The sequence below is a fragment of the Cibotium barometz genome, chromosome 18 (assembly GCF_041138505.1).
Source record: "Cibotium barometz isolate CiBa-2024 chromosome 18, ASM4113850v1, whole genome shotgun sequence".
NCBI lineage: Eukaryota > Viridiplantae > Streptophyta > Polypodiopsida > Cyatheales > Cibotiaceae > Cibotium > Cibotium barometz.
In genome coordinates, this window is record NC_141063.1 from 54,174,265 (window position 1) to 54,246,353 (window position 72,089).

Here is a 72,089-nt window from a genome sequence, read left to right on the forward strand (position 1 = left end):
TCAATTGAGTGTCCTACGAAATCTGACCATCATTGAAACTAGTAGTGAAGAATCCATGAAAGAAGGGTTGCGATACTTTGGGTTTGGGGAAGAGGAGAAACCACCCTTCCCTTCCAGATCCAGCGGTATCATTGATATAGCCCAAGGATTTTTTGGTCTCCAAACCAGCAATGACAAAGAAGCACAATCTGCGGGCATGGGCCCATCTCACAACCAGTGCCGCCGGACTTGGTCTAAGGCAAGAAGTGCCTATCCAAACTTCAAATTCGAGGCTATAAACACACTGGCACCCCTTGAATGAGAAGAGACATGGAAAGTGCGGCCAGGACAGGTTAAGTATTCTTCCCAACCTTAGAGGAAGTAGAGTTAGAAAAAGATCAAGGTGGAACGACGGCTATACGAGAATCGAGCTCAAGGAAACAAGAGCTCGATACTCGAAGAGCTAGAGCTGAACAAAAAGAGATGGGAAGTGTAAACCTACCCCAATCATCACAGGGTAAAGAGCCGAAAATAGTCATGGAAAGAAGTGAGGGAGAAATTTCAAACTTAAAACCCATTAATGATGAAGAGCCCAGAAATGTATATATGATTTGATAAGCTATTTTGCTGCCCCAATTAAATTTTGATCAGATTCTCTTGACTTATTTCTGAGGTTGTGAGATTACAGAGAACAGTTCACGGCAAGGAAGAGCAATAGAACACAACTGTCATAGGGCACTTACCAATGCTTCGAAGTTGAGTCCCTTGAGGCCTCCAAGCTCGCTTGTTAAGCTCCAAACCTCCAAGCTCCACCTCCACATTTTCACCGTAGAGTCGCTCGCACCATCATATAAGGCACTCTCTCACTCTCCCACACAAGCATGAAACATACAAGCATAGAAGAGGCACAAGTGTTAGAATGCCCAATCTGTCTCAAGACACAAAGAAGAGCTCTCAATAGCACAAAGGGGGATTGTGTTTATTCATTATGAGAAAATGCCTTATATACATTTGGCCCTTATTCACACGTGGGCGCCCAAAACTTACTTAACTAAGGCCTTAGGTGGCCAATATCTCATAATGAATAACTTTTATATAGTGCCTTTACATGACACTTATTAATGTTCTCAATTGGAGGAGCATACTTATTATTCTAAAATAGGACTAACAGAAGCATCCACCTCAAAGACTACCACACAAACCACGACACCATATATACGACACAGGATACAAAAGCCCAAAAGAAAATTCGATCTCGTCGCATGGACAAACATAATGAAAACCTGACGATCCAAAGGAAGTCAAAAGATGAAACATGTTCTAGTACGTCGCTAATGAGGATGAAACAAGCTGTGACTCTTCACTCAGTGCACTTCCCAGACTAATCCAAAAACTAGAACACACCCAATCACCCCAAATTGAAAATCATGATCATATGACATATGTGAAATGCAAAAAGCAAGCTTAGGAGAGCATGCTTAGCATGGTTGAGGGTCTTTCAGGAGAGCATGCTTAGCATGGATCCTAAAAAAGTAACCAAAATACAAAACTCAGAGGAGCACCGCTTTCCCTTTCAGGAGGAAGACATACTGTCTACAGAAGAGTCATTAGAGACGGATTGCACGAATTATGCGGTTGAGAAAGCACGTGAGGAATTCGATGAATCCCTTATGAAATTAAAGTAGTCTCTTAAAACCTCATTTGGAGGAATGCTCTTCTCTCATGGTGGTTGGTGAAGCTAGCATAACATTAGCACTTGCACCTTTAAGGGCTCAACATGAGTTATACCAAGATATAAAGAGCTCCATAGAATAAGACTGTGAGGATTCACAAGTTTCCAAACAGAACACAACTAGAATTTTCAAAGGACCAAGTGTGCCATTGTACATAATGGGTATTCTTGTGAAAAAAGCTGAGAGCCAAAAAGAGGACGAAAGTGAGTGGGAATATGAAACAGAAACAAGATCTGAAGCTAAAACAAAAACTGAAACATCCATGCTTCCTCTTGAAGATTCTATCATGATATGGTTGGATTTCCCTACATGCAATGATGTTAAGCTCAAACACGCATTCATTAGCCCTCAAGCTAGTCATAACATCATGACAATAGACACAGGTGTTATTGGGACAACCTAAACTCATCCCTACAGACAATGGTCTTGCAAGAGGAGCCCATGGACAAAACATTGAAGTTCCCGGTACTTTAGCTATGCTACTCAAATAATTGGTGGAGATGTGGAATTTACATTCCATGTTATCCTAGATTCCCTTGAGTATGATGTCATCTTTGGTGGAACTTGGATACGTGACTCGTTGTATTCACTTGATGAATCCATGCAAACAGTCACCTTGAACAGTCCTACAGGCATCGTACAATTGCTATTTACGGGAGGAAGAGACCTTCGAGGAGCTGGAACTTCCAACATATCTTACTAAAAAGATCCCTAAGATTCTGGTTGGATTGGAACTTTCCAATAAAATCACCATAACTCAAGCACAGCTTTATCCAACACGAGAACACAATCTCATGACCCTCGAGTTATGGGATTTGTTAGGTTAACATTTAATTATCTTTTAAAAAAATTTCCATATTTCTTTTAATTTTTGAGATATTAATTTTTAAAGAAATAGACTAAAAATAAAGAAAAATAATTATTTCTTAATACAAAAGTGATTATCATGTATTTTGATTTATCTCGAGAAACTACTATTAATTTTTGGTTGTAAGAAAAATTCGTTTGCTATTTATTAAACTTCAAATACCTAATTTATAGCCCATTAAAATATTAAGTATTCCACTAATTATCATTGGCAAACCTAATTATTTTTACATAGATTGAACACTACATACTTCAGCTTTGATGAACCACATTATGATATATTCCATCATTAGCCCCTTCATTATAATTAATTATTTAAAATAATTTAAATTTATTAAATCATTAATAGATAGAAAATCAAAACTAATAATTATCAAAAATTAAGAATAAGGTTTTTTTGTTATAAATATTCATCTTTTTTAATCAGTTCATGATTAGCACTAATATAAATTATAGTTCCTTTGCTACTTTAAGTGTAGATAGAATTAGTAAAAGTCATTCAATTAAGCATTAATCCCATTTTAAATATGTTTGAGTGCTTTGATTAAGTGTATATAACTATAATTCATCTTTTTTATGAAGGTTTTTATTAATTCATCATTAAGTTTCTTAATATTTAGTAACTAGATTGCTAATTAAGCATAAAAGGAAAGACCAACGTCAATGAATTGTTGATTTTAAACGGCATTGATTGTAAATTGTGTTACTATTACACTTGGGAAAGAATTTAGGGACATTTCTTACCTTCCATTTCATCCAATTACTTAAATTAATCTCAAACTTATGCCCAAATATCCAATTTGCAACCCAATGACTTTATTAATTTCCCTCTTTTGTATGATGATCTGAAGTCATGGAAAATTCAAAAACAAGGGAGAAATACAAGTAGCAACGAGTAGAAGACATGATGAGTATCTCAAATGCAATGCCTTGCTCAAGGTTTGCACAAGAATAAGCCCCCCTATGCAGCCTAGAAGCCCACGATTTTCTTCTTCTTTCCAAACCACCATTTTGCTTGAATCTTAAGGTCCCTCACACTAAACTTACACCCCTTCATATCTAGTATGTCCGGTCCGCCCAAATTTGGCATCTAAGAAACGTAAATCTCACACTAATGCATAAATCTACATCTCAATGAATTTTGGGAGTCTGCCAATGTGTAGCAACACAACCTACAACGCTCGCCAATTTATAACTGTTACAAAAATACAATTCCGGTATATATCAATTTTTGGTAGAAATAACTAGCACACTTAAAAATAGGTATGAAATCCTAGTGAAACCCACCACCGGGTGATGATATTGATTTTTTTAAAATAATTATTTTTAAATGCTAAAAATACCCTATTTAACTCCTATAAATAGTAAAATTTACTAAAATACCCAAATTAGGTCCAAAAATGATGGGTTATCCTAAGAGCACCCTACAAGAGAGTGCCTATGCTAAAGACCTTAGACAAGTTCTAGAGCATTTCAAAACATAAAATGCGGGTGACTGCTTTGTACACTTTAAAAGGCTAAGAGAACTCCTGATAGGAAGCTTGGAACATCTTACAAATGGATCTAACACCCCATAAACTTTCCCAAAGGCTTATGTGCACAACATTCAAAGAATACCTTAAGGGAGCTCCTTGAGGCTTTCATGGATGACCTTTGTGTCAATTCCAAATGGAAAGCAAATCTTTGGTGCCTTAGAAAGGTAGAAAAATATAGACTGTACAAAATATCCCTTAACCCACTCAAATGCCAATTTTGGGTGAAGCATGGTCAATACTAGACCACATTGTTTCTGAACATGGCATCTCTAACAACAGTAATGTGAAGCTAATTCTTGAGCTTCCACCACCCACTAACTTCAAGGGTGTCCAACGTTTCATGGGACACCCTTGGATACTATAGAAGATTTATAATCATGTACACTAATATAGCGAAACCCTTGTATAGGATTCTTGTCATCTATGAGCAGACGAATGAGTGTCACAGGAAAGCTATTGGTACTAAGTGGGTTTTTAAAATCAAAAGAAAGGCAGATGGATCCATTGATAGATTCAAGGCCAGACTTGTTGCCAAAGGTTATGCCCAACAAAAAGGGATTGATTATAATGAGACTTTTTCTCCCACTTCAAGTGACCACTATTAGATTTGTCATTGCTTTGGTAGCCCATCATGGATGGAAAGTGTACCAATTGGACATTTAAACAATGTTCTTAAATGGTGACTTGCAGAGGAAGAAGTTTGTGTGAGTCAACTTGCCAAATTTGCCTAACCTGGTCAAGAATATAAGATATGCAAGCTTGATAAAGCTCTATATGGTTTGAAATAAGCTCCCAAAGCTTGGTACGAAAAGCTTCATGCTTATTTGACTAGACAAGGATCTCAAAATATTTATACAAAAAGAACTTTATATGTGAAAAAGGACAAGCATGATTTTCTTGTTGTCACTTTCTCTATGTAAATGATATGCTAGTGATAGGCACCAATGAGGATTTCATTACAGCTTTCAAGGCTGACATTGCCTTAAATTTTGAGATGTCAAATCTTGGTCTTTTACACTTACTATTTGGGTATGCAGTTTCTACAACAAGATGATAGTATAATCATTAAAGTAGTCTAAGTACATCAAAACACTGCTCAAGAGGTTCAACGTGGAAATTGGCAAACCAATGCTTACACCAATGGAACCTGGTGTAAAACTTAGTCTGTAGGATGTCGGTGAACGATTCAACATAACCACTTATGACCAACATACTAGATGCCTATTTGTGTAACTCATAACCAAACATCCAATATGGTGTGTCCTCACAACTTTCAAATTCCATGTGCATTACCCAATCACTAACATTGATATAAGTACTTAAACGTATCTTCAGATACTTGCAAGGCACTCAAGATCTTAGATTGTTCTGTGCCAAAGGGGATGATTTAGAACTGTAGGCCTTCAGCGATTCATATTGGGCAAGTAATTATGATACAGGATAGTCCACATCTAGAAACAACTTCTTTCTTGGTAGTTCATGTATATCTTGGATAAGCAAGAGAAACCTACTGTGGCAACATCATCCTCTATGAAGCTGAATATAGAGAAACATTCATTGTGACAGTTGAATATGTATGGTTGAGAAGATTGATAGAGGATCTTTGTGTCTCTTCAAACACCCTTACTCCTATTCTCACTTATTGATAGTCAGAGTGCAATTGAAATTGAAAAGAATCATGTGTTTCATACTAGTACCAAGCAAATTGAAGTGTATTATCACTATATCTTAGCGAGAGGAAAACCAAAGACCAAGTCGAGTGAGAGACAAAATCGAGTGACCCTTGTTAAAAATATAATTTTTTAACCGAGCAACTATTTCTCTACATGTGCCTTTGATAACCCCATAAATACAAAGTTGAATGTTAATATACTAAAATTATATTCATATTTTAATACTTTATAATTTAGTAAAATACATAATATTTTTATAGTTAATTTTTTACAAAAAATATGTGAGCCTATGCAAGAAGGTAGCACTATTCAAGCTATGAAATCTACGCACCAAACATGTCTTAATTTGCTTAAACATTTACAATAGTTCAAGGTAGCACTATTCAAGCTATGAAAACTACGCACCAACCATGTCTTGATTTTCTTAAACATTTACAATAGTTCAAGGTAGCACTATTCAAGCTATGAAATCTATGCACCAAACATGTCTTAATTTGTTTAAAAATTCATTAAAATAGTTCAACTTAATTCTTAGTATTCCCTCTTTAAATGGAATTTTTAACAAACCACAACAACAACATGTAGATGGGATCACTTCTAACCACAATAGCATTGGTTCTTCTACTAGCAAGCCTACATTTCTTACAAAAGTAGTTCCCCAAAATGAAGCATCTCAGTATTAGACATCAATAGTTACCCGAAATGAAGCTATTGCACATATCTTAATGTGGCAATTAAAGTGTAGCATCACCCAACATGGAAGCTGTAAAATTTTCCCTAATCCACCATAGTATGGTTCCTCCTACCACTCAAATCCTAGAACAACTCAATTTTTATCAGCGCTTCTTGTTACATAAACTCATGTACCTTGTCACTCAAACCTAGGACAATAATGAACACAAAGTAAATGTGTTTACATGGTATATAGACTCCCTTTTTGGAATCTCTCTTATTGAAATCTAGACATGAGCATCGAGGGAGCTCGACAAGTATAACAGAGTATGTCAATCCCTTCTCTATCGATCCTGCAAGGCGCGAATGAAAGACATGCACCTTAATCCTAGAGTGGACTCGGTCTCTAATAAGGCATATAGAGGTCTAATTAGGCTAGCATAGTTTTTAACAAGGCACCTATAATATAAGCCAGTCTCCCTATACTCCCTCATAATTCTATTTCTCTAATTATTTTATCTATAACCTCTCTCTAGAATATAATAGCTTGGTATTTTAACAAGATGCACTAAGAGCATGGCATGATAAGAAATCGCACAATATCTTGTCACCGTTAGCTTTCATATCGAAGATGTTGATCATTCACTCTATGTGCGAAAGAGTGATAAGGGGATTATGCTCATTACCATCTATGTGGATGACCTGATTGCTGGGGGTGACAATGAAGAGGAAATTGAGAATGCAAAAGTTCCCCCTCAAGAAGAAGTTTGACATGAAGGATTCAGGTGAGCTAATATACTTTCTTGGCATTGAGGTCATCTCAGGACACCCGAGGGCATATGGCTATCACAGAGACAGTATGTATTGGACATGTTAACTAAATATGGTATGGCTAGTTGTAAGCCCATTTTTGTACCATTGGATCAGAATGGCAAGCTGAGTGCAAATGCAAGTGAGATTTTTGAAGAATGCCACAATGTACAGGAAGATAGTAGGCAGCTTGATCTACATGATGACCACCATGTCGGACATGAACTACACAGTTGGGTTAGAGAGTAAGTTTATGCACATTCCTCGGAAGCTGCATTTGGATATTATGAGACACACCCTACACTACATGAGGTCCACATTGGATTATGGCCTATTCTATGAGGCTGGTATACAGTTACAGGTGTATGGATACATTGATGTAGATTGGTCTGGTAGCATCTTAGACAAAAGATCTACTAGTGGGTTTATGTTTTCCTTTGGGAGGAGTGATATTACATAGAGCAGCAAGAAGCAGCCGCCGACAATTGCCATGTCAAGCACAAATGTAAAGTACAAGGGTACTACGATGGTAGCATGTGAGGTAGCGTGGTTATGTAAGCTACTTGAAGATTCGGGGCTACATGTGGACATGCAATCATCTATTTATGTTAACCTTAGTAGCATATAGTTAGCCACATGAACCCAGTGTTTCATGTGTGAATCAAACACATAGAGGTCCATTATCACTTCATTAGAGAGAAGGTCTTATAGTAGCAGGAGATGTTGATCTCGTGTAAGTCAACACAGAGGAGCAAGTAGCTGACATTTTCACCAAGGCCTTGGGAGCAAAGAAGCTTCGCAAATTCCACACTAAGCTTGGAGTCTTAGACATAGAGTTGAGTTTGAGGGGGAGTCTTGAGGTGTCAAGCTCAACACGAGTAGACACTTATGACGTGCTTGGGTGATCGTTCCACCTTTACACCACTGGTATGTTTAGTAGAAGTTGACATGACTGTTAAACCGCTACCAGATACATGCATAACGTTGATGTCAACCACCTTACCATCTTTAATAATTTTGGCCGAAGTCCGTGAAAATGAAGAATTTCATTGGAATGTGCTTATATTGTATTATTTTTCATGTGTGATCGATGCTTGTATATTAAAGACACACCATGGGATCTTAAGTGGAGAGTACTAGTCGTGGATTAGGTGTTTGCGCAAACTAGAGTGGCTAAATGAGTCCTAGGACCTAATTTTTAACTTTGAATGCCCAAGAGTATAAACCCTAGAAGGCACACATAAAAGGCAAAATATAACTCTCACCACTCATTCTCTTATTGCATAATCTAAGTGAGTGCTCTTTTCCTCTCCTCCCTTGCTTATCTTTTATGTGCATTTTTGTGCTCCATTGTGTGAGTGAGTGAGTGAGAGAGAGTGAGGGTCGAGCTTCTATTGGAGCACGGTGGGCCAATAGTAGCGATGAAGTGGAGCTTTCGGGTGCGGTTGCGTAGCAACAATGCTACTTATGAGAAATCCAAGCAACCTGCGTTCACGAGGTGAGTGACACACCCTGACCGTGCATTTGTGTGCTAGGCCACGACTTGTTATTTCTATAATTTTTATAATCTTTTCATAGGAAATGAATGTTTTTAAACTTGGGGTATCTTTTAATTTTTTCATTTTTTGTTCAGTTTATACATTTACACAAAAGAAAATAATAGTTAATTGGGATAAATAGATCTCAAAATTGGGTTTCGGACAAAACGTTTATCCTAATTTTGACTCCTTATATGGAGAAATTGGAGAGAAAATAATAATTTAGGGTGAAGTTATAAACCAAATTAATTTTTACATTTTGTCTCCCTTTTTTGTGTTTTTACATTAGTGCTAATAACATAGATTAATTGGGATTAATCCCTATGTAATTTGGGCCACTAGCTATTAGTCTTGATTGGCTGGCTACATTTAATGTGGGCAAGCTTTTTGGCCACAAGTCAAAGGAGACAAATTGGAAAAAAAAAATAAATTGAGAAGTCTTGACAACACCCCTTTTTTAAGTAGTTGTGGTGAAACCGAAAACCAAAAACCAAAAACCGTACAAAAAAAAGTTAAAAAGTTTAAAGCAAAAAAAAGTTTTTCTTTTAGAAAAAAGTTATTTAAAAAAAAGTTTATAAAAAAAAGGAAAGGTAAAGGGGTAAAGGGAAAAGGTAGGTAGGATATATATATATATATATATATATATATATATATATATATATATATATATATATATATATAAAGTGTACACACAAACTTGCCTATTATAGGTTTTAAGTCATTGAGGTAATTTTGGTACACTTTATATAAGACACAAAAAATTTATAATTTCCCATAAGGGACCTGGTAGTCCTTGTGTACTATGTGGCAACATGTAATAAGAAACTCATATGGGAACAACTTTATAAATAGTTTGGTTGACCCCACAAACCTAGGTTATGGGCAAGCAACGCAGAGTATGATGGCTATGTGTAATATACCTTCTCGATCGCTTTAGGCTCCTCCCACATGACCCACATCTTAGAGAGAAGGGCTTGCCAAGTGTTTGGTAGGAAGTCCTTGTGAAAAAAAGTGGCTTTTGGCTCACGCGAGGCTTACATGATCCACAAAGGGCCGTGTGGTGGGCAGTCCATGTGAACACTTATCAAGATTTGAAAATTGAGCCCAAAGGCTTGGGTCCCCACCATTGGAAAGAACTAGTCGATGTGAAATCAAGGAATATGGTGACCCACCACTCAGGATTGCCAATCGGCTTCTCTCTGGATTATAGATTTGTTAGTCTGGACTGAGATTGCCTCCCTTGTCTCATCTTTCCGAGGGTAAAAGGGACTTTTTCATTTAAGATCTTCTTATCCCACCTTCTGCCCTTACTTGCATTTTGGGACCTTGCAATTTCACACCCCATCTGTGAGTAGATTTCTTCCAGTGGAGCTAATTTTCACAAATTTTTCTATTTTTTGGCATCCAAAGGTTTCAATGTTTTTGTGCTTACCTGCAATTACCTGCATTATCTGCATGTTGGGCGCTCCTGCCAGTTGGGCTATATACACTGAAATTTTTGACTTTGCAGGCTGAGTTGGGCTATTCTGCAAGCACAGGGAAAGTGGGTTGTTTACTCCCGATTTGGGCTTGCACTACATTTGAGCGATCGTGTGGTCATTGCCCAAATCAGGTCTTTTATTAAATATTTTGGAAAATGAGTAGGAGTAATGAGAAGACCGAGAATCTTCGCACAAGGGTGGGCAAGTACGAGCTTGGGCGTGTGCTGGGTGAAGGGACCTTCGCCAAGGTTAAGTTTGCAAGAAACACTGAAACTGGCCAAAGTGTGGCAATCAAGGTTCTTGACAAGGAAAAAATCTTCAAGGACCAGTTGGTTGAACAGGTGTGGTTATGATACACTATCTCATTGAACCTCTTGCATGAACTTTTTGTGGTATTTTGAGACACACTTGAGTGAAATGACGCATACGTACCCAGTGCACACATGAACACACACATGTATGCATATCTATCCATCTTCATTTGTGTGTGTGTGTGTGTGCACGCGCGCATGCATGCAAGCATATGCATGTATGTATGTATGTATGTATCGATATAGCTAGATAGATACACATACATATATGTATGCATGCGTGTTTGTGTACCCCCCCCCCCCCTTTCCCTTTCCCAGCAACACACATACACATTGGCCCTTAATCTAGCATGCTAGAGAAAAGATATCAATGATGTACAAAGATAGAGCTAATACTTGATGTTCAAAGAATAATATGCTCATAGTGGTGCTTTGCAAGAATCATTCAATCTCTTTAAGCTTTGCTAGATACTTGCTTGTTTACAAAGAACTGTGACCGAGTGATTATTGGCTCTAACAAGAGTACTTTGTTCTGCATGCCAACAGATCAAAAGGGAGATATCCACTATGAAGCTTGTGAAGCACCCTAATGTTGTACAGATGCACGAGGTGATTACATTCTATTTTCTTTCTTTTATTCTTTTTTTTTAACATAGTTTTATTTGAGCCTATGGCTGATCTTGCAATCAACCCTTTATACATCCACGGCAATGTCTTACACAGCAATATCTCAGCATCAATGGCAGTGGCTTACACATAGCTCATGCTAGCATGGATAACAATGGCTTAGAAAGCATTGGCTTATACATACTTCATGCTGACATCGATAACAATGGCTTTGCACACAGATCCTGGCAAGCAAGTCGAAGATATACTTTGTGCTTGAGTATGTAACAGGAGGGGAGCTGTTCAATAAGATTGTAAGTCATACCTTAAATCTGCAGTACAGGTTCTATTACACTTTCCATATGGATGGTGTTTGTATAGTTTTAGCATATTGCTACCTAAATGTGACTGACTTTTATTTGGTGTTTTTTTTTTCTTCGGCAAGTAACAGGCCTCTAAAGGAAGGTTGAAGGAGGATGAAGCAAGAAAGTACTTTCAGCAACTCATAAACGCTGTGGATTATTGCCATAGCAGGGGAGTATATCACAGGGATTTGAAGGTCAGCCCCTTTTTCTTTTTATGGTTTGTTGCAGTATTACATACTCTGGGGGCATCGTTTAAAAAAAATTGTATGATATCACTTCAGTGCACAGGAGATGGTTTTTCATTAGGTGTACTTAACATTGTTTTCTATTTTCCTTGATTTTTTAAAGAGGAGTTGGGGTTTAAACTCCTCTTAGATAGGGTGGGTTGTGAACTCACCTCATTGACGATCTTGTGACTCTTTATATTCAGAGATGTATTGTTTATTAGCTTCTAAAATATTTGACTAACAATAGGGGTGTTAAATATTTATCTCTAGAGTATGTATACGTTACAGGAGATGTTTTATATACTCAAAAAAACATGTAAAGTAGACCAATTTTTTATTGCCCTCTGCTTGCATGTGATATGGGGGCTCTCACAGAAGGGGGAGAACAAAGCGGCAGGGGGGGGGTGTCAAGTGTGTGGACTGCTAGCGCATCTTTAGACTTGACATAGGTTGAGTTTTGGGTCCAGCAATCCTACCGATTCTTAATGTTTTTTTGGCCCACACAGCCGGAGAATCTACTTTTGGATAGTAATGGAAATTTGAAGGTCTCTGACTTTGGGCTCAGTGCCCTTCCTCAACAGTTAAGGGTGAGTGCCTGTTTAATCCTTTATCATGTGTGCTACCTGCACTATCTACATGCAAGCTTGCTTTTGCATTGTGTTTATAGCTGCTATGCTTAACCTGGAGGGGTTGTAACTTAAGCATTTTGCAGGAAGATGGTCTTCTTCATACTACGTGTGGCACTCCAAACTATGTTGCCCCAGAGGTATACAATGCTTTAGGCATACATAAAAACTAGATTGTTAGCATCTTTATTTGTGTGATTTTATTTCAAAGTCCATGTTGCTTGGGCACATTTGTGATGCTTTTAAGCCGAATCTTGGTGTGCATAATATGGCACATGCTAAGGTCGGGAGTATCCTTGTGTGCCTTCTGGTAGTGTGTTTCTGCTATGTTAGCTAGTGTGCAAGTAAGTTGTTGTTGCCGGTTAATGCTTTGCTAGATAAGGTTCTCTTCATATAAGGTAGGCCCTTCTTGTGTGTCCATTGGTTGTATGTATGTATGTGTGTGTGTGTGTGTGTGTGTGTGGAGAGGTGTGTGGCTCGCTCGACCTGTTCGCTCGCCTCGACCTACTCGCCTGGTTCGCCTGCTTCCTGGACTGTGTCGCCTTTCCAGCCCTCATCGCGTTCACCTGGGGATCCCCTCTTTACGCACACTTACTCTGCCTTCCCATCGTCTATCAGCCCCTTTTCCTCTCTTCCGCGTTCTGTGTGCGCCTATACGACTCTGTGTGTGTGTGCGGCTGTGTGTGTGTGTGTGTGTGTGTGTGTGTGTGTGTGTAGTGTGTGTGTGCGCTTCTTCTTGTCGGTTCTTCGCACGCCTTCCTCTCTCCTCGTATAGCTTCGCCCTCCTTTTCAGATTCAGTTTTGCTTGTGCAGATTTTCTACAGTTCGAAATCAGTTTCAGATTTCCAGTGTACAGTGCTTCTCTTCATTCGCATCAGCAAAAGTCAGTTTCAGCATTCCAGCAAATAGAGCTTCTTTTTGATTCGCATCAGCAGAAATTTTTAGGCTACTGTATACAGCATACGGCTTTCATTAAAAAAAAAAAAGTTGTTTGGCAGTGTTGTACAGACTCTACTCTTACAATTATGTCTGAGACTGTTGTGACCTATGCTCGCCGGGATACTGCTGCAGACAGTAACAAGAGGCAGCATCCTGCAATTGAATCTATCACCATGATTAAGCAAGATTCGTCGGATGCACAGTTTGTATATGAGGCTTTATGTGAAGACTTTGTAGACAGTTGTATCAAATGGAAGGACCCGCCTCCTTCTTTCAGTTATAAGATTATATTGCCGACGATTGTGTCTCCTCTGCGTAGATACTCAGAAAAAGGGATTATCCTCTTCTTTCCGGGCAAAATGCCTTCTGTGCAAGAAGTAGCTCAATGGATTCAGTCCATTCTAGGTGGACCCTTTGTAGATGGAGTTCACTTTGCAGCAAGGGGTTTTTATGATGTATTACTGTCTGATGGTCAATATAAGCAGCAGATGCTTGAAACTTCTCCCCTTATGTTTGGTATACAGTTGGTACATGTGTTACCTTGGTCCCCGACCAAGGACTATCAGTCCTTGATTAGGCATCGTTGTCTTGTTTGGGTCGAGGTCGTGGATTTTCCGGAATATTTGAGGGAACACTTGCCAGGTATAGCAGCCACTCTGGGCAAAGTGGTTTGTGCACCTCGTCCTACAGGAAACAAAAATAGATTTTGCATCTTGGGATACGGACCATGAGCAACCACCTGCAATTGCTGTTGAAGTAGAAAATGTGCGTGGCATGGGTGCACGTTATTTCAAATTGGGGAGTCTTTGCAGGTGCTTGTTTCACTTGTCATAAATTTGGGCATATGGCTTCTGAATGTCCCTCTCTACTGCATCCTCCACCATTATCTGCTGTACCTCCCATTTCAGCGAATGTGCAGCCTACTCAAGTTAAGGAGATACCAACAAATCAAGCCACTCGAAATACTCAAAAGGAGAAAGAGAAAGGAAAAGCTAAAGTTATTCCACAAGTTGTTTCTTCTTTGGCCGTGCCTAATCAACCCAAGGATAAAGGAAAAGATAAAATATCTTCGGCTGAATGGAAAACTCCGAAAAAAGCTACTATGGTTCGTCGTGCTCCCATTCCTTCACGTAATTGGACTGCATCTACCACTATTGCACAGTCTTCCACTTCTTCGACTATGCTTTCTAGAATATGGTCAGATGTAGTTCGAGGTACTTCCTCAAGTATGGATGCCGATGTAAATCCTTTGGATATGTGTGTTGATACGAATATGCATGAGTCTCTCTTGATTCAGGGCGAGGGCTCTCTCCCTGACTCAGTTGTTGTTATGCATTGATTTTGGCTGGCTGTTCACTGTATATACCTTTGTACAGATTTGATGTTTGATGCTCCAATAAAATGTCTCTCGTATAATATTAGAGGACTTTGTGATCCTGGCAAATTTAGGTTGTTTTGGCACTATGTACATAAAATGCAACCTCATCTGGTGTGTGTGCAAGAACACAATAAGCATACCTTAGTGGGTCAATCAGGTCACTTTGCTGGTTATGATATATTTTATGCGGGCACTCAGCATTACTCAGGAGTTTTTATGCTTGTTAAGCATGATCTGCAACCAATGTTGGCCTACAATGATTCTGCTGGCAGATGGATGGTCATTCAATGTTCATTGTATGGACAAATTTATGAATTTGCAGTAGTTTATGCGCCACAAAGCTCAGCTGACAGGGCAAATATATGGTCACAAATGTTGGCTTATCCCTGGCTCCATAATGCATTCCTTTGTGGAGATTTTAATAATGCTCCATCTCCTGAATTTAATTCCACTGGAAGAACTCATATGCTTGGAGCTGAACGCAGGTTGATATCGAGAGAGCTTTTGATTCTGTGCATTGGGATTATATAGCTATGACTATGAGTTATCTTGGTTTTGGTGCAAAGTGACAAAATATTGTGTATTGGCTCTATAATGACAGTGATGCTTCTTTGATTTTGAGCTCTTCTCTATCAGATTCTTGGAAATTGGGACGTTCAGTTCGCCAGGGTTGTCCGCTTGGTTCCCTGTTGTTTGCTATTGCCACACATCCTTTTCTTTGCTACTTGGATTTTTTGCAAGCTACTGATGAATTGCATGGCTTACAGCTTCCTGCTGGGCATACTTTCCTGGCTCAGGCTTATGCTGATGATTCTTTTTTTATGCCCAAGAATACGCAACAAGATCTTCAGAGATTAATGGAGGCTTTGGAACTTTTTGGTCTGGCTGCTGGTTTGAAAGTAAACTTCCGTAAGTCTACCTTGCTTGCGCTTAATGTACAGCAATGGCATCATGTATTGTGGCCCGGTGGAATACCTCCTGGTGGACATATCGTTCGTCATTTGGGTTACCCTTTGGGTTGGCAGATGTCATCTTCACAAATGATTCAATGGGTTATGCTAAAATTGAATCGCAAAATTGATTATTGGCAGCTTTCCACTTGGCCTCTTCATGTACGTCTCAGGATAGTGCAGGCTATTGTAATGGCTTACATACAGTTCTTTCTTCCATTGATTATGTGGAGGAAAGCTGATATAGATTGGTTTATGTCTCTAGCAATGGCAATTGTGTGGAAAACTCAACATCGTAAAAAGGGTCTTCGTCTTTTGTCAATGCCAAAGATGTGTTCTCCAAAGATACATGGTGGCTTGAACATATTGAATATTCATTTTCATGTGCTTGCTCGTAAATCCACTTTGCTGTTGGAATTTGTACAACAGCGCCAGCCATGGGCTATTATGTTGGGTCATATGTGTATGTTAATGTCTTCATCTGCTTTTGGAAAGTGGACTGTTACGTATTGGGATGCAATTTTCAGCCATTTCGATGGAAAAATTGTCGGCTGCCCTCTTTCATCTAAGTTGATTTCTGCCTGGAAACAGGTTACGCAATATCTTTTTTGGAATCCCAGGCTTAATGGGCAATCTTCTTCGCTTCGCCTTGAGAGTATTCATTGGTCAAAGGCTTTTGATGTACCCTTGGCTCTACGTGAGCCTAGGAAGGCATATTTCCTTTCAAAGAAAGGAGTTTATCTTATTGATGATGTTTTGGATGCTGGTGGCCATGTGCTTTCTTTTGTGGTTGCCGCCAGAAATTTTGGTCTGGGAATGCATTATAGAACAATCTGGCAGCTTATTCGAGAGCTTCTTGCTCCTTTTGAACCAATTGCAGATTTGGATCGTTCTGATCGTTTGGTTGATTGGAGCCTTAGAAGAGAACAACCTGCACGAGGCCCTTTATCAATGGCTAAACTTTCGGTTCGTTCGATATATCATCTCTTGTTGCCTGCCTCTTGGGTTCAAGAACATGCGAATCAGATTTGGCATCTTCATAAAAGTCAGACTTGGTGGAAACAGCGGCTTCATTCTCTTTGGAAATGCAGTCTGCCTTTGAAAAGTAGACTTTTTTTATGGAGATGCTTGATTGGAGTCTTGCCAGTCGGGCTTTTCTTGGCTAGGCGACTTTTGGCACCTTCAACTTGTCATAGTTGTGGTGCTTCTCAAGAGACAGTCTTTCATCTTTTGTGGAGTTGTCCTCTCACCAGGACTTTTTTGGATCAGATTGCTGCACGTTTGAGAGCCCGCTTCCGACAGGCACCCTTTGGGAAATACTTTTGGATCTTCGGTCTTCTCCCATCACCCCTTAGATCCTATAAAGTCTTCTTTGATTGGGTTCGTTATTGGGCTTTATGGACTACCTGGCAGTCTCGCAACAGGATAGTTTTTGCTGGACCTCATTTGGATGCTTACTCATTCTTCCATTCCTCTCTTCAGCAATCTTTATATGACTGTCTCTCTCTTCATGAGATTGACTCATCTCTGTATGCTCTTTTTACAGATTGTTTTTTAGATGTTTAACTATGTTCACACTCAACATAGTGAACACTCTACTAGTCTCCCTTGTAAATGGTCTTTTTAGTGGGTTTTCCTCGTTTTGAGGTTTCCCACCTGTAATTAATGACATGAAGCTTTACAAAAAAAAAAAGTGTGTGTGTGTGTGTGTGTGTTCAGTTGCGCAGTCTTCTCATCGTTAATCTGCTCTTCCTCCTGCCTTCTGCGACCTGTATAGGACTGTCTGTGTGTGTGTGCGTGTGTGGGGTAATCTGCTTCTGTGTGTGTGTGTGTGTGTGAAAGGGAGGTGAGAGGTGCGTTGGAGGATTACAAAGGAGCTCTTCTTCGTGTATTGGCTTGCCGACAGCTTCTTCTACGCACACGGCAATCACTACACTCGTGGGCGAAGAGTTTCGCCTTCCTTTTCAGAAATTTTAAAGGTTCCAGTATACAGCATACAGCTTTCCAAAAAAAGAAGAAGTTGTTTAGCAGTGTTGTACAGACTTTACTCTTGCAATTATGTCTGAGACTGTTGTGACCTATGCTCGCCGGGATAATGCAGCAGACAGTAACAAGAGGCAGCATGCTGCAATTGAATCTGTCACCATGATTAAGCAAGATTCGTCGGATGCACAGTTTGTATATGAGGCTTTATGTGAGGACTTTGTAGACAGTCGTGTCAAATGGAAGGACCCGCCTCCTCCTTTCAGTTACAAGATTAAATTGCCGACGATTGTGTCTCCTCTGCGTAGATACTCAGAGAAAGGGATTATTCTCTTCTTTCCGGGTAAAATGCCTTCTGCGCAAGAAGTAGCTCAATGGATTCAGTCCATTCTAGGTGGACCCTTTGTAGATGGAGTTCACTTTGCAGCAAGGGGTTTTTATGATGTATTACTGTCCGATGGTCAATATAAGCAGCAGATGCTTGAAACTTCTCCCCTTATGTTTGGTGTACAGTTGGTACATGTGTTACCTTGGTCCCCGACCAAGGACTATCAGTCCTTGATTAGGCATCGTTGTCCTGTTTGGGTCGAGGTCGTGGATTTTCCAGAATATTTGAGGGAACATTTGCCAGGTATAGCAGCCACTCTGGGCAAAGTGGTTTGTGCACCTCGTCCTACAGGAAACAAAAACAGATTTTGCATCTTGTGGGATACGGACCATGAGCAACCACCTGCAATTGCTGTTGAAGTAGAAAATGTGCGTGGCATGGGTGCACGCTACTTCAAATTAAATTGGGGAGTCTTTGCAGGTGCTTGTTTCACTTGCAGGTGCTTGTTTCACTTGTCATAAGTTTGGGCATATGGCTTCTGAATGTCCTTCTCTGCTGCATCCTCCGCCGTTATCTGCTGTACCTCCCATTTCAGCGAATGTGGAGTCAACTCAAGTTAAGGAGATACCAACAAATCAAGCCACTCGAAATACTCAAAAGGAGAAAGAGAAAGGAAAAGCTAAAGTTATTCCACAAGTTGTTTCTTCTTTGGCCGTGCCTAATCAACCTAAGGATAAAGGAAAAGATAAAATATCTTCGGCTGAATGGAAAACTTCGAAAAAAGCTACTATGGTTCGTCGTGCTCCCGTTCCTTCACGTAATTGGACTGCATCTGCCACTATTGCACAGTCTTCCATTTCATCGACCATGCTTTCTAGAATATGGTCGGATGTAGTTCGAGGTGCTTCCTCGAGTATGGATACCGATGTAAATGCTTTGGATATGTGTGTTGATACGAATATGCATGAGTCTCTCTTGATTCAGGGCGAAGGCTCTCTCCCTGATTCAGTTGTTGTTATGCAGCATTGATTTTGCTGGCTGTTCACTGTATATACCTTTGTACAGATTTGATGTTTGATGCTCCAATAAAATGTCTTTCGTACAATATTAGAGGACTTTGTGATCCTGGTAAATTTAGATTGTTTTGGCACTATGTACATAAAATGCAACCTCATCTGGTGTGTGTGCAAGAACACAATCAGCATACCTTAGTGGGTCAATCAGGTCACTTTGCTGGTTATGATATATTTTATGCAGGCACTCAGCATTACTCGGGAGTTTTTATGCTTGTTAAGCATGATCTGCAACCAATGTTGGCCTACAATGATTCTGCTGGCAGATGGATGGTCATTCAATGCTTATTGTATGGACAAATTTATGAATTTGCAGCAGTTTATGCACCACAAAGCTCAGCTGACAGGGCAAATATATGGTCACAAATGTTGGCATATCCTTGGCTCCATAATGCATTCCTTTGTGGAGATTTTAGTAATGCTCCATCTCCTGAATTTAATTCCACTGGAAGAACTCATATGCTTGGAGCTGAACGCAGAACATGGAATGATTTGCTCTCTTCCTGCAATATTTTGGACCTATGGCAACATGTATTCCCTCATCTGCAAGGGTTTACTTTTAATCACAATGCTTTTCCACATATCTGGACACGTTTGGATCGTTGGTACTTGTTACATGCTGACCAATATGATGATTTTGTTTGCAAGCTATGGATTGATCATTCCATGTTACTCTCTGATCATTCTCCTTTATGGTTAGGCCTTTATTTTGATATGCCACAAGATGTTTCTATTCTTAAGAAACATAGGCTGTTGCTTTTAAACAACAGTTATCTTGTGCATGCTGATTTCAAGGAAATGGTTTTGCAAGCCATTGAGCCTTTGCCCCTTCAAATGCATGAGGATATTGACATTGCTTGGTTTCAATTTGTTCAGCGCATGCAGGCTGTGATCTGTGATTATGGTCGTTATTACATGGCCGACTTGCGGGATCGGATCTTGCAGGCTAAAGAAACATGTCAATCTATGGCCGATCTTGCTCAGTTTCGGGTTTTAAATTCCAATGAACAAGAATCTTTAATGCAGGCTAAGCATTTCCTCATGCTAAATGATGAGAGAAAATTGCAAAAATGGTTGACACGTTCGCGATATCGAGCTATCATAGATAAGGGTTGCTCTTCCAAAGATTTTTTCAAAAATCTACATGCTTCAAGACAAAAGGAATGCATGAGAAGGGTGAAAAAATCTGATGGTCAATGGACTCATTCTTTGTCGGAGCTCTCATATATTGCTAGTCAGCATTTTGCAGCTCTTTTTGCTAAACCGCCAACTACTTCACCTGACATACTTAATGCTCGTTATGCTTTATTGCATCATGTTCGGCTCATTATTTCTCCACAGGATGCTTTGGTATTAGAATCTCCGTTCACTGATATTGAACTTAAAGATGCTTTACGTTCAATGGGTCGATGGAAATCTCCCGGATGGGATGGATTGACAGTGGAATTTTTCCATGCTTTTTGGCCTCAACTGGAACAATCATTGCTGTATATGATCAATGAAGCTTGGGCAAATGATGTACTACCATCTTCTTGGAAAGAAGGATTGGTTAAGCTTTTCTCTAAGCGGCATCTTTGTGAAGCTTTTTCTGATTGGAGGCCCATTACTCTTATGCCTGTCATCTATAAGCTTCTGACTAAGATGTTGGCAAATCGTATTAAAGGATTTTTACATGATGGTTTGCATCCTGCGCAATATGGTTTTGTGCCTCGAAGGCAAATCAATGATAATTTGGCTAATGCTTATATTGCCATTGAATATGCCAAATACACTAAGCAGGATGTACTCATTTTGCAGGTTGATATCGAGAAAGCTTTTGATTCTGTGCATTGGGACTATATAGCTATGACTATGAGTTATCTTGGTTTCGGTGCAAAGTGGCAAAATATTGTGTATTGGCTCTATAATGACAGTGATGCTTCTTTGATTTTGAGCTCTTCTCTATCGGATTCTTGGAAATTGGGACGTTCAGTTCGCCAGGGTTGTCCGCTTAGTTCCTTGTTGTTTGCTATTGCCACACATCCTTTTCTTTGCTACTTGGACTTTCTGCAAGCTACTGATGAATTGCATGGCTTGCAGCTTCCTGCTGGGCATACTTTCCTGGCTCAAGCTTATGCTGATGATTCTTTTTTTATGCCCAAGAATACGCAACAAGATCTTCAGAGATTAATGGAGGCTTTGGAACTTTTTGGTTTGGCTGCTGGTTTGAAAGTGAATTTCCGTAAGTCTACCTTGCTTGCGCTTAATGTACAGCAATGGCATCATGTATTGTGGCCCGGTGGAATACCTCCTGGTGGACATATCGTTCGTCATTTGGGTTACCCTTTGGGTTGGCAGCTGTCATCTTCACAAATGATTCAATGGGTTATGCTAAAATTGAATCGCAAAATTGATTATTGGCAGCTTTCCACTTGGCCTCTTCATGTACGTCTCAGGATAGTGCAGGCTATTGTAATGGCTTACATACAGTTCTTTCTTCCATTGATTATGTGGAGGAAAGCTGATATAGATCGGTTTATGTCTCTAGCAATGGCAATTGTGTGGAAAACTCAACATCGTAAAAAGGGTCTTCGTCTTTTGTCAATGCCAAAGATGTGTTCTCCAAAGATACATGGTGGCTTGAACATATTGAATATTCATTTTCATGTGCTTGCTCGTAAATCCACTTTGCTGTTGGAATTTGTACAACAGGTGTGCGCGCATGTACATGAATGCTTTTAGCTTTGATTAATCAATATAGGTCGTAGCACGTGTTATGCATAATCAAAATGTGGGTATGTTTCCACTTGCATGCTACTACAAAAGTTTAACTGTGCTTTCTATGTCCATCCTTTTGTATGCCATTCCAAGCTAAAGGTTTACAGCTGGCTGAGCTTGCTCATCTTCTTGCAGGTGATTGTACATAAAGGATACAATGGTGCCCAAGCAGATCTGTGGTCCTGCGGAGTCATATTGTTTGTCTTGATGGCAGGGTTTCTGCCATTTGATGATTCTAACCTTATGAACTTGTACAGAAAGGTGAGCAAAGACACCTCATAGCTGAGAAGTGTGTTCTGTTGGTTTACTACAACCTTCCTTTTAATAGACCTGTATGCTTTTTACAGATTGAAATTTAGTTGTTGTTGTTATGAGTATTGTTTGAACTAACTTTGCGATACAGATCCACAAGGCAGAGTTTAGATTTCCACAATGGTTTCCTTCTGGAGCGCGTAAGCTGGTAACAAGGATCTTGAATCCAAACCCCAATCTTGTAAGTAGTCGACCTTTGTGTGTGTGTGTGAGAGAGAGAGAGAGAGAGTTAGCCAGCAACCATTTATAAATAATATTGACCCCTAGCCACCTGGAACCTGCGTGCAACCTTCCCCCTCATCTCAGGGCTCCCCAACCATGCCTAGATTAGAAACTAATCCTGAGGATTAGCTTTAGGTGTGTGACCACCAGCCAAAAAGGGCGCCAGTATATTATCTAAAAAAAACCTTTTTCTTTTGGTGGTCGGTTTGTTCTGGCTGACTACTACTCCAAGCATTATATAAATGTGCCTTCATCAAATCGTCTACAGCCATCGCATATGATCAACGAACATCTACACACACACACACTAGCTGGCGCTTCATTAACCAGTGCAACCAATACGTCGGCTAGAGCACTGTAGCAGCCGCGTGGATTATCACACATGAACCAACGCAAGCAGCAGCCCGGCCAACCCAACACGTCATCAACACCTGCGCAGGACACTCAGCAGCAGCCCAGTGATTGTTGATCTTCATCATCATTCTGCCTCCAGTGCTGCATACCAGCCCCTGGCTATTATTCTTGCGCATCCTTCTACAGCAGCAGCCGTCTTCATCAAACCGGCTATCGTTGCATATGCATCATCACGTCAACAAGCCAGCAGCCTGTTTGAACTTTGCACCTCTACAGCAGCACACATCTGCAGCTCTGATCATGCTCTCTTGCAGCTCTGTAAGCAGCTGATCGTGCCTCAGTTCAGCAGTGCTTCAGCAGCCTTCGACTACTTCTACTGCTGCACACTCGGAGTGCCACCGCCATCCTCGACGTGAGCCTTCGTTACCGAGCGAGCCTCTTGCTTCAACTTCGTCTTTGGTTCCTCGCTGGTCTACTCAGAGTCACCTCACATCAGAGGGCCTCTTGTACTGGATTACTTCATCATTATACATACACTCATTCATCCATTTCATGCTGCGTTGATTTCCTCCTGGTCTACTCAGAGTCACCTCACATCAGAGGGCCTCTTGTACTGGATTACTTCATCATTATACATACACTCATTCATCCATTTCATGCTGTGCTGATTTCCTGTGACCTCTCGCTCATCTGGTCCTTTCGTCCTTTCGCCCTCACATTAGGTACATAACACCTATCATGATGGTCCTGTAGTTATTTGGGTTTGTGTGGGTCTCTTGCATTATGGATGGGGATAGTGGTGTTGGTGGTCTAGGAGGGGAGAAAGCCTTCACATAAGGCCGCCTTAAAAAGATCCACAAAAATTGGGCCCAGGATGTGTTGTCCATGTGCAAAGTTTTCTGCACACGAAGGTCCTTATGATCTTTGTCTTGACCATTATGTAACTTCAATAGGTCCTGAGTGACATTGGTGGTGTTGGAAGGGATGGTTGATGTGGGACATGCCATGTGTGGCTGCGGTATAAGTTGATTTGGCACATCATAAAGTTGTTGTGCATAGATTTCCCAAGTGAGAGTCTGTGATGGGTGGAGGTGAAAAGACGGAGGGGAGAAGAGAGCTTGAGCTCTTGCAAGCACACACTCACATAAACCCTAGAAGAGAACACACAAGGTGAGAGGCTGAAAATTCATTTTCTTCACACAACAAAAGAGGTCTACAAAGAAGATAAAGTGACTAACACACATAATAGAGTATATACAAGTGGTCCATAATGTGAACACGCTAAGAGGAGTGGGTAGATGTTGACTAGTCAGTGTAGTCCAATTGTCGAATCTCTGGCGAAGATATGTTGGTGCTAGCTACCAAATCTGCCAATGATCAGCTCATGTTGAGCTTGATATCTCAACACTTCCCCTCAAGCTTAACTCCAGCTCATGAACTCCAAGTATATCTCGAAATCTGCGGAGCTTCTGAGCTCCCAAGGCCTTCGTGAAGATGTCAGTGACCTGATCTTGTGTGCTGACGTAGGTCAAGTCTATGTCGCTTGCCAAGACTCTCTCTCTCTCATGAAGTGGTAATGCACCTCGATGTGTTTCGTCCGCGCATGAAAAATTGGGTTCCTGGCCAACTGTATACTGCGAAGATTGTCACAATATATGACAATCTTTCTCTCCACATGTAATCCCAAATCAGCAAGTAGCTTGCGTAACCAAGCTACCTCACATGCTACCACGGCAACTCCTTCGTACTCTGCCTCTGTACTTGACAAGGCAACTGTGGGTTGCGTCTTGCTGCTTCATGTCACAGCAATACTCCCCAATGAAAACATAAATCCACTAGTAGCTCTCATGTCTGAGATGCTATCTGCCTAATCTGCATCTGTGTATCCATATAGCTCCAATGGTACACCTACTGCATAAAACAATGCATAATCAACAGTGGCCCTCAAATACCAAAGTGTGCGTCGTACACTGTCAAGATGTGGTTTGCGCGGAACCTGCATAAACTGGCTTTCTAAGCCAACAGTGTAGCTCAAATCTGGCCTGATGATCGTGACATAGATCAAACTCCCCACAATCTTCCTGTACATAGTGGGATCCTCCAGCACATAACCTGCATTCGCACTAAGCTTGCCATTTTGATCTAATGGTACCGAGATTGGCTTACAATCAGTCATCCCATACTTGGACAACATGTCCAATGCATACTGTCTCTGAGATAGCCAAATACCCTCAGGTGTGCGAATGACCTCAATTCCCAAAAAAATAGCGCAAATCTCCTAAATCCTTCATCTCAGTCGCTATCACAGTGGTGTTCGCATGGGCCTTGATAGCTTCTACAACTCACCCATGACATTGACTAGCCATCAACTCATTGATTGTCATTACTTATACCAACTCATTCATTGTATTATGATGGAGATGATGATGTATTGTAACGCACACACACGATGATATTGATGTATTGCACACACATGCACATGATCATAGTGATATACGTGCACATGATGCCACTAATACATATGCACATGATGATGATGTATGTGATAGTGATGTGTGTGAGCCAGATCATGTGGGCATGATCTTGAGGGCAGAGATGGTAGTGAGTATACTGAGAATTAACACTTCTATGCCTATCATCTTTCCTACGGATTATGAGGATACTCTAGAGTTGATTGTGGTGACATTCTTGAGGATAGTGATACTCTGCATATGAGTGACAGAGACACCTATGCATAGACTAGAGTTCCTAGTGTTAGATGCATCATGCTATTCTTCTAGGATTTCTATTTGTGGAGATATCGCTGATACGACCACTACTCCTAGTATTCATAGCATTCCTGTGGATAGAGTTCATGTATTTGAGCAGTCAAGGATAGTGCATGTGAGTAGTGATGATTTTTTTCAGGTTGGATCTCGTAGGAAAGGTAGGATTATGCGTATGGGTCTAGAGAGCTTTGTATTTGATTTGGGCATTTTCCTAGATCTAGTGATTAGAGAGGTTGACCTATCTTGGATATAGGTTATACATGGATTCCATTGATGGACACATACCATGATCATGATGATGATTGTAGAGATTGTGAGGATGACACAATCAGCGATTTGATGGATGATGATCATATTCATAGTAGATCGTATGGCATAGATCTTGATAGATTTGCATTTGATCTAGACATCTCCTTAGATCTTATACTATTTGGAGATAGATTTGTCATGGGATGTAGGTCACATAGGGGCATCATTGATGGTTCCTTTTGAGAAGACTTTTCACATGTTCAATCTCTTCCAAGTTGTCTACCCCCAACAATAAGATCATCTACATATATAGTGATGATCACAACACCCTTATCACTCTTGCGCACATACAAAGAGTGATCTGCATCCGCCATATGAAAACCAATAGCGACAAGATACTCAACAATCTTGTCATGCCATGCTCGTGGAGCTTGCTTCAATCCATACAAGGCCTTACAAAGCTTACATACATACTCTGGGTGATCTGTATCCTCAAAACCTGGTGGCTGATCCATATACACCTCTTCTTGCATGCAAGAATGCATTTTTTACATCCATTTGATGTAAAAACCAACCTTTAGCTGTAGCCACTGTAATCACAACTCTCATTGTTGCCATCTTTGCAGTTGGGGTAAATGTCTCCTCATAATCAATCCCATGTGTTTGCGCATATCCTTTGCTACCATCACTGTTATGTTTCACCTTATACACTCACTTACAATCAATAGCTTTCTTGTCTTCAGGCAATGGCACCAAATCCCATGCCTCATTTCCATACAATGCATCCATCTCCTCATCCATAGCTTTCTCCCAATACACATTTCCAATAGCCTCATCAAAACATGTGGGTTCTACAACTTGCACAACTTTTGCCATATACGCATAGTGATGTGCCACATAACCATCATAAGTCAACCTCTGCACGGGATTTTTGACTCTTCCAGATCTTTGTAACTTTGCATTCATGGCTTTTATAGCCTTCTTCACACTAGGTGTTCTCATTGCTAAAATCCCAAGCTCCTTATCAAGGCTCATCTTCGAGCCACTAGAATCTCCATCAACAAGAGAATGCCCAGCAGAAGTATGAGGCATATCAAGGGGCTCAACCACTTTCTCTTTGCCTTTATGTGATGTACCAACTACATTTTTAGGACTGGTATTATGAGGCAGCCTGCCACTCCATGGTCTATCAACAGAACCACTGGATGAGGACTCTCCTAGTCCACTCAATGACTGTGATTGCTGACTTGCATTCTATGTAACCACATTTTCATTTACATCACCCCAACAGTATCTTTTTCAGCAGCATACCAGCTACTCATCTCATCAAATACAACATCCCTGCTTACCCTCAATTCATGTGTAGCAGGATTATAACATCTATATCCCTTTTGCTTGAGGGAATACCCAATAAACACACATTTTTTTGCTTTTGGATCCAACATAGTACGCAGCTCATCTGGCACATGCACATATGCAATACATCCAAAAACTTTCAAGTGAGACAAATTAGGTTTCCTGCCAGTAAACCTGTCCTCTGGCGTTACATCATGTATGGCTACAGTAGGAGTCCTGCTCATGATATAAATTGCTGTAGACACAGCCTTAGCCCAATAGCTATGTGGTATATTCTTCTCTGCTATCAATGCTTGTGCTATCTTTGCAATGTGTTTGTTTTTCCACTCAGCAACTCCATTTTGCTACGGAGTGTATCTACATGTAAATTGTCTCTGAATGCCATTCTTTTGCAAGAATTCAGAGAACTCATTGGAGAAGAATTCTCCCCCTCCATCTGACCTTAGGCACTTCACATGCTTTCCTGTCTGTTTTCCAGCCATAACTCTGTAATTTTGAATATGAGTGAACACTTCACTCCTCTCTTTATGAAGTACACCCACACTTTCCTTGTGTGGTCATCAATGAATGTTACGTAGTATCTACAACCACCTTAGACATAGTCTTCGCAGGACTTCGTACATCTGAATGCACATCTAGTACATTCTTGCTCACATTTCTGTTATGTGGAAATACATGTTTTATTTGCTTCCCAAATTGACATGCTTTACAATCTTTCTGCATACTTTCAACTTTAAACTTAGGCAGTCCTATCACAATTTCTTTAGTCTGTATAGACTTCATTCTTTGCACATTTACATGCCTAATTCTCTTATGTCAAATGTCTATATCTGCAACAACTTCTAAACCATTTGTAAACATTGCAGCACTCACTTCAGGCATCTTTACATTCAATGTAAACATTTTGTCCACTCTGTTGCCTTTTGCAACCAACCCGCACTTATCTTTAAAGTCTTCTACATAGCAGCCATCAGGGTTAAACCGAACTTGCAAACCCTGCTCAATCATCTGACCAACAGAGACTAGATTCTTTGTAATGTTTGGAACATGAAGTACATTTGCAAGATACTTCACTTTACCATCCTGCATGGACAATGGCACATCTCTAACATGGGCAATCGGATGAGCAGTGTCATCTCCTGTTTCAACAAAACTTGTTCTTTCAAGACTCTTTCATTTCTTTGAACCACTCACCATGACTTGTCATGTGGTTTGAAGCACCTGAATCAACATACCATATGTCATCCTTACATGCTGCTACATCATTTCCAGACACAACATTAACCACATGTTGCATAACAAACAACCTCTCATTATCCTCATTATTTCTACTAGAGGATGCATAGTTGTTTTGTTGCACTTTTCCATTTCGCATGTCACTCTGCTTCTTATAGCAATCTGTCTGCACATGCCGAGGCTTACTACAGTAAAAACATTTGGCTCCCCCTGCCTCTAAATTGGCCTCTTTCACTTGTATGTCGTTGTTGTGAATCTTGGGATTGTTGTTGCTGTTGACCATAATTCTGATTACCTGTTCGGCCACCGCCTTGGCCACGTCCATGACCTCTATCTCTTCCTCTATCTGAACTTGTGTAGAAGGCCTGCTGCTCTGAAATGTTTTGTTTTGTGAAGATTGTTGATCTTCACCCAAGTTCTTGTTGGGTTTTATGCTGTGTATGCACCCAGAGGAGTGCTAGTGATCATTAGTAGATTACTGGGGCACTTTTTACTTCAGTTAGTGGAGGTTTTTTCCCCAGTTTAGTTTAGTTACACTTATAAACAGTTTATAAGTGTTTTGGTCCACTTGGCACATTTTATGGCCGGACATGTGAACACATCTTTTTAGGTCACTTTATTATGTGGCTAGTGTACTTCACATCATAATCTGAATACACAAAGAGTCGTGTTCTCTCTCTCTCTTTCCCACGCTTGTATTTGCAGCACATTTTATGGCCGGACATGTGAACACATCTTTTTAGGTCACTTTATTATGTGGCTATTGTACTTCACATCATAATCTGAATACACAAAGAGTCGTGTTCTCTCTCTCTGTTTCCCACGCTTGTATTTGCAGCACCTCCAAACCCTAACCCTAACAGCCCATAGCCTTCATTTGGTGTCAGAGCCTCCAGGTCGGCCAGCCCTTGCCCTGCCCGTACTATTCATCACCAGCTTCCGTACTACACTGCCCATACAGCTTCGCCTGCAGCCTTCCGTACCAGGTACCAGTTCGCCGACAGCAGCTACTGTTCCGTACACATGTGCCTCCGTACAAGTCAGCACCGCCTTCAGTACCGTACTGTACCAGCATATAGTCGACATAGCACTAGTTGACTGTTTCAGTACTGTACTTGCTATACGAGTACCTGCTGTGTACCTGGTCGCCCTGCTCTGTACAGTCCTCCGTACAAACCTGCGCAGACAGTCGTACATCATTCAGTGCTGCGTACCTGCTTCTGTACCAGTCGACTGTACCTACTGTACATTCGATTGAAGCTTCCGTACAGTATTGCTTCGACTGTAGCTGCTGTGCATTCGACTGCAGTTTCGCCTCCTGCTTCTGAACTATACCTGCTCGCCCAGCTTCTGTACCTGCTTCCGTATAGTACTAGTCGACTGTACCTGCACAGTATAGTCAACTCTACTTGTTCATTAAAACTACCACAACCTACTCAGTACAACTGTGGTAAGCATTACAAGTTTTGAATATTGGGCATTTTTATTTTCTCTGTGAAAATCTACAGGCAGATACAAGTAGACTTTCTTGCAAAGAAATCTACAGGTTTTTTTTGCAAGGTTTTGGGTGCAGTAATTTTGGGCTATTTTTGGGCATTTTGGCACTGTGTAAGCCATTTTTGCTGCTCTACTCAGTCAGTGGTGCATTGAGTTGCACATTCAGAGGATTGAGAGTGCAGGCATATTTGGGTGAACTGTATTCAGTGGAGTACAGTTGCTTTCAGTGTAATATGCGGAAGCTTCGGAGAAGGATCGGTACTTCAAAACTCAGAAATCAGCACTCTTTTCGTGACGGAATTAACGCACAAACTGAAAGGAGAAGTGCAGAAAATAGAGAGAGAAGGGGGAGATGGAGAGGACGCAGTATTGGGTCCCAATTACCCTCTGTAGGGCCCCCACCACGGATGGTGTATTTGCTTTATTAGAATGATGTAAATCTGAAAACAAATACAGGAAACTTGACCTTTTCTTGGCTGGAAAATCCTGCCCTTGACCTTCAGAAGTCCACCCCTTTGCTTGGCAATCTCCTTGGCTTGACTGGCCCTTGATTGGCTTGAGCACTTGGTGAAAACTGAGATGAATGATGGGATTTAGGCCTACCCTATTTATACTCCTCCTCAAGAGCAGTCGGCCAGCTGAAAAACAGCTTATTGTCCCACGACTGGTGAAAGTCAGCAATAAATGCTGAATTAAATCCCAAAAAATATTGCCTTTTTTCCCTAACAGGCTGAAAGTGATGTGCTTGCTTCTGATTGGCTGGACACCACTTTTGTCCACAATCCCAAGGCTGGCCAGCCTGTATGGGCTGCCCCATACATGCCCTACAGCCATCTAAAGGCTATAATCCCCTGGAGATTGCCTGATCTGTGCCCTAGGGCTGTCCTACAGCACCTCCATGGCTGGTGGGTTCAGCCTGGGCCTTCCTGGCCCTCATGGGGGTGGTTCTACACCATTCCCGTGCCCCCACTCAGATCCGGGGTAGCCCTATGGGCTGGCCCCTTGTCCTAAACCTAATCTACTCAGTGATCTGGCATCCGGTACCAAACCAGATACACAGAACCACTGACATCATTCTAGAGGGAGACTCACAGCGCGGACTGGCACTGTTTCATGTGTAGGACAGTGCACACGTGACCTTGGACTCATGTGCAGCACAATGCACACCTGACCTTGGACGACTGAGATGGATCCCTGGCTGACTCGTCCCGGACTGGGCTCACATGGGACCAGTTCACCATCCCAGGTCCTGCACCTTCTGTACAGAAATGTCTACGTGGCATCCAAGTGTGGGATGCACGTGACATCCCCTTCTGCTTAACTTGACGAAAGCTGCATAGCCTCCAAATAATCCGTCAATAATGCCGAATAGTCTTCGAAAAATTCTTTGTCGAGCCATACCGCTTCATGAGTTCCTCGGTCCTGAAACTTCGTGAGGAACTGTTGTACTTATGCTTTGATATCTCGTAGTATTCGGGATAGAGAAATTCCTGTAGATGAGGATGTTCTTTCCACGGAGACCTCTCGAAAAGCCAGGCAGATGGCAGTTGATTACTTGCACAAGGAGGTGGATTCTCCAGGCTTTGTGGTTCCGAATTCAAAGGGGGTGGTTTTGACAGGTTTCAGAAGGCCTTCCGTGGTCTTCAGTAGGTTTCCAAGACTTGGCTTTGCACTGTAACAGGTGTTGATCCTTGTGAGCAATGTGATGCCTCTTTGACTCGGAAGCAAAATGGTTCATTGATTTGGTTGATGGACACCAGATTGGACGAGAGCTTCCTGATGATACAGTTGAGCTCATGGTTGCAGATGACTCTTTGGGAGGCAGGATTGCGTATCTTGTGGTTTCTGCAGCATGCGAAGGATCATGGACTCTTTTACATAGGAGGGGGATTGATTGATGGAGTTCGACTCCACGGTTGGAGTGACTCAGATTGGGGAGGAGATCCGGACACGAGGAGATCTACTTCAGGCCCAGGAGTAGTTTTACGGAGCAGGAAGAGGCAGTCATCTTTTGCCTTGTCGTCGACAGAGGCAAAGTACCGGTCTGCTTGTGGTGCTGCTTGTGAGGTGGTAAGGTTGCAGAGGTTGCATGGTAGGATTGGGTGTCCACTGGAGGAACCCACGGTCATCCAGAGGCACTTTGTTCGTGAACAGATGACATCTTGCTAGAGTTCTGTTCGACGGAGGACAGTACGGTGGACCTCTTCACGAAGTCGCTATCTCAAGATTTGCTTAGGCGGCACCCGAGCTCCTTGTGGTTGGTTTCACAGCCAGGAGCTGAGAGGGGGTGTTAGAAGTCATCTCCTGTCTTTACCAAACACCAGGGCCTCTGTTGTGGGTGTGCCCACCCTTTGTAGGTGTTCTCTCATTTTTCCTCCCTCACTCGTATTTTCCCCCCATTTTTTCCCATTTTTCTGTGGCTTGGGTGGCAGCCCTGTGGTGGCAGGAGGTCTTAGTTGTTAGCCGACTGCAGCTATATGCCTACTCGAGGTAGCCGACTGTACTTGCACAGGTTGTGGACTTGTTTCCATGCAGGCCGACTGTTCACACCTGGTCAACTGGGTGTAGGGGCTGGTCGTGGAGTTCATGCACCTGTCGGCTGTTCTAGAGCAGGCCGACTGCAGTGTTGGGGCCATATAAAATGGCCCCACAGCCCCCTTGCCACATTGTATTGTATTCCGGGATCTTGTGTATATACAGTAGAGTTATACGCCTCTCTCTCTCCATTGCTGTCTATTTTCTGCACTTGCTCTTGTGTTCCCAGATTTGGTCATCATCTCCGTTGCGTATTTTGACAGTATCTTGCCTAGTCTATCTTTTGCTCCCTCACTTATGAGACTACTTCTGTCTCTTTCTTGGGACTGTATCACTTCAGTATATTCAACATGGTTGCTCCATCTCTCTCTCTCTCTCTCTCTCTCTCTCTCGCACTCTCTGCTCAGCACACTCTAGTGTTTATTTGCTTCCGCTCTGTGCACTCTTTCACTCATCATTGAAAGCAATGTCGAATTGTGCCACAAATGCTAGCACCTTAGATGCATCATATTCCCCATGAAAGGCATCAAGCTTGACAGATTTATCACCTGCCTTAAACTCCTTGAGCTTTTTGACATGTGACTCATATTCTTCCCGCTTCCTCTTCCCCTTATCTAGCGGGACAGGCTACAGCTCTTTCTGCATGGGCTTCATGAGCAACCAAAGGTGTTTCACGAGGCACGGCAGCATGTGCTCTATGAGCCTGTGGTCCAGATGCATGTGACCTCCCTGGATGATGAAATGTCTCACCACGAGATAACCCAATGGGCAAAGTTTTGCGGCTTGCATGCCGACCACTCTCACCATGATATGCATGCTTTGAATCCACTCGGCCATCATGCTTTCCACTGGCACCAACATGCACATACTTGTTTCCTCTTGTCCCATGCGGAGTAGATACATGGCGAGAAGTGACCGACACCTCTTCCCTTTGCACATAAGATTGCAACCGTTGTGATGCTGGGTCTCCATGTTTCAAACGAGGTGGAATTCTGAACATTAACTCCCCATCATCTCCCTCTTTGATATCACCCTTTCAGATGAGATAGGAGAGTGCCAACTCCCTTGGCTTCTTGCCCACTTCATGAGCCATGGACTCAAAGGTCATATCCACCATAGCATCAGCTTTCTTTGCTTCAATGACACTTTGTACATGAGGAACATGCAAAAATTTCAGCTCTTGCTGCTTTGCTTGCAAAAGTTTATTCATGTGTTCCAATTTAGCCCTCAATGCATCGGGCTCATCCTCATGCATAGGCTCCTTTCCATGGAACGGCTGTCCCAGCACAAATACGAGCAGTGCATCTAGGGTGATAGGTTTAGGGACTTCTGTCTAGATCAAAATGGCCATGTCCAAATCTTCTCCCTCGTACATAACTTGAGGATCTGATTGTCTAGCCTACCTATACTAGGGATCTCCAAGTGATGTAGCAAGATTTCTCTCATCCTACCAATCATGTGTACACTACCAATCTACCTTGCCAGATTTTTTAGGTCTCTCAGCAACCCTATATGGAATACTCCATGGACACGAAAGTTGCGAAGTATTGCGGGCATTTGGAATCTTCATTAAGCAAGATTTCTATATTTTTTTAGCATTTGGAATTTTTTTCTCAAGGTGGGGGAGGGGACCGTACCGTACGGTATCATACCGTACGAACCGTACGGTGCGAATGGGTTCGTACCGGTACGAGAAACAACTATGGATATGTATTATGTACTGATGATAAATGATGATGTGCTGTACTGTAGCAGAGAGGGCTGGTGTCCCATGAGCTGAGGTAAAAACACTGGTAGGCTTTGTGTAGCAGAGAGGGTTGCTGTCCCATGAGTTGAAGTAAAACGCTGGTATGCTCTTTGTAGCAGAGAGGGTTGCTGTCCCATGAACTGATGTAAAACGCTAATGTGTTGGAGTTGACAGGCGCAGATGATGAAGTAGATGGAGTGTAGGCACCGGCAGCAGCAACAATAGCACATATGGTACCTGATAGGGTCAATGAAGTGGTACAAATTGCTGAATGATGAAGCTATGCTATATATAGTGTGTGGGCTGCTGGTCGGTCCAATGAAAGGGTAGTCGACGAGCAACAAGACACAAAAAACATGAATAGAAAGTTGAAACTAATAAATCCAGAATAATCCCCTTTTTAGGGCTGGATAAAATGCCATTTTCACACACCCCCTCTCAGGCCAAAAAAGGAGAGAAGATGAAGGATACCAGGGTTCCACACTGACACACTGGCAGAAGGAATGTATCTCCCTTTGGAAGCAAGGTCTAATAAGATCAGAGAGGGAGATCGAGATGGCAAAGGTGGTGAAGATGAGTAGATGTACCTGGGTTGATTGTCTCCCAAAGTAAGATCTTGAACGGGGCTCTCCTTTGAGTAAGAAGTCCCATTCCTTGTATGGTCCAGATCGGAGTTTGGAGAATTAACGTCTGGTGAGAAGAATTGGTCCTCTGGGAGTGCGGGTAGACGATCCATGCTGTGTGCTCCCGAGGTCTTCAATCCCTTTACTCACGATAGCTCTGATACCATGTGAGGGCAAAAGGACGAAAGGACCAAATGTACGAGAGATCAGAGCAAAACGACACAGCATGAAATGGGTGAGTGAGTGTATATATGATGGTGAGTGAAAATACGTACAAGAGGCTCTCTGATGTGAGGTGATTCTGAGTAGAAGACCGGTGCAGAAGCAAAGACAATGTCGGAGTTGAAGCATGGTCGATGACGAAGGCTCGCGTCGATGTGATACAAAGGCAGTCCGAGAGGTGGTCAGTGTTGAAGGCTCCTGTCAGTGGATGTAGAGGCACTCTGAGGTCGTAGTGTGCCGTCGTGTGTGGTGTAGTGGTGCAAGCTCTGGTGACAAGGGTGCTTCGGTACTTGAGTGGTGATGAAGAGCGGAGAGGGCTGCCGTCACGAGTGGTGTAGTGGTGCAAGCTCTGGTGACAAGGGTGCTGCAATACCTAAGTGGTGGTGAGGAGCAGAGAGGGCTGACGTCCCGAGTGGTGCAAGTGGTGCAAGCTTTGGTGACAAGGGTGCTGCAATACCTTAGTGAGAGAGAGAAGCAGAGAGGGCTGCTGTCCCGAGTGGTGTCGATGCTGAAGATAAGCAGAGAGGGCTGCCGTCCCGATGATGTGAGATGGTGAGCAGAGAGGGCTGCTGTCCCGAGGTGAACTGCAGAAGAAAAACATAGATGTACTGTAGCAGAGAGTGGGTTGCTGTCCCAAGATATGTACCGATGAGATAAAACAATGATGTGCTGTACTGTAGCAGAGAGGGCTGCTGTCCCATGAGCTGAAGTAAAACGCTGGTATGCTCTGTGTAGTAGAGAGGGCTGCTGTCCCATGAACTGATGTAAAACACTGATGTGCTGGAGCTGACAGGCGCAGATGATGAAGCAGATGGAGTGTAGGCGCTGGCAGCAGCAGCAACAGCACATATGGTACCTGATAGGGTTAATGAAGTGGTACAAATTGCTGAATGATGAAGCTATGCTATATATAGTGTGTGGGCTGCTGGTCGGTCCAGTGAAAGGGCAGTCGGCCAGCAGCAAGACACAATAAACATGAATAAAAACTAATAAATCCAGAATAATTCCCTTTTTAGGGCTGGATAAAATGCCATTTTCACACACATAGCATGTGACATATGTTCGCCCAGGTACCTTGGCCTCTTGAAGAATCCATCTGTTGTGATCCTGAGAGAGTGATCCCCGGGGTTGGAGAGAGAGAGAGAGAGAGAGAGAGAGAGAGAGAGTTAGCTCATGCTTTTGGATTGTTTGTATGTCAAAATTAGAGGATCACCATTCCTCAAATACTACAAGATTCTTGGTTCAAAAAAAGCTACAAACCACCAAGTTTTTTCGAGGAGGATGATATTAGTTTGGAGGACATTGCTGCAGTTTTCAATGAATCAAAGGTCATATTCTACCGTTTGCCAGTGTCAAGAAAAAAAAGAGAGCCTAGACTGCTTATTTGGCATGCTGGTTTGTTCTGAAGGTATTGGGTAGCTATGAGTTTAGCTTAATTTGCACTGATTTTTTCTTTTGGGCTGTGGCCCATTTCGGGTGGAATGCTAGGATCATCTTGTTACCAACAAAGGACAGCATAAGGGGAAGCCAGCTTTCTTCAATGCATTTGAGCTGATTTCTTTATCAAAGGGCCTGAATCTCTCCGGACTTTTTGAAAAGAAGCAGGTGCATTACTCGTGGTTTGGGTTCTCTTTGGGGGTGGCGGGGCGGGTGGGGGCATGCGTGCGTGTGTGTTGAAGGGGCACTTTTTTGTTTGCTGAAAGAACATTACCCTCACCTCCTTTCTCCTTTTATTAATTTCCAGGATGTGAAACACGAGGTACATTTCACATCAAAACATCCTGCTCCAGAGATCATTTCAAAAATAGAGGAGACTGCAAAGCCTCTTGGCTTCAGTGTAAAGAGACAAAACTACAAGGTGTATTCTTGAGCCTTTATATTCTTGGAAAGCATAATATGAGGATTTGGACTTTCTCTCTCTGTACTTAATTATGGCCTATGTTTCAAGTTTTGTACTTACTGTGACTAGCTATGTTATGTTTTGTATGCACACTTAATGGATGCTAGATGAGGTTAGAAGGTGCAATGACAGGGCGCAAGGGTCATCTTTCCGTAGCCACCGAGGTTTAGCTCCTTTATTTGAGTACCTACTTTTTTGCAACATAATTGCACAAGTTTTCTTTATCTTTCTACATATGGTTTGAGCCGGTCGTTTAATCCAAGCTGTGTCATATCCTTTGGCAGATTTTTGAAGTTGCGCCATCCTTGTTTGTGGTAGAAGTAAGAAAAGCTGGTGGGGATTCACTGGAGTATCATAATGTAAAATTGAGATCTTTAACTCTTTACCTAAAGCTAGCAGGATAATAAGTTTGTTTGTTAGTAGCCCAAGAGAATTATACACGCATGCAGATGCATTCCATGGAATGCATGTGCATGCATTTGGAATGTATGTGCATGTGCATTGTCATATACCTACACATAAACCCATACCATATCTATGCCCATACACGCATAACTTTTTTTTTTTTTTTGGGGTGAAACCACTGCTGCATTAAGGAAAATATGGTACATTCATAGCTGTCCCAAGGTGGGACAACTACTACTCAGATATTAGGAACAATAGGAAAACGCCTCCAACTATTGAAAGGAAACATCTCCGAGGTCAAAAGAATCTCGGAGTGACAGGTAAAGAGACCTCCTGAAAAAAGCGATGCATATGATCTCCTCATGGCAGAAAATCAGCTGATTTCGTGCATGGTAGATTGTCCACAAAGCCTAGTATCTAGTCCAAGAAAGGTGCCTGAACATCTAGAAGAATTTCTCGAAGTTGTTGTCGGGAAATTGCACTCTCAAGTGCCCTAACAGTCTGTCCAAGAGAGCATGAGAAGAGGGGCATCCCCATAACAAATGAATTATTGTCTCTTGGCGATGCGAATAGCTCTTGCAAGAGGCGGTGCAATGTTTCTCTTAGTTAAGAAGGTGCCAACCAGGAGTGCATCCACAATGCATCTCCACAAGAAAAGTTGTTGTTTAAGAGGCAATTTGCTCTTCCAAACTGTGGTCAAAGAGGCCTTCCACCAGCGAAGAGGTTTGTTTAATGCCACAATTTATTTGCATGTGTCTGTATCCAAGGTGGAGGGAGCAGAATTTTATAAGCTCTAGCTGCGGTGAGGTGATGGAAAGAGAAAGGAGAGTAACCTGGAAGCTGCCTACCAAATTTCTAATCTCTCAATCTTTCCTCCTCCTCAAGCGGAGGCACTGGCTGAAAATCTTGCAATATAGAAATTACTTTATGCCATACATGCGTGTGATTTGATCATTAACAACATCATCAACTAAGCGTATGCCAAAGTTGGAGAGGAAGTATGCTTTTCTCGGTTGTAGTGCAGCCAATGAATGCTGAAAAGCCCTGCTCCAATGAATACTTTATTTTTGCAAAGAGTTGCCTCTATGTGGAGGTCTCTCCGACCAAGAAAGATGACAAAAGAGCATTGGTCAAACTTGTATAAGCGTGGTGGAATAAGGGCAGCTCACAATCCGACCTTCAAATCTTCCAAAGATGACGTTTGATGGGAAACTATCTAATCCTCAAAAGCCTTTGTTTTCATTGTCACAATCAAATGTGTCAACATCAAAGTCCAAGGTTGCTTTGGTTGAAGGAATTCAAGAAGTAGAGTTGCCTTTCTTGCCGGTCGGCCTCTCAGAACATTGAGGGTCGGGGGGGGGGGGGGGGGGGGGGATCTCGACGAGGGATTGACCGCCATACTGGTGGGGCTGGAGGGGCCCACTCCGAGACTAAAGAGGGCACGTCACCATCGGGAATATGATGGGTAAAATGCTCGAAACGGTTCTCTGACAGAACCGAATCCTCTTGAGATTTGCCAGCTTGGCGCGCTCGACGACAGTGGTCGGCTCTGGTGGTCGTGTGGCGGCCCGGGCGCAGTCCAACCGTCCGCCACTCACTGTCTGCTGGGTCACCCGAAGTTGGGGCCTGGTGCTTTGCTGCCTGAGGGCCTGCCCCTCTCTCTACCCCTTGGTGAGGGTCAACACGAGAACCGGGAGGGGGGGGACCACCGAAGGCGGTCTCCTTGACTGCCGCCGAGGGCAAGCTCTAGCTAAGTGATCCCTCTGTTTGCAAATGAAGCATTGGCCTGGGAGGCCAAAATACTCCACGTGTTGCTGTATGGGGTCTCCACGGAGGCTAGGTATAGAAATGCAATGCGGTACTGACTCTGGCGAGGCCACACAGATACGGAGAGATGGAATCCTAGTTGCTCTCGCGAGGGCCAAGGCAATGGTGTGTGTGTGTGTGTGGGGGGATCACTCTCTTGATGGCACCACCAATCACGGGGAGAAGAGGAAGGTACTCCTTCCTAAGGCCTGGGAAGCAAACTGTCATTGGGAAGTCCGAAACGCCAGCCAATGGGTCAGATGCAGGATTGAAGCCGTGTTGCCACCGAGCAAAGAAGGCCTGTGCCATACACAGTGCAAGGGGACTCAGCTGCATGACTTGGTCTGACGCTGATGTCGAGTCGAACTCCACATGGTAGTATCCGCGCCCTAGAGGGTGAATATCGATGATTTTTGCAAGCTCGCGAATGAGGCTGGCCTGAAAAAGATCCTTGTGTTGTCCGCGCACAGGGCGGCTACCAACAATTTTGCAGACCAGGATGGAGGTCTCAAGTGAGGAAATAGTTGGCAAGAACCCGAAGATCCGCTTCGGAGAATGCAATGCAAGAAATAGCGGCTTTGGTCGTGGATGACGGAGCGGTTGCCATGGAGTCATCCTTACGGTGAAGACCAGAAAGAACCGAAGCTTGCCGAATAACTAAAAACCCCAGAAGCCTGGAAACAACCACCTGCGCGGGAGGGGAGGGAGGAGAGGGGCGAGGAAAACAAAGAGAGAAAAAAAAAGGGGGCATTGTGCAGCGAGGAGGGGGAAGGAGGGGGTGGGCAGCAGAACGGAAGATGGGGGGCAGCAAAGAGAGGCACGGGTGAGGAGGGAGGCGGCAGAAGCACTACGAAAAGGGGTGGGGGTGGGGTGGAAGAGCTGAGACAAGGGGGAGGAGAGGGTGGGGGCGCACAGAGGGCTTGGGGAAAGTGCAAGCGTCGCCAGCGAAAGGGGGGGAGCTAAGAGCGTGTGCACGACCATGATGGTAAGTAGCATACGCATATTACAATTTTTTCTCAAGGCATTTCATCACCTTGAAGGGGAGCATAGTCTGGTGAATTATTAAAGTCACTACATAAAAAAGCATTTGTGACCAAGGTGGTAAGGTACGTAGTGTACGGCACGCTATCAGTACGTACGGAACGTACTTCTGTACGGAACAAATTTTAAGGTACGTAAACAGTACGTACCATTTGTAAGCAGTCCTAGAAACCTGAATATTTTGTAGACATAGCAACCAAAATACTTAAAATAAAGACTGAACCTCATTACTTAAAGTTTAAATCAATTATCAGTTACCAAGCCCATTACACAATACCTCATGTCAACAGTCATAGTGATATAAGCAAGAACCATGAAAGTCATAGATGATAAAAGAGAGTACAAATATCATGTCTATAGCACATGTCCTGGTCCACAAGTGCAAAAAGCAAAACAATGAAACACTACAGTTGTCTAGACTTTAGAGCATAGTCACAAGGGACGGGGACGGGGACGGGGACGGGACGGGGGATGGCCATAAGTAGGGAACGGGGACGGGGGAGGGAGCTTGAAACAAACTCAAAATCGTCTCTCGTACGGTCTCTCTTACTGCTGTCCCCGTCCGTCCCCGTCCCTGCGCCGTCCCGATTCGCCGTCCCGGCGTTCCAAGCCTCCGTCCCCTCCGTCCCCTGTGACTATGCTCTAGAGTCTAGACGCAAGAGTCTCAAATCTCATCATCAGATGAAGATGATGAGTCTTCTGAAGAGAGCCACACGCCACACATTTTTTATTTTTTTTAAATGATTCCGTACGGATCCATACAGTATGGTACCGTACCGCACCGTACGGCTGTACCGTACTGTACGGATCCATACGTACGTACGGCAGCAACGTTGTTTGTGACCCCTGGATATGCTTCCAATTGTTGCCACATTTGAGCTCGGATTGCAGATGTTTGCGAAGCATATATACAATTGCAAACTCAAATATTTCACCATTCACCATACATTGAATGATCATCCATCTTCCTTGAGGATCATTATAGGTTAGTTGAGGCTATAGCTCATGCCTAACCAATATGATAGTGCTAGAAAAAAGCATGATTACCAGCATAAAAGATACGGAAACCCACAAAGCAACCTTCCCACCTAGCAAAGGAATGCTGGTTGTGTGAAGCAAACTATGTGCGGCTAAGTTCTACGTATGTAAGACCAACTCAGCCTCCATTTATTTGTTTGACAGTGGCCTTGTACTTTATATGTCAAACATCTAAGTGGTATATACATATTTACATGTTTTGTAATGGGAGCGATAGCTCTTAAGTTTCCACCATGGCTGCCTGGCTCCTTGCATAGCCATGCTCAACATTAACCATAGCATCTGAATCACTTGTATTTCCAGGGTCATGCGTAACATTTGCAAGTAGCAGTGTTTGGGTTTGCTCATACTCTCACAACTGCTGACCAAAGTGGACCGTTTTTTTTGGGGGTCTGCCAAGCATTTGTATCCTGCTTTTCTTTCTTCTTAGATTTTGGCATAGGTGAACTAGTGGATGCAACTTTCATTTTCCCTTTGTCCATGTTAACATTTGGGGCTTGTTGTACATTTTTCCCCTTTTGGGGTTGCTTTGTTCCAACCGGAGTGTTCTCATTCGATTGCATTGGAGCGACTGGTGGTTTGCAATAGCACAGTCGGACACTCTGATTGCATATAACCAAATTTGCCACAAGTGGAGCAAGAGCTAGCAAATCTTTCCCATTTAAGTTTAAAAAGACAGCTTGGGAGGACATGCCAATCATCTCCACATCAAAGGCAACATTTGGTGGTGTGGGTTCATCAATATCCCACAATATGCAAAACTTATTGACATTTCCATTCGAGCGTGGGGGGCATACAACTTTGCCCAATGCTTCTGCCAAAAATGGTAGTGCAGACCGGTAATAAAGGGGGAGGTTAACTACCTCCACCCATACAGGGCACTTGTGCCTTATGAGAATTTGATAGTCCATAGTTGGCAGCCAAGGGTAAGCATGCCCTAGTTGCCGACCATAAAACAAAGGCGATTTTTCCAACAGTGTTTGCTTGTATTGCGGATCCGTGAAATTTGAATATCACTTCAAAAAAACCACGGTCAGCTTTATGTACACCAGTTACAAAACAGCCCCCAAGCAACACTTGAAGCCACTAGGCGACATCTGTTGGGTCTGGCATTTTCGTAGGGAAAAAAAGGACTACAGCTTTCTGTGCCAAATTCATCGCAGGATTAAGCATTACATGTCTAGGAACTTTGACATGGAATTGAAGCGTAGAAGTTTCCCAAACTTTTTTGATTTCAATACAACCTTCATGGAGAGTGTCTACAAACGGCTGCAATTCAGGATTGTCACAGAATAAAGGGCAAGCATCCGAATCTCCAATGAGCACACTTGAAAGTTTGTATTGGGTCCATAGCTGAGATACTGTACACCCTCTCCACCCGCAAAACAAAGGCGATTTTTCCAACAGTGTTTGCTTGTATTGCGGATCCGTGAAATTTGAATATCACTTCAAAAAAGCCACGGTCGGCTTTATGTACACCAGCTACAAAACAGCCTCCAAGCAACACTTGAAGCCACTATGCGACATCTGTTGGGTCTGGCATTTTCGTAGGGAAAAAAAGGACTGCAGCTTTCTGTGCCAAATTCATCGCAGGATTGGGCAAGCATCCGAATCTCCAATGAGCACACTTGAAAGTTTGTATTGGGTCCATAGCTGAGAGACAGTACACCCTCTCCACCCGCAAAACAAAGGCGATTTTTCCAACAGTGTTTGCTTGTATTGCGGATCCGTGAAATTTGAATATCACTTCAAAAAAGCCACGGTCAGCTTTATGTACACCAGCTACAAAACAGCCCCCAAGCAACACTTGAAGCCACTATGCGACATCTGTTGGGTCTAGGGAAAAAAAGCACTACAGCTTTCTGTGCCAAATTCATCGCAGGATTAAGCATTACATGTCTAGGAACTTTGACATGGAATTGAAGCGTAGGAGTTTCCCAAACTTTTTTGATTTCAATAAAACCTTCATGGAGAGTGTCTACAAACGGCTGCAATTCAGGATTGTCACAGAATAAAGGGCAAGCATCCGAATCTCCAATGAGCACACTTGAAAGTTTGTATTGGGTCCATAGCTGAGAGACTGTACACCCTCTCCACCCCCCCTCCCTCCCCACCCTTCCCTCTCCTCCCCCAACACACACACACACACACACACAAGGAGAAGCGAGTGCACAACAAAGGGTAGGCAAAACAAGGGCTGAAACCCTGAAACAGAGGAGCTGAAACTGAAAAATGCAGGTACAGATGTCAGAAACCCTAAAACACAGGTACAGAAACTTAGGTGCAGAAACCCTTAAAAGAAGCCACGGAGAGCAGACCGTTTTTTGCTTAAACCCTGAAACACAGGAGCTGAAGCCCTAAAAACCCGTGCACACACACACACACACACGAGCGTTGCACCCTTACAAGAGCAACACACAGAAGGCGCTACGATAGCAGAGGCGACAAGGTGCTGGAAAGGTGGCAGCAGGCGCTGCAAAGGCGGCAGCAGGCAGTAGGCAATGCTGCAGGGGCAACAATGGGTGCACCCACCATATAAAAACACACACCACCCACACATACACAGCCATACCTGTATACACATACATGTACATTTGCATACATTAGAGAACATGAGAAGTTAAGACTTGTGTCAGTTTGTTGTGTTACACATACATGTAACATTAGAGAAAGTGAGAAGTTAAGACTTGTGTCGGTTTGTTGAGTTGATCGTGTAGGAGAGAGAAAAGGTTTCGCTTTTTTATTTCTTTAAAAATCAGTAGCTGTGCGACTCTATTTAGTTTGCTTATAGTTGGGCTATTCCTTACCATGCCTTGATGCAGTTCTACGAAAACTTTTCAAGGGGCTTAAAGGATATAATATGGAAGAACGAAGTGGATATGGCAGCATAAGTAGACTATCTAGGAGCACTGTTGGTGAACTATCTCACATGATGCAGAACTTGAGGCTCAGGAACACTTACATCACGGATGGTTCAGGCTTCTCATGATATTGGCAAGTGCTCGTGATATCTTCTGAAGATCATAGCTGGGTTGCCATTGAGCTCTTCCCATCATTTATTATTCGTATCCCCTAATGTTTGTCTGCCCTAAGAGTGGATCAAATTTAAGGGGTGTATTTCATAACCTGGATAATGTATTTCTGGTTTTTTCATGTAAAGGTTCATTGTTGTGTATTTTATTTTACCAGAGAGATCTAATGTTTGTTTGTACTGTACTTCAGGGCAACGATATTGATTCAGCACTTTTTGAGAGAGTATTGCTGCACTGTATCCAGACAGCAATGCATGAGGGCTTTTTTTTTTTTTTGGGAGAGAGAGAGAGAGGTCTTTAAACGTCATAGCGGAGCCAATGGATGACAAATGATCCCTATGATTGCATGAAAGTACAAGCAATGGGACTTTAACATGGAACCTCTTTATTAGGAGCAAGATGAGTGAACCACTATGTGCACTCCGAGAGAGAGAGAGAGAGAGAGAGAGAGAGAGAGAGAGAGAGGATTTTTTTTTAATTTCTTCATAGAAATCCCAACTGTGTTTGGTATAATGCCATCCTAGGTGTTGTGGATCTTGTATTAAATCTCTGGTTAGAAATTACAAAGTAAATAAACTGTAAAAACAAGTAAAAACACACTAGCCAATGGTGGAGCTTCACTTCATCTTCAGGTAGGGGGTGACGAGAAGCTTTTGTGAGTGAAAATTACTTCATCGGGTAACACGTATAATTAGCCAAATATTGCTTGGAGCTGTGTAGACGTAGGCTAATAATGAGTCGGAACACTTTTTTCTCTCTTTGGAGGTTTTTTCTCGAGCATGTGTACACTGATGAGTGTGTGAGTGACCTGATCATATCACTTACTTGTACTTACTCATTCTCATTAATTTACTTGGAGTGTTGTGTTTCTTTCTATCTTTGTTTGTTGCATGTGTGTGTGTGTTGCTACCTTGGTCTCCACTCTTAACAATTGGTATTAGAGCGGGTTCTCTTGGCTCTCACCCTCTCATCATCACCTCCTCGGGTTGCTCTTCTGATTGTTTGAGATTGATATATTCTCTTAGGTGGAGATGGTATATCCTATAGTGTGACGTTAAGTATGTTAACATAGTTTTTATACGCTTGGGACCGTTTTGGGCGTGCTTCAGAACTCGCTTGCATTTTTAAGGTTTATGCTGACATCCTAGGGAGTGTCAGTTCGAAGTGATTTTGTTCCATTTTAGATTTTTTGCATCTTCAAGCTTATCATCAGTAGCTTTTTTAACATCATCATCATTGTCATTGACTTTTGTATCCATGTTAGTAACATTTTAAAACTCTACTTTGTGTCATTTTTAATACACTTTGTAAGTTTCTCCGTAATTAGGGATCTATTAGGACGACAATCTTGGTTGCATTTAGTGGTGTTCTCTTCCCTTGAGTCTGCTCCTCAAGTAGGCACAGTCACATATCCAAACAACTCCTTATATCCAGTACAAAGAGTTAGTAAGGTCATGCTAAGTGTTGTAAATGGTGGGACAATCATTCTCTCACAAGTCGTGTCTGTTCCAGGTATTAAAGAAAACTTGCTGTCAGGCTTTGTTATACTAGGACAAGCTTTGTGTTTAGATTTGTTTGATGATATGTGTATAATTTATGATCGGAGTGATGGAGACATCATTGTGGTTGATACATGAACATCAAGTGTTGAAAAGGAGTCAGTAAACTATGTATAGGATGATTTGAGTATTATTCCTTTAGTCTGTATAGACTTAATTCTCTGCACATTCACGTGTCCAATTCTTTTATGCCAAATGTCTGTGTTTGCAATAATTCCTGAACCATTTGCGAACATTGTAGCACTCACTTCAGACATGTTTACATTCAATGTAAACATTCTGCCCACTCTGTTGCCTTTTGCAACCAACCTGCACTTGTCTTTAAAGTCTTCAACATAACAACCATCAGGGTTGAACTGAACGTGCAAACCCTGCTCAATCATCTTGACAACTGAAACTAGATTCTTTGTTATGTTCAGAACATGAAGTACAACTGCAAGGTACTTCACTTTGCCATCCTGCATAGACAATGGCACATCTCCAACATGGGCAATTGGATGAGCAGTGTCATCCCCTATTTTCATAAAACCTGGTGTTTTAATGTTTTTCATCTCCTTGAACCACTCCCCATGACTTGTCATGTGGTTCGAAGCACCTGAATCAACGTACCATACATCATCTTTATGTGCTGCTTCAACATTTTCAGACATGGCATTAACGACATGCTGCATAACAAACAACCTTTCACTATCCTCATTGTTTTTGCTCGAGGATGCATAGTTGTTTTGCTACAATTTTCCATTTTGTATGTCAGCATGCTTCTTATCTGTCTACACATGTCCACGCTTACCACAATAAAAGCATCCACGTGTATCATTATACTACCTTTGTCAATTTCCACGACCTCTTTAACCCCCCTGCCTTTGAATTGGCCTCTTCCACCTGCATGTTGTTGTTGTTGTTGTGAATTCTGGGATTGTTGTTATTGCTGCTACTGCTGGCCATAATTCTGATTACCTGTTCGGCCACCTCCTTGGCCGCATCCACGGCCTCCTCTACCTTGTCCTCTTCGTGAACTTGTGTAGAAGGCCCGTTGCTCTGAACTGTTTTTGTTTTTGTGAAGACTGTTGGTCTTCACCCAAGCTCTTCTCATCTATAATCAACATAGACACCAAATCTTTGAAATTGGGAATGTTTTCTCGAGTCTGAATAGACATCTTGAATGCCTTGTATTGTGGCCTGAGACCACGTAGATAGACTTCCATCTTATCATCATCATCTACTGAAACGCCAATAGATGCAAGGGATTCTATAATACCCTTGACCTTCAATGCATAGTCATTCACACACATACTCTTTTTGTCCACTCTTTTTGTCCACAGTATGAAGTTCATTCTTCAACTGTATCTGTGTGGTCCCTCTCCCCACCGCGCAACGAATTCACGGGTTGTAGCAGCGGAGGCCTCGTCCAAGATATCTAGACAAGAGACTAATCCATCGGTTCTTCCAAAATCGATCCTGAAAAAACTTCCCTTGCCATGAAAGCACGGGTGATTCCACCAGGATAACTTTTTTCTAACGTAGTCAAAAGCCTTGACTAATTGAACTGATCTGAGCGAACGCGTAAGTCCCAAGTCAGATTAAGGAAAAGATTGCACTTGGATCATAGAGACCAACACTTTTAGGCACAGTCATTGATTCTTTTCCATAGAATAATTTTTGTCCAGGATTTACTTCATCTATTGTACCATAACAGAATTCAGTCTCAATTTAAGGATCCATCAGTCCAGCCTAACCCCATCCAGTCCCGTGGGTTAGCCAACCGCCCAACCATTGTAGTGATGGGTTTCAATTAAGAATTTGGTTAGGTTTTGTCCTAGGTACCAGAGGGAAAAGAGTTTCCAGGCCCCCTAGTCAGATATTCATGCAAACTTAAAACTAGTCACATCACTTACACACCCAATATGAAATTGTCTTTTTCTCAGCATCAGTTATCTTTAAAATAATCATTTAATGAAACCATTGTGTCACTGATCACAATCCTCAAAATCTCTAGTTGAATCCTTATTTCCAACAATTATTCCTTCATCGGTGTACCTATGGCATCATTGGCAACCAGAACGCTCACCACCTGTTCACTCAGGGGCCTTTTCGATAGTTCCTAGCTCATAGTAACTGGCAATATATTCACATATCAAAATGGAATCTCCGTCAAAGATCAACCAACAGATCCATATAAAAGAGCCATGGACTCATCCGTTGAGGACCAGCAAGGTCAACCAACCAGATCCATGCTCGAATTTAGAAAACAACTCTTACTCCTTATTCCAATATCTTCCTCGCCGACGTACGTGTGGGTATCTTTGGCAACCCAAAGCCCAAGCACCGTATGGTTAGCACCCTCTAAGATCCTTTGTAGATCACCTATCGCTTCACTCATAGGCCGCTTCCTTGGTCCCTCATCCACTGTACCGGAAGCTCACCATTTAAATCAAACCGAGGCTGGTCAAGGCCTTGGCCAGGGGACCTTGCTACGCGAGACGACCTCCGTTGACTCTCCGTCAACAGTTGCAACTTTAATAGATAGGTCTCCACCTTATTCACAAGACGATCAAAATGCTTCCCCAGCATTCTTGACATAAAACAGTCATTTAAAAACATATTTCACATACAAATACAATTCCAACAATATTTCCATTTTTTTTCATCACTCCACATCCTTTCATATTAGTCCCCATCTTTTCTCATCTTTTTATATTTTTTTCTTCATTGATCCCTATCACATCATATCGTTCCCACATCAAATCACATCCAATCGCATCATCCACACATCAATTCACATCATCCATACATCCATCCACATCATCCACACCAATCCACATCATCCATACATGCATCCACATCAATCCACACATCCATCCACATCTTCCATACATCCATCCACATCAATCCACACGTCAATCCACATCATCCATACATCCATCCACATCAATCTACATTATCCATACATCCATTCACGTTAATCCATATTACCCACACATCAATCCATATCATCCATACATCCATCCACATCATCCACATCAATCCACATTATCCACTCATCCATCCACATCAATCCACATGTCAATCCACATCACCCACACATTAATCCACATCATCCATACATCCATCCACATCAATCTACATTATCCACTCATCCATCCACATCAATCTACATTACCCACACATCAATCCACATCAATCCACATCAATCCACATTCATTTTATAAGTATTCCCATTCTCATCTAATCACATCTTTTTCTAACTCATCACTTATTTCCTCATTTATCCTCTCATCAGATCACATCTACTTGCATACATCTCATCACTTCACATACATTAACATCTATCCAATTTACATCGCATCTTATCACATCCATTTCACATCACATCTTATTCATTCATATCCCGATTCACATGCTAACACATTCATTCACGTCCCTTATTGTTCATTCACATCCCGATTCACATGTTATCACATTCATTCATGTCCCTTATTGTTCATTCACATCCCGATTCACATGTTATCACATTCATTCACATGTTATCACATTCATTCACATCCTATATCATTCATTTACATCCTGATTCACATGACATCACATCTCATCTATTCATTCACATTTATCTGATTCACATCTCATATCATCACATCTATTTACCTTTCATTCTCATCACATCCATCCATCCATCCATTCTTTCCCATCTATCTGATTCGCATTACATCTCATCACATCTATTCACCTCACATTCTCGTCACTCCTATTCTCATCGCATCCATCCATCCATTCATTCCCCTCTATCTGATTTGCATCACATATCATCACATCTATTTACCTCTCATTCTCATCACTTCTATTCTTATCACATCCATCTATCCATTCTTTCCCATCTATCTGATTCGCATCCCATCTCATCACATCTATTTACCTCTCATTCTCATCACTTCTATTCTCATCACATCCATCCATCCATTCATTCCCATCTATCTGACTCGCATCCCATCTCATCACATCTATTTACCTCTCATTCTCATCACTTCTATTCTCATCACATCCATCCATCCATTCATTTTCATCTATCTGACTCGCATCCCATCTCATTACATCTATTTACCTCTCATTCTCATCACTTCTATTCTCATCACATCCATCCATCCATCCATTCATTCCCATCTATCTGATTCGCATCCCATCTCATCACATCTATTTACCTCTCATTCTCATTCTCATCACATCCATCCTCTATTCATTCTCATCTATCTCATTCATATCACATCTTATCACATCTATTTATAGAGTGTAAGAGAATTCTTATTTTTGATATAAAGATTCTTTATGCATCTATTTATGCATAAGAACAACTTCAGTGGGAAATAACACTTTTATAAAAATCCATTTATGCATAAATTTAATTTTAAGGAGAGTAACACTTTCGAAATAAAAATAAAATCTTTTATGCATCTTTCTATGCATAAATTTAATTTTAATGAGAATAACTCTTTTGAAATAAAAATAAATTTCTTTAGACATCTTTGTATGTATAAAATTAAAATTGATGAGAATAACTCTTTTGAAATAAAGATAAATTTCTTTATGCATCTTTCTATGCATAAAATCAAAATTGATGAGAATAACTATTTTGAAATAAAAATAAATTTCTTTATGCATCTTTCTATGCATAAAATCAAATTTGATGAGAATAACTCTTTTGAAATAAAAATAAGTTTCTTTATGCATCTATTTATGCATAAATTTAATTTTAATGAAAGTAGCACTTTTATAATAAAAAAATTCTTTTATGCATCTATTTATGCATAAAAATCAATTTTGATGAAAGTAACACTTTTATAATCAATTTTGATGAAAGTAACACTTTTATAATCAAAATATTCTCAATATGCATCTTTCTATGCATAGAAATTAATTCTAAAGAAAATAAAACTTTTATTATAAAAATATTTCTAATATGTATTTTTCTATGCATAGAATAAAAATAACTCTTTTAGAATACACAAACGGTGGGGATTACTCTTTTTGAATAATAAAAGATTAAACTTTTTTCACAAAATTTAAGAAAACTTTGCCATAATCTCCTTTGTATGGCTGACCATTTTTTAATTTTTTTCATTCTCAAGTTACTTAGAAATTATCCCAAATGGTTTAAAGCATTCTAAACTAATCAAATTCTACTTTTCAAAGAGAAACAATATGAAAAGTTTAATTCTAACAATTTGATTACACATCTAGGATAAAGAAAGACTGAATTCAAGAATGAAGAGAGGAGGAAAGCCTTTCCAACAAGGCATAGCGTCATTTTTCATTTTAAAGAAAACAAAAATTAGAAAACCATTAAATGGAATAAAGAAAAAGTAAGATTTCTAGCTTACATGAATTTTTGTGAGCTTTCCTTTGGCTTGATGGTTTGAGGGATCTACTCTTGTTTGCAACAAGAGTGGCCACCAATTCTTTTGAAGAGGAAATGGTCAAAAACTAATGAATTATCAATAAATTCACTGTTTTTTGGCCCTAGGGAGGAGTAGAGTAACAGTGCATAAAACATTATTAACCATTTACAAAGGGGCAGGTTTCATTTATAGGAAAAAGTGAGCCTCTAACCAAGCAAATTGATTCTAGAATTTTTCAGATCAGTTTTTTGACCATTTTTAGGTCAGTTTAACTTACTTTTTGGATCTAGTTGAAGTAAGAGAGATGAAAATATCTCATTATTTGTGAGTTTAAAACTCAACCACACATGTGAAATAGGCGCCTCCTTCATGACGGGAATTTTTCCACACTGAGGTGTCAAAAATGCATCATTTCTTCTAAATATCTCTTATTTTTTAACTAATAACCTTGCCTTAGTCAACTCTTCATCTTATGTGAGTATTTACTCATTTTTGGGGAGATTTTCTTTTATTCTTAAATTTATCTCCCCCCTACTTTTGGATTAATCGAATTGGTGCATAGGAACCTTAATTCAAAAATTTCAGAAATTCTGGACCCTTAGGCTAAGGTCCTTTTTACCTGGTTTTAATTTATTTCGATTGCACATTGAAAATTTCTTTTTGAATATTTATTTTAGGGGAAACCATTTTAGACACTAGGAGGATTTTTATCTTAATTTTGAATTATCTCTCTCTAGATATTTTCTCTCTCTAAGTCAAAACAGGATAAAACATGATCTTTCTTTTATTTCAGAGAGAGGAATAATTATAAGATCAGAAGGGGAGGTTTTTACACCTACACACCTCAAAAGCCGGAGGGAGGAATCTTACATCCTATCCCACTTACAAAACGCGAGATGTCCTTATCTCGCAAAATTAGAGGAGAACTCTTTTCCTTAAGATCCAATTGATTCTGGGGTTCCTTATAGTCTGGTGAACCCAACAGAATCTTGGGATAAAGATTTCTTATATAAAACTCATCATCAGATAATAATTCACTCAGATCGTATCATTCAAATCCTTATCACAAAAATGGTTCATTAGACCGAATTTTCTATATAAACAGTCCATGGAGATTTTCAATTATACAGATTTTTAATTTGACATCCCTTAACTTGATCCATTGGGTCAAGTGTTAACAGCAGCAGCAATTTGCCAGCACAATCCACTAATCTCATAGTGATTTGCTGAAGTCATTAACGTCATTCCAGCTACGAACATCATCAGATTGACTCGTCCCATTCATCCTCATTGTGGTTTTGCTTAGTTTATTACATTTCAACCAGAATTTAGGAATCTAAGACTTCATTTTTCAATCAAAATCCAAATCAACTCATAATTTCTCAACCAGAATTTAAAATCATATCAACCACATTCGAAGTCATCATCTGAATAGTATTAATGCTTATAATTTTAAGTCTTAGATTTACTCGTATATACTGCCAGTAAAGAGTTGCAGTTATACCCTTGGTATATACGGGTAGTCACGGTCCTTGGAACTATAAGGTAAATACCATCATGTCTGGGCCTTATGCATCTATATATGCATAAAAATAAATTTTGATGAAACTAACACTTTTATAATAAAAAAATTCTATGCACATATTTATGCATAAAAATCAATATTGATGAAAATAACACTTTTATAATAAAAAAATTCTTTCATGCATCTATTTATACATAAAAATCAATATTGATGAAAGTAACACTTTCATAATAAAAAAAATTCTTTTATACATCTATTTATGCATAAAAATCAATATTGATGAAAGTAACACTTTTATAATTAAAAAAATTCTTTTATGCATCTATTTATGCATAAAAATCAATATTGATGAAAGTAACACTTTTAACAAAAAAATTTCTTTTATGCATCTATTTATGCATAAAAATCAATATTGATGAAAGTAACTTTTTTATAATAAAAAAATTCTTTTATGCATCTATTTATGCATAAAAATCAATATTGATGAAAGTAACTTTTTTATAATAAAAAAATCCTTTTATGCATCTATTTATGCATAAAAATCAATATTGATGAAAGTAACACTTTTATAATAAAAAAATTCTTTTATGCATAAAAATCAATATTGATGAAAGTAACACTTTTATAATAAAAATAATTATCCAATATACATCTTTCTGTATAGAATTTAAATCTAATGTAAATCACTCTTTTATAATAAAAAATAATAATCAATATGCATCTTTCTATGCATAGAATTTAAACCTAATAAAAATCATTCTTTTATAATAAAAAAATAATCAATATGCATCCTTCTATGCATAGAATTTAAATTTAATAGAAATCACTCTTTAAAAAAAAAGTAATCAATATGCATCTTTCTATGCATAGAATTTAAATCGAATATAGATACACATCTCTAGAGCTTGTGGAGGGTTTTATGGCAACATGAACATCAGTTTTTATCTTTACCCTACATGCTTCTGACATGTCTAAGCTAGGATTATACCATTCTTGGCTATACAACAGTGGTAGTGGAATATACTCCAAACTATGTCTCTCCACAACATATGTGGAATCATAAAAGTAAACATTTTGAGATGCCAATTTGCTTGCACTCTTGTTATCATAGATCAAGGCACCTATCTCTGCATGTAAAACATTTAGCTTTCCACTTAAGCACTCTAGATTTTGCCATTCATGTAGAGTTGATGGATATAAAGCTACAAGCAACAAACATGCTTGTATTAAAACTCTATCTAATAACCATGGACTCAAAGCACAAGAACACATAGCACAGAGATATAAACTTACTGTTAGGCTTATGTCTTGCACTGAAGTTGTCATGTTGCACTCAAATCTCTTTGTGCATATAAACATGCTGAATGAAAGACTTTGTTATTGTACCATTGGTGCGTCGCCCGAACTCTATGATTCTACCTTTCCATTGTTTGTTGGGGTCTGTTAGATCTTTGAGCTTGACCTTGAAACTCCCACGAGTACTTGGTCTCATTAAAATCCAATTTAACTTACTGTATTGATGAGGGATCCAATTACCTTCATAATCTCACCTATTAAACACCTCCACTGTGTGAATATTATTGATATTCCTCCTCCTTGAAGACATCTACAATAAAAAACAAAGCACCAAATTAACAAAGTTAGACTGCATGATTAATAAATATCTATGTTAAGATTGTAAGCAACAAATAAACATTATAAAACAACAAGAAATAAACAACAACCTATTGCTTTGATTCACACAACCTTGTTGCTTACAATCTATGAAAATGAACATAAACACATCAAGACAAAACATAAACAAACCCTAAACCTATGATCATTACTCAAGTATTTTATGCCACTTAAAATCAAGATAGTTATTTCTGGTGTAGAGAATATTATAAGCAACAAATAAAGATTAAAACAACAGGAAATAAACAGCAACTTACTGCTTTGATTTGCACAATCTTGTTGGTCACAACCTTGCTTCTGTGAAAATAAACAATACATCAAGACAAAACATAAACAAACCTATCTCACATCAAGACAAACCCTAGACATATGATCATTACTCATAAGAATTCGATGCCATTTCAGATTAAAAAAGTTGTTTGTGGCGCAAAGAAGAGAAAGTTCATGTGAGAAAATGTATATAACTCATAGAGGTTTTATCCAAATGAGATGAAATTTTATGAGGAGAGAGATATGGTGAAGAACAACATACCTGTAAAGTTTCGTGAAAGAACTAGAGTTGCATAAGATATGGCAAATTTGAATTCCGCTAAAAAAAGGGGAGAAATGAATAGGCAGTGAAATGCAAAAGGAGGGAAAGTAAAAAGTTAAACATAAAAAAAGGAAAAAAAATGAAATTCAATTTTCAAACTTCCATGTGCTGACCCCACAAGGTACATCTGACATGAAAGATACGGAATCTGACATTTCTCTACTTTTTAAAGATATGGGCTCTATTATTTTATTGTATTAAGAGATTTGGGCAAAGATATGACAAAAAGATCCATGTTACATGGATCTAGAATCCCAGCTCTCTCATTGGTCAGGCCAATCTTTTTTTATTCACTCAAGGGGAAAAATGGAGAGCCCATATTTCTCCTAAGGATATCTGTAGTAAAGAGATGAACAACTATCTCCAGGTCCACTAAAACAAAGGTGTAAATCCTTACCTACTCACAAATTTAATTAATCATGTAAGTAATATCCCTCTGTTCATAGAACGAGTGGAAACTTATGGTTCAACACTACGGAATCACGAGGCTCATGAAGAGAAAATGCAAGAGCTGGCTATTCTTATTGCCAGCACCCAAGAGATTTTAGAGAAACTAGGTAAAGATCAAGTTTAAAAGAGGAGGGTAAACAAGGCACCATGAAGTCAAAGACACCAAATCCCTAAGAAGCACCAACTCCGAAAGAAGAGGAAGCAGAAGCAATTTTTTTTGACAAACACTATCTCCCCCCGCTACTTCAATGCAATGCTTTAATGAAAGACTACAACATGGAGGTCACCATAAAGGTTAACCATCAACAAATAGGTATAGAGAATATAGCCTTATTGCTAGATCTTATCACTGGCACAAGATGCAATTAGTGCACAATAAGAAACTGAATAGAGAAAAGTAAATATAGTGCCCAAGGTAGGTTTGCAAGTAATGACAAAATTTTCTACACAAGCTGAAATACCTATGCTGCTAGTGAGAGTATGCCAATACCTTTACCTCAAACAGCATGTATGCCCATCATAGAGGCCAATGAAGTAACTTTAAGTGTGAATGTATGCATGCCCATCATCACAGAGCCCAATGAAGTAACTATAAGTGTGCATGTATGTATGCCCATCATAGAGTCCAATGAAGTAACTATAAGTGTGCCTGTATGTATGCTAATACACATAAATGTTCTAAAGGTCATAGTGTAGATGTATGTATTCCATCATCACAAGAAGTGAATGTTAATGAGTTACCATATAAGTTAATACATGCCTTAACAATTAATGTAACCAAGGAACATATGCAACCCACATTACTTATACCAACTCCCATCATGTTATATGCTATCATCACAAGAAGTGAATGTTAATGAGTTACCATATAAGTTAATACATGCATTAACAATTAATGTAACCACGGAACATATGCAACCCACATTACTTATACCGACTCCCATCATGTTCACGGATGCAAAGTATATCATATAAACATATGATACAGATGGAGCTTGGACCACCCACTTGAGACCTGGTAGATTTTCGTAGGCGAGGGATCTACATGCATGTTTTAACTCCGTGGCATGCTTCTCCTAGACAAGCCCTTCCTTTAAAGAGGAAGAAACGACCTTTAATCGTCAATATCATCTTCCAATGCCTGGGCCAATCTGGGGAGCTTTCATAAGTACAATAGAAATGTAAGCTGCTATTCTCTAGAGAGGTTAATGGGAAGCTTAAACAAACTAGGGCATGAGAAAAAATTATTTATCAGGGGCATAGTAACAATAATACTTATTCTTATTATTTTGATTATCGCCAATATACATAGCCGTTTACACTCGCAAAGATAGGATATTAGCTTTTGGTCGGAGGGGCCAAAAACGAGGGGGGATTCATTAAGCCCCCATCCCAAAGTGTTGTAGGCTTGGGCTAGCATGCACCTATCCATTCTTTCTGCACAGTCAAAGGGATCTATGGGTATTCTTCCTTTCACCTGTACAAGTTTCTTTCCATCCTATTTCTTGGGTTCCTATTCGTTCTTTGAGTAGCTTCGTCTATCCACCTCTCCAGACGACACAGTATCTTAAGTACCGCGATGATGGTGACCACAATTACTGGCATGTGATGTTTGAACGTAAAATCGAGTCCTTGTAAATAGGTAGAGCTAGGTTCGCTCGGATGATGAAGAAGATGCTAGAAGAAGGAAGATATTCAGTTCAAATCTTTGACTTATGTAGACAAGCTACCCCATAGAAGTCACACAAGGTTTGATGACCTCAATGTTAGAAGATATTAAGCACTACCTAACCTCCTCTTATAAAAACATGATGAATATTCATGGATCAAAATCAGGCACTACACAAACATATGATCAACTTTATGGATTCCTTCAAAGAAAAAGACTTGAAACCCATAAAGGCAAATGAGGAGAAGACATTAGCAATAAGCCTAAGCAATGGAACTCCAAGACCAAGACCAAGAAAATTAGGAGAAGGCGTGAGGAGAAGGTTATAGCAGCCCAAGCCCGAGCCCAAGCAATGTTCCGTTAAAGGTAAAATAAAAAAGACAACAATTTAATAAGCACAAAGTTTGCATCAAAGGGAAAAAGAGGTTGAAGCATAATTATAAAAGAAGTGCAAGGGCAACTACAAAGAACATAGATTCAACTAAAGGTAGTCTAGGTACAACATGAGAAAGATCTCACTTGAAAGAGGAAGAATGGACATGCTGCAAGCTAGACAACATATGGGAGGGTGTGTACGATAAGAGATTTCCAAAATTAAAAGCACAAGTAGCTAACCTCAAACAAAATATAAGTAATCTAAAAAAGGAAAGATAGTTGTTGAACAATTTCCATGCTCAAGTTATCAGGACTCTATACGAAGAGCTAGCATAAGATTAGGAAGAACAAGAGAAAATGCTTAAAATATCTCCAAAAGGAAAGAGAGTTGTTAAACAAATTCCATGCTGAAGGTTTCAAGACTCTGTACCAAAAGGCTAAGATCAAGAAAAACAAGGGAAAATGCTTAAAAGCCATCAAGATATGGTAATCCATATGTAGGAGAAAATGCAAGAGGCACATGTCAATGTAGTTTAAGCTCAATGTGAGCTAGCCACCAAGGCAAGAAGAGAGATGAAGAAATCATAGAACTAGCCAAGGAGGCAGAGAGTAGGTATCCAAAACTACAAGAAGCCAAAGCCACTAGGAGAGGTAATACTTACGGAATGGCTTAAATCTAAAGGAGACATAATTATATAACTTTAGCAATAGTTAGGTGAGAAAATAAAGCCACAAAAAAACTAGCAAAAGCACATGATTAGATGGATAAGATAATCGAGAGGGCATCAATGCTTGCTACCATGCCGATCTAGGTCCCTTTTCCAAACCTTCTTTTTAAAGTTTGCTCCACTAACGGTCTCACTTCTACAATTTAGCAGTGACATTGCCAAGGAGCCTTAAGAGGGTAAAATATGAATAGGTATGTTGATCAACAAAAAAAATGATGGCTATATTTCATGATAATCTATACCTTTCTGATCTACACCTTTCTAATCCTACTATACTATCTTAATTTTCAACAGTGCTTCATTTTCAATCTTGGTGTAGAGTACTATAAAACTCCACCTTTGGATGATAGAGAAGATTTCTTAGAATTATCTATTCCAAATAACCTTCCATCTGTGGTCTAGATAAATTCTAAACACAAGGGTGGCTAGTAGCATATGGCACTCACTTGTTTCTCAAGATTCATGAAAGTACTCTATACGACATTATAAAATTGTAGCAATACGTTTACACAACCATGCATACCTTGTTAGTAAATGATTTTTTTTGGAATATAAAATATCTGCAATTTCTAAATCAAAATGAGTGGACACAACAATCAGAAAGCTTTTTTGACTTCAAAAAGTGGCCACCACCACCTAGAGATGAAGAGGAGAGAGAGGGCTAGAGGACATGCTTGAATACACTTACCAGCATGCTACTTAGCAAGTTGCTTAGCACAAGATGTATAGACCCTACATAAGAAGCGATGAAAGTTTTTCCACTTACAAATTATAAAGAGATAATCTACATAGGTTAAGGTAATGTATAAAGCTTTTCCACTTATAGATTATCAAAGAGGTGATCCACTGTCAAAGCTAAAGTTATTGTATAATCTACATAGGTTAAGGTAATGTATAAAGCTTTTCCACTTATAGATTATCAAAGAGGTGATCCACTGTCAAAGCTTAAGTTATTGTATAAAGCTCTCATGGAGATTACACCATTTAGTCTAGCTATAAGGATGTATCTAGAGGCTTAACCATGGATGCCATATCCCATCAAAGCACATAATCTAGCTACCCATCAAAGCACATAGTCTAAGCTATAAGGATGTATCTAGAGGCTTATAGAGACAATCCAAAGAATCAGCCATGGATGCCATATCCCATCAGAGCACATTGGCCAGAGTGGATAGAGATAATGCCAATGGCAAGTGAAGGGACTTTATGGGAGAGAATGTGGTGAAGCACACACGAGGTTAGCCAATTCGTTAACTGTAGGTCTTGTTGGAGATCTTCTTGGTCACGTATATGATTATGTATATATATATAGACGATGGAAGCGTATGCATCTTGTACATATATAAGGAGTCATTGTGGATATGATGGCGTATCACCCACCTATTAAGGCTTTTAGATTATAGCTAGCATGGAGAAAATAGTTCCTTTACATAGAGGAATTTGCTTGGATTTATATGCATGAAATACCAATACTCTAAGGGTTGATCCCACATATATGCCCATGAAGATCATCTCCCCCTTGGTGAATTAAAACGAAGGTTGGAATGCATTTTCTCCACATCGACTCCTACTACATAGCTTGTAGATCCAAATTGTTTCTACCTATTCCGTCCGTGGCACCAAGCTCAACAAAAAGTAATGAATCTCATGATTTTTTCTTCCTCTCACCATCACCCCTAGGTGTTTTTCTACTATTACACCACACCCTACTCTCAAGCTCTTCAAAGTGTTCTAAAAAAGTCTAAAAATCCTCTAAAACATGTTTCTCTTCACACTTTTTTTAACTCATGTCCCTTCATGGAGTCTTTGTTGTTTATGTTTAAGTTAGCACACTTCATAGCTCATCACTTCACATAAACATATGTGCACTTGCCTAAACCTAACAACTAACCCCAAAACAAAGAATGCAAGTACACCAAGTCGGAAGCTAATTAGCACACACACTTCAAGATGAAGCTCATGGTTCTTCTCAAACACAGCCACTTGCACGATGCCAATGTACTATAAAGTGTGCATGCACCATACCCTTATCACATTGTTAGCAGCCATCTAGGTGTTTCTCTGCTTTTTTTTTTGGGGGGGTGGGGGGATATGGTGGGCAAAAGCTTGGCCTATGGTACCATTGACCCAGATTCCCTCAGGTGCAAGCATAATTGGTTGTCCTCTCATTGTTTTCACGTCCATTTTTTTCAGCAACCTAGCCTTGCCAGCAACCATCCCCTTCAATAAAAACCTCAACTATAAACCCCTCTATACTCTCTCCAACCAATGTGAAAAAATGTCGCATAAAAAAGAGGCGAAGAAAGTAGAGAGTTGTAGCTATCATTAAAGAGAACTCCCACGGGCACACCATCAGCCTCGACACAAGCCATGGATATCACCTCCAATAATCACTAAGGACTTTGTACTTCACATGTACATTTGGCATAAATAAGAACTCATAATAGCTAGCACCGCACACACCAAGCCTCATCATATAGCCATACAAGGAAATCTTTGGACAGGGGACATGATGGATGACAACCTGGTCCATGGTACGACCCATCGCTTGGATCCCTTGCAGGAGCCTCCTAAATCTTCAAAGAACATAAGATCCTTTCTATTTCAGCTTGCCTCTTCTTAACCACCATGGCAACATAAACCTCACCAACCAAAGATGTAGCAAATACCAATGAAGTAGCCCAATCATAGTTCCACCCATGAATCATACAATGTCATGCTTTAGGCATTTTTCTGAAAGGTCTTTTGGGCTCGTGTAAATGCGTGTGCATGGTGTGAATAAAGGATTTGTTTGGGAATGCGTTGCCAGGCATTCAATGTGGATGGATTTGTTTTGAGGCTCGCGCAGGCCTGTCCGGAATGAGGGTAGGCCGGTGATGATAGTAGCTGCTTGGTCGTCTTGAAGTGTGTGCGTGTCCAAGAAATAGGATGGGCATAGAAGCTGTGTTTGAAGGCGTATGGAGGCTTGGGCCATAAAATATTGGTGTGGATAGTATGTTTGAGCTTTGGTGTAAAAGGATAAAATGTAAGGTTTTAAGCAAAATGAAAATTATGATATGAAGGTGGCCAAAAAAGCATGTTGCGTGGAGCTTTGAGAGGGCTGCCAGCAGCGAAGAAATCTAGAAGACTGGCGATACATGGAAGTTGGCAGCTGCAAAAAAGGAAAAAAGGGGCCGCTTTTGCGAAGGCGGCTGGGCGCGCTGTAGCAGAGCGGAAGACAGAAAAGAGAAGGCCCCTTGTGTGTTTTGTGTGGCTAGTTACAGCCACAGGCGCAGAAAGCGTGTTGACCACCGTGTGAAGAGCTGAAGGCTCTGGTGTGTGTGCAGCCACCAGGAGCGCAGAGAAGCTGGTGTAGAGGGCGCCAGATGTGAGAGGACGGGTTGGTGTAGCGACTGGAGACGCTGACTGGATTAAGGTGTGGTAGGTGACCAGAGCTGAAAGACGGGCTGGCGACAGTGCAAAGGTAGCTGCAGAACAGTGCCCAAGTGAGGCTAGCTTTCGAGTGTGGTGTGGCTGCTGTTAGTCTAGCGAAGGAAGCCGCCTGCAAAGCGGGCAGTGGACAGCCGAGAGAGGTGGCCATTGTATAAAGAGCAGGTCGGGCTGACAGTGCAAGAGTGCAGAGGAAGGCGCAGCTGCAGCTCGACAAACGATGTGGAAGCCGTTTGCACTGGCGACAGAGAAGCTGTGAGCGTGGAGACTAGAGGGAGTTGGTGATAGGAAAACAAGCGTGGCTGATGGCTGACAGAAGGCATCAACTTATGGGAAGCGATGGGCAAGTGTGAATCGCCAAGGAGACAGCTGGCGCAGCTGCTGGTGGCCACGGTATAGACATGGGACCCCCCCTTGTGAAGTGTAAGTGGTTTTGAAGGGGCTGAAGCGTAAGGTGTGTTTGGGCTGCCTAGGTGACGGGCCAGTGGGCTTTGAGGTGGCTGGCGAGGGTGATCAAGGCAGAGAAGAGGTGCTGGAACCGTGGAGCACAGCTGAAGGCAAGGTTGGTTAGCGCAGTGGTGGCGCAGAGATGAAGGGGAAAGGTGGCGTCTAGGTGACTATAGCAAGTGTGCAGAGAAGCTGAGCGTGGTGTGGGCCGCCTAGGAGACAGGGCTGTGGACAGGTGATCTACGAGGGCTGGTGTGGGCCGCATAGCTGAAGCCGATAGTGGACAGTGAGCAGGGTGCCGAGTGAGACAGAGAGAAGGACAGGTGTTGCTGCTGGTGGTGGGCCGGTAGCAGGGCAGATAAGCTGCAAGAGGAAGGGTTTGTGAGGCTAACAGAGGATCAGCACAGAGAGAGAAAGAGATGATGGTCGAGCTGCTGCTGACGACACATGCAGAGTAGATGGGCTGCAGAGAGTTGGGTTAGCTGGTGGGGCACCCTCTGAAGTGAGAGTGGCCGGGTTCTTTCTGGTGTGTATTGGTACAGCAGGCAGGCGAGTGGTTCGTGGTGATTGGGGATGTGGTGTATCCTCGGCAGGTCTGAGTCAGTGTTTTGTTTATGGTTGTGTGAGTAAGGCTTCTGTGTCGGGAGAAGCTTGTATGAAATGTTGTAACTGGGAATATATTGCTGGATGTCTGCTTTGGTCTATGGTGCCCCTGTTTTTGCTGTTTGTCTGGCGTGGGTTGGGTGGTGAAGTGCGAGAATTGTTCCAGCCGGTGGGCTGGTGGTGCCCCCGTTCGTGTGTGTTATTCCAAGTTTGCGAGGTGGAAGAGCTGTAGAGGCAGGGTTTTCTTTCTTTTTTTCACCTCACACCAATACCATCATCATTCATAGCCAATCAAATGAAGGCAGCCTTGGCACATGATTACTCAAAGAAAATCCATGAGTCCTCCTTTGTGTGGGTACACATCACTCACAACCTCGGAGATGAGGCCTCACATCAAGCAATACCAATGCTACACCACATGTAGCCTCCCCTAGCTTCCTACCTCAAGGGCCGACCAACCTCTTCTCTAGCGGACCCCAAAGCTAGTAGATTCATGTTCAAGTCAAGAGCTTATCTTAGCCTTACCAAAGCATTGTCATTGGGTCTTGCCTTTGAGCCCCATTATGGGTGCGCAAGCTCTTCCATAACATCCTCACTTTATTGTCACACCGGAATGTTCCTTTGCCAATGGTGGGATGAAAAGAGAGCTCTATATTAGTATACACTTAATGCCCACCTCTCACATCTATGTTTGGTGCACATTTGTAAAGGCCCCCATTATGAGGAGAACCCATTGGTGCACATGTCTTTGGTGGGAACCCTAACATAGAAGCAGATGGGGTTGTTATTGTTGTGACATACCTCACAATATGGGGTTTTGATATCTAGGGACTAGATTAAGGTGGTTGCATTGGTCCATGAGCATAGGTTGTGGTGGCAGATTTCCTTGGTACCAATAATGATTTATATCATGGTTCCCATAGTGTTGGTAATATTTATCTAGGCCTCAATATTGAACACTCTATACATAAGATTACACTCTATACTATATCTTTTCATGGGAATAGATGTGGGTGTCTTGCCTTGGGACGTTGGTGGGGGCTAGCCTTGAGGTTGCCTTGTGACTAGCCCTGCCACATAGGCCTAAAAACGTTTAAGCAAATTCTATGCTAGCTCTTCCATGCTCATGTCCTTGACTAGGACTCTATCTGGTGCTAGTTGTGCACCCTTGGCTACTGATGAGGCTTGGGATGATGCATCCCCTATCTCTTGGTTCAGATGGACGACTTCTACATCCTTATCTTGCAGATTATCTACTAGGTCTATTGCCGTGTGGGTGGCGGTAGTTAGCAGCATCACTCATCAAAGATGTAGTGCTTAGACCTGTAGAGATGGTCATGAAGCCTCTTTCTTTTCAAATTGACCATAAATTGATCAATGAGCGATAGATTATCCATTCTTTCATGGGTATCATATCTCATGTGAAGATACTTAGTTCTAGCACTGTAATCCTGCATTCTTTCTCACTTCTCCTACTTGAGGTGGTATATCTGCACAATGGGGCTCCATTTGGCTCTGCTGGATAAGAATCCTACAATAAAAGTGTGTCTTAAGAGTTTGTAAGAATGTGTCTTAAGGACACGTTCTGTGAATGTGCTTGTGGATCCTTTTGTGATGATGTATATTCCCATACATTGGCTCTTTACCCTTCCTCGAGTTTCCTAGTTCTTCTCCAAATGGACAAGAATTTAAAGTTGGCTCCATTATAAAGGTGCTTCTATAATGGGATCCTTTTACTTGCACTATGTGCGCTTACTATTTGGTGTATTGAGAAACATTTGTTCCTAATGGTACAATAAAAGACATGTCGTGTTTGAATAATTGGAACAGTTGTTAGGCTGCTACTTGGTGGTCATGGTCTGTTTGGAATAAACTTGACTCAAGATCGACACCAGAAATATTGTGACATCTAACACGTTCTTCATGTGGGAGAGAAACTTAAAGTTCCAAGTCTTGTTTCTACTCCTTCATTGGAGTCAAGTACAAAAGATAGAGTAGTTGAATGCCTTCTTCAAGGAGATGCTGATAGAGCCAGTTGGTGAGTCCGGAGTAGTTCAAAGCGCAAGGAGTAGATGACTCCTATTTCGAGGGGTTCCATTGTTCCTCTGCTCACGTTTGTCTCTTGGCTTATTTCTTTCCATAGCTCTTCACTTAAGGTGAATCCACCAAAACCTTCTTAACAAGGGAGCACTCTCCGAAGTACTAGTTAATATATCATGTATCCATGCTCACTTCGACAAGCTCACGTGTCCAAACGAAGTTCTTTTTATGCAAGACTATAGGCTCTATGGGTTCACCTCTCATACACAAGAGCTGGTTTGACCTAGTTTTTAAAGAGATTTTGGACTTGATAGGGCGTGAATAATGATTCTAATATTAATTAAGAATTGTGATGCTACTACTCAAGTACTTTTTTTTAAAAATGGATTTACATGTTCTTTGAGTATTTTTTGATAGATTTACATGTTTCTAATCTACCAATTCAACAATACATCAAATTATGAAAATCTATAAAATGGATGGATTAAAATCAACTATACCACTCTAATTCACCCTAATGGATTTCAATACTCATGTTTTCAAAGTGGATTCCACTCCTAATAATGATTACTAAGCTAATACTTGTATCAAATCAATGAAATCTAAACCTCTTCTTGGACTCCAATTTTCATACAAATCACCAAGAACCAAGGCAATACTAGCCTCATTATATCTCACAAACAACGGTACACAGTATACTCAAAAAATAGATGACGTTGCTTATAAATTAAAGCTGCCACAAGGTAGATTGGGTTGCTTACAAACTAAAGAAGGCAAATGCATTCATTTTAGGTTCTTAAAGAAGAGAAGGTTGCTTACAAATTAAGCATACAAAATGCATTCATTTTTTCATGTGTCGTTGAAGAAGATAATCTAGTAGATAACATACAAGATTTTTTATGTGAGCAAGACATACTCAACATGCTAAGTACTTAAATATGTGGTAAAAAAATAAAAGAAGGGCCATAGAAAAGCTCAAACAAGGAGAAACTAAATCAAACATGAGATTCCATTATGTTATTTTCGAGCACATGATTATTCATAATGAGGAATAAGTGTTACATTTATAGAATTTCCAACAACGGATGGATGCATAAATAAGAATTTCACAAGAAGAACGTGGACTGATTTCTACATAAAGCACCTATTGTCTTAAACGTTGTCATTCCTCTTTCCTTTTATGCATTTCGGCTCTTATTCATGTCATCTCCTTTCTCTTCTCCATCATTAGACCTCAACTCCAATGATGATCGGAGAAAGATTTCAAAAAGAGAGAAGCGACGCCTTGCCAAAGCTCTCTCACCAAGCGACCTCCCGGACGAGACTCCACCAAGCTTCTCAAAGTCTCCACAAGAGGAGAATGAGTCTAAAGATGAAGAGGAGGAGGAGGAAGAAGAACAGCTACCCATGGCCGATGATATCACCTCCAGTGATGATCCCAACCACCCCCGCACTCCCAATGACTTCACATCACGATCAGACGATGATGGTGCTGAGGCAAATGCTGAGGAAGATGAAGATACGGATGACTCTGATGATGATAATAGTGATTAGGATTTGGTAACTTCTTTTCTGTTATGTTATCCAAGCTTAACAAAGGGGCTTATGTTTCTCAATTTTTGAGTATTCTTACGTGATTTGGAAATAAGGTCCCATGTCCAGAGATTTGCAAAATAAGTTGTGTAAATATCTCTGCTAAGTTTGGAAGTTTTCAAGCTTCAGTTATCGTTGTATATGGCTAATAAATTTCAAGGTTTAGTTATATATCTTGGCATGCCTCCCAATTCTTGTGTGAATCGTGGTTATCACATTACATCTCCACTAGAAATCAAGAGTCGACTTATATTTTAAAGTACCGATTCATTATTCCATTTTTCCCATCAATGAATTTTTCACGTCTACTTTTTACTTTTTGATCTAATCACTGTATTAGGTGTACTGTCACGGTTCCTGATTTTTTGAACATGACTTGTGCTTTTTTGGGTGACCTTTGTTGAGTTAGGGTTCCTGAACACGAGCTTATCCCCATGAGGTCACCCGTAGTGAAATGGTCTCCCTTCCACAAGCAACTCACTTCACGAAAATGAAAGATACATCTCTCAAATTTTGATGGATAGTTTCCTAATGCAAATCTTTGGCTCCAACGAGCTCGGTGAATAGTTTGAATGGTCTTGCTGTGTAGGAAGCATAAACCTCTGAAAACGTAAATATTAATAGAGTACTCTCTCTGAAAATTATTGGGAGGTGCTGATTCGGGAGGCAACTTTCTTTCACACTGAGCGTGAAAAAAAGTTTCTTACCCCAAATCACTGGTGGCAGCCTCTTCGTCTCCAAATCTTTGGCTCCAGATAGTTCATTGAATAGTTTGTGTTTTTAATCATACAGTAAGGTCTTGTTGTGTGTAGGAAGCATAAACCTCTAAAAACGCAAATATTAGCCTATGAAAATTATCGCGAGGTGTTGATTTAGGAGGCAACTTTCTTTCACGCACTGAGCGTGAAAGAAAGTTACCTGCTCCAAATCACAAGTGGTAGTCTCTTCATCCCCAAATCACTGCTGCCATCCTCTCACGTCCCCAAATTGCTACTGTGGAAACCTCTGGCATCTCCAAAGTCGGCCTTGCTGGAGAAACAAAGGTCAACATCTTTCTTTTATGCTCAACGTGAAAGACAAATGCCGACCTATAGACACACTAGTGAGGAGAAAAAAAGATGCTGACCTATAGTCACACCAGTGCTGGAAACCTTTGGCATCTCCCAAGTCAGCCTCCTTGGGAGAAATAAAGGTTAACACCTTTCCGTGAAAGAAAGTTGCCAACCTATAATCGACTTGTGAGCAGAAAAAAGGGTCAACATCTTTCTTTCACGAGGCTGAGAGTGAAAGAAAGATGCTGACCTATAGTCGGTCTGTGAGGATCACTAGATTGGCTTGTGAGTAGAAAAAAGGGTCGACATCTTCAGCACGCATGAAAGAAAGATGCTGACCTATAGTCAGTCTGTTAGGTGATCTAGATTAGCCTGTGGGTCGGCAATATGGGCTTTCCCTTGGCCATTCAATCTAGCAGAAGAAAAAACCCACCAGAAAATCACGAGATCTGGAAAGGTCAAAAACCTACCAAAAATAGGAATAAAAAAATAAACTTCTAGTATGCATAGTAAAGAAGACAACTTTTGAGCTCGATACTTACATTTAGATGCACACAATGTATCTGATTGAAATCCCCTTTGCACTCTGTGAGACGTTGTTTTGAAAAATGATGAAAGATATGTAGATGATCCGTTATTCAATAGGATTGAATTTGGTGGGTACCACTTGGTGGCCATCCGCGACTTCATTCATTTGGGGACATGGCCGATATTAAATTAGTGCATTAAGGAATGCTATTTTTCCAAAAAAATGGTAGTTGGCGGCTGCTGTTGTCTCGAGTGTCACCAAGGGAATATTTTGTTGTGTTTATTTTATCCATTTATGAATGAATGCACAATGTTAATATCTTGAACACAAAACCATTGAGAAAGGAAGTATACTGTTTGTTGAAAATGAGTCTTAAATCTGGAAGCAATATTGACAACAAATCCTCTAGATATCCACTCCATCATCTCTGCTCCCAGTCTTCAAGTGTGTGTGAAATGGAGGAAGAATCTTAGCTTCTTTCAGGACATAAAAAATGTAAATCTGTTGTGTAGGTCAAAAATCTGTCGAGAAGTGAGGATAGACGCAACCTCGGCTCCAGATCATCGGAGGGGTCTTTTTGAAGAGCCACAAAATGTGATTTTAGAAGGAGATGAAGAAGGGGATGAACATGCTGAGACTACTTGTGTTACAACCCATGGAATGGGACCTCTAGAGATATCAGTGGGGTGGAGAGAGACGACGTCAGCCTGCATGAGGATGATAACGACCATGGGACCTCTCATGAGGAGGAGAATGAAGGGAAAGATTTGGAGGATCTTGTGTAGAGGGAGGAGGGTCTTGAAAGGGAAGGCATAGATGAGACACAAAGCAGCCAAAGAGAGGGAACATGCACAAAGGACACCTCTAAACAGGTCAAAAAAATAGAGATTTTTTGGGAAGATGATGAGAACTAGAAGCCCACAAGGATTCCTTTCAAGGATCAAAGTTGATTTCACCACCAATCCCCCATTGATACCGCTCTGCAGGATGGTGCCAACAGAGGCAGTAAGAACCACAGGAAGTGGTACGAGGGTAAGAGCTCCAACTACTCTTCCCTATTTGTGTGGTGACTACACCCTTGTCGGGAGCTCTACGGGAGGCACCGGCAAACGATCTCTGATTGAGGAGCTTTCTTCGCGGGAGTAAAGCTATAGGGCAACTATACTGTCCTATCGGTCCTATCGGACAAAATTTTCTGGGCCGAAAACACGTTTCGGGCGCGTCTGGATCTCCGTTTTTCAGAAAGCAGGCGATTTCGAGCACTGCGTGGGTAAGTCATCGATTCTCTGCAGAAATCTGTTTTAAGAACTGCAGGAAGACAGATTGGCTATGCAAACACTGTGGGTGCTGCAAAGAGGTCAACAGTTGCCATTGGGTGTATGTATGCACATTGAGGTCACTGGTTGTGACCTTTGAGAGTACTACAGCACTGCTGCAGAAATATAGTAGTTTGTGCAGGGCAAACCAGAGTGCTGTTTCTGGTAAAATTGTGTGTCTCGTAAGATGTCAAATGATGGCGTAACCCAGATTGTGGCTGAGAAACTTGATAAGAACAACTTCCATGCTTGGAGGTTCAGGTTGACGAATTTCCTGATGGGAAAGGGCTATTGGGACTACATAGAAGGTGAGCATGAAGAGGCACCGGAGATACCGGACATAAATCCGACTGCTCAGATGTGAAAGAGTTTAAAGACTGGAACTAAGGAGCCAGGAAAGTTATGTATTGGCTCTCCATTAGTATACATGACACCATGATTGGGCACATTCAAGATGCCAAGTCCCCCAAGGAGGCGTGGGACACCTTGGTAAAACTCTATGAAACAAATACCAAGGCACGTAAGATACAATTGAAGAATGAACTTCATACTGTGGAGAAAAAGAGCATGTCTGTGAATGACTATGCATTGAAGATAAAGGGTATTGTGGAATCCCTTGCATCTATGGGTGTGTCAGTAGATGATGATGATAAGGTGGAAGTCTGTCTACGTGGTCTCGGGCCACAATACAAGGCGTTCAAGACGTCTATTCAGACTCGGAAAAACATTTTCAACTTTACAGATTTGGTATTTATGCTGATTATAGAAGAGAAGATCTTGGGTGAAGACCAACAGTCTTCACAAAACCAAAACAGTTCAGAGCAACATGCCTTCTACACAAGTTCAGGTAGAGGACGAGGTAGAGGAGGCCGTGGATGCGGTCAAGAAGGTAGCCGAATAGGTAATCAGAATTATGGCCAGCAAACAGCAACAACAACAGTCCCAGAATACACAACAACAACATCAACAACATCAACAACACACAGGTGGAAGAGGCAAATTCAGAGGCAGGGGGAGTCAAAGAGGACGTGGAAATTGGCAAAGGCAATATAATGATGCACGTGAATGTTTTTATTATGGTAAGCCTAGACATGTGCAGGCAAAATGTTATAAGAAGCAGCTGACATGCAAAATGGGAAAGTGTAGCAGAACAACTATGCATCCTCAAGCAGAAACAATGAGGATAATGAAAGGTTGTTTGTTATGCAGCATGTCGTGAATGCCGTCTGAAAATGTTGAAGCAGCACAAGTATGGTATGTGGATTTAGGTGCTTCGAACCACATGACAAGTCATGGGGAGTGGTTCAAGGAGATGAAAAACCTTGAAAGACCACATTTTGTGGAAACAGGGGATGACACTGCTCATCCAATTGCCCATGTTAGAGATGTGCCATTGTCTATGCAGGATGGCAAAGTGAAGTACCTTGCAGATGTACTTCACGTTTCAAACATAACAAAGAATCTGGTTTCAGTTGGCCAGATGATTGAGTAGGGTTTGCAGGTTCGGTTTAACCCTGATGGTTGTTATGTTGAAGACTTTAAAGACAAGTGCAGGTTGGTTGCAAAAGACAACAGAGTGGGCAGAATGTTTACGTTGAATGTAGACATGCCTGAAATGAGTGCTGCCATGTTTGCAAATGGTTCAAGAATTGTTGCAGACACAGACATTTGGCATAAAAGAATTGGACATGTGAATGTGCAGAGAATGAAGTCTATGCAGACTAAAGGAATTGTGACAGGGTTGCCAAAATTTAAAGTGGAAGGCATGCAGAGAATATGTGAAGCATGCCAATTCGGAAAGCAAACAAAGCATGTATTTCCACGTAACAGATATGTGAGTAGAAATGCACTAGATGTGTGCATTCAGATGTATGGGGTCCTACAAAGACTATGTCTATGGGAGGCTGCAGGTATTATGTGACATTCATTGATGACCACACACAAGGAAAGTGTGGGTATATTTCATGAAGGAGAAGAGTGAGGTGTTCACTCACTTTCAGAATTTCAGAGTTCTGGTTGAAAAGCAAACAGGAAAATATATAAAGTGCCTAAGGTCAGATGGAGGGGGAGAGTACTTCTCCAATGAGTTCTCTGAATTTTTGAAGAAGAATGGTATTCGGAGACAATTTATATACACTCTGCAGCAAAATGGAGTTGCTGAGCAAAAAAACAGGCACATTGCTGAGATTGCATGAGCATTGATGGAAGAGAAGAATATGCCGCATAGCTATTGGGTTGAGGCTGTTTCTACAGCAGTATACATCATGAACAGGACTCCAACTGCAGCCATACATGATGTAACTCTAGAGGAGAGGTTTACTGGCAGAAAACCTGATTTGTCTCATTTGAAAGTCTTTGGATGCATTGCATATGTGCATGTGCCAGATGAGCTGAGAACTAAGCTGGATCCAAAAGCTGAAAAATGTGTGTTTATTGGATATTCCCTTGAGCAAAAGGGATACAGGTGTTATAATCCTGCTACACGTGAGTTGAGGGTAAGCAGGGATGTTTTCTTTGATGAGATGAGCAGCTGGTATGCTGCTGAAAAAGAAGCTGTTGGGGTTGATGTGAGTGGAAGTGTGGTTGCACAGAATGCAGGTCAGCAATCACAGTCTTTGAGTGGACCAGGAGAGTCCTCATCTAGTGGGTCCATTGATAGACCATGGAGTGGCAGGCTGCGTCATAATACCAGCCCTGCGAATGTGATTAGTACATCACGTAAAGGAACAGAGAAAGTGGTTGAGCCCCTTGGTATGCCTGACATTTCTGCAGGGCATTCTCATGTTGATGGAGAGTCTAGTGGCTCAGAGATGAGCCTTGATGAGGAGCTTGGGATCCCAGCTATGAGAACACCTGGTGTAAAGAAGGCTATGGAAGCCATGAATGAAAAGCTACGAAGATATGGGAGAGTGAAAAACCCTGTGCAGAGGTTTACCTATCATGGTTA

The 72,089-nt window shown here is 41.1% G+C and overlaps 1 protein-coding gene across 1 annotated transcript; it reads left to right on the forward strand.

The window, feature by feature from the left end:
• Nucleotides 1-10,013: 10,013 nt before the first annotated feature.
• Nucleotides 10,014-44,172, forward strand: LOC147629483 (CBL-interacting protein kinase 32-like). The gene is made up of 15 exons (XM_086812740.1): nt 10,014-10,154; nt 10,318-10,629; nt 11,146-11,208; nt 11,448-11,519; nt 11,657-11,764; nt 12,304-12,384; nt 12,510-12,563; nt 21,967-22,092; nt 22,235-22,324; nt 36,158-36,280; nt 36,441-36,557; nt 36,697-36,810; nt 36,960-37,016; nt 37,137-37,211; nt 43,965-44,172. Exons 2-15 carry the CDS (start codon nt 10,444-10,446, stop codon nt 44,031-44,033), a joined length of 1,335 nt encoding a protein of 444 aa, XP_086668866.1. The 5' UTR covers nt 10,014-10,154; nt 10,318-10,443; the 3' UTR covers nt 44,034-44,172.
• The last annotated feature ends 27,917 nt before the right edge of the window (nt 44,173-72,089 follow it).

Excerpts from the sequence above, each read along its gene's own strand:
- LOC147629483 (XM_086812740.1), top strand. The coding sequence starts at position 10,444 with ATGAGTAGGAGTAATGAGAAGACCGAGAATCTTCGCACAAGGGTGGGC. Across the intron at positions 12,564-21,966 it reads CAAACTATGTTGCCCCAGAG|GTGATTGTACATAAAGGATA; the intron begins GTATACAATGCT and ends ATCTTCTTGCAG. Across the intron at positions 37,017-37,136 it reads ATCTTTCCGTAGCCACCGAG|ATTTTTGAAGTTGCGCCATC; the intron begins GTTTAGCTCCTT and ends ATCCTTTGGCAG.